This window comes from Oncorhynchus kisutch, linkage group LG17 (genome assembly GCF_002021735.2).
Source record: "Oncorhynchus kisutch isolate 150728-3 linkage group LG17, Okis_V2, whole genome shotgun sequence".
Lineage (NCBI taxonomy): Eukaryota > Metazoa > Chordata > Actinopteri > Salmoniformes > Salmonidae > Oncorhynchus > Oncorhynchus kisutch.
The window spans coordinates 39,965,665-40,036,040 of record NC_034190.2 but is presented as its reverse complement, the minus strand read 5'-3'; the positions used below and the strand labels follow the sequence as shown (position 1 = coordinate 40,036,040).

At 41.7% G+C, this 70,376-nt stretch overlaps 5 protein-coding genes and 3 non-coding genes across 10 annotated transcripts in view; 6 read left to right on the top strand and 2 right to left on the bottom strand.

Moving 5' to 3' along the window:
- LOC109907658 (lysosomal thioesterase PPT2-A) overlaps positions 1–924 on the top strand; it is a 9,648-nt gene extending 8,724 nt beyond the window's left edge. Inside the window, exon 8 of the mRNA XM_020505755.2 lies at positions 1–924. This exon is cut by the window's left edge and continues 286 nt beyond it. The gene's annotated coding sequence lies outside the window, so the exon portion shown is untranslated.
- Positions 925–16,735: 15,811 nt separating this feature from the next.
- LOC109907657 (40S ribosomal protein S5) lies at positions 16,736–20,029 on the top strand. The gene is made up of 6 exons (XM_020505754.2): positions 16,736–16,863; positions 17,624–17,733; positions 18,018–18,227; positions 19,157–19,285; positions 19,636–19,734; positions 19,908–20,029. Coding segments are annotated over exons 1-6 (618 nt in total). The 5' UTR covers positions 16,736–16,862; the 3' UTR covers positions 19,977–20,029.
- Positions 17,799–17,930, top strand: LOC116354544 (small nucleolar RNA SNORA3/SNORA45 family). Its single transcript, XR_004203880.1, has one exon. It is a non-coding gene; the product is annotated as a small nucleolar RNA SNORA3/SNORA45 family (small nucleolar RNA).
- LOC116354540 (small nucleolar RNA SNORA65) lies at positions 18,386–18,512 on the top strand. Its single transcript, XR_004203876.1, has one exon. It is a non-coding gene; the product is annotated as a small nucleolar RNA SNORA65 (small nucleolar RNA).
- On the top strand, positions 19,416–19,545 carry LOC116354545 (small nucleolar RNA SNORA3/SNORA45 family). Its single transcript, XR_004203881.1, has one exon. It is a non-coding gene; the product is annotated as a small nucleolar RNA SNORA3/SNORA45 family (small nucleolar RNA).
- A 15,605-nt stretch (positions 20,030–35,634) lies between the features above and the next one.
- Positions 35,635–42,026, bottom strand: LOC109907656 (N(G),N(G)-dimethylarginine dimethylaminohydrolase 2). Of its 2 annotated transcripts, none has more exons than XM_020505753.2 (6): positions 41,542–42,026; positions 39,582–40,265; positions 39,152–39,340; positions 38,192–38,311; positions 36,902–37,045; positions 35,635–36,565 (listed from the first exon to the last, which is right to left on the bottom strand). In XM_020505753.2, the coding sequence occupies exons 2-6, from the start codon at positions 39,888–39,890 to the stop codon at positions 36,449–36,451; spliced, it is 879 nt and encodes a 292-aa protein (XP_020361342.1). In that variant the 5' UTR covers positions 39,891–40,265; positions 41,542–42,026; the 3' UTR covers positions 35,635–36,448. The 2 variants fall into 2 exon arrangements, with proteins under 2 accessions (XP_020361342.1, XP_031649674.1); XM_031793814.1 differs by having other exon boundaries at positions 39,582–40,261; positions 41,542–41,808.
- Positions 42,027–43,569: 1,543 nt separating this feature from the next.
- Positions 43,570–45,829, top strand: LOC109907655 (prostate stem cell antigen). The gene is made up of 3 exons (XM_020505750.2): positions 43,570–43,974; positions 44,265–44,384; positions 45,239–45,829. Exons 1-3 carry the CDS (start codon positions 43,923–43,925, stop codon positions 45,448–45,450), a joined length of 384 nt encoding a protein of 127 aa, XP_020361339.1. The 5' UTR covers positions 43,570–43,922; the 3' UTR covers positions 45,451–45,829.
- Positions 45,830–62,027: 16,198 nt separating this feature from the next.
- LOC109907652 (chloride intracellular channel protein 1-like) overlaps positions 62,028–70,376 on the bottom strand; it is an 8,989-nt gene continuing 640 nt past the window's right edge. For both annotated transcript variants that reach the window (XM_020505746.2, XM_020505747.2), the window contains exons 2-7: positions 70,230–70,308; positions 69,174–69,283; positions 68,175–68,300; positions 67,749–67,855; positions 65,189–65,370; positions 62,028–64,555 (exon numbers count right to left, since the gene is read on the bottom strand). In XM_020505746.2, the coding sequence (XP_020361335.1) occupies positions 64,394–64,555; positions 65,189–65,370; positions 67,749–67,855; positions 68,175–68,300; positions 69,174–69,283; positions 70,230–70,271 (729 nt within the window). In that variant the 5' untranslated portion in view covers positions 70,272–70,308 and the 3' untranslated portion in view covers positions 62,028–64,393. The remainder of the gene's footprint in view (positions 64,556–65,188; positions 65,371–67,748; positions 67,856–68,174; positions 68,301–69,173; positions 69,284–70,229; positions 70,309–70,376) is intronic.

Sequence of the window (70,376 nt, the reverse complement as noted above, 5' to 3'; positions counted from 1 at the left end):
TGTGAACTACATCTTATGTTCTTACATTTCTGTGAGAATGAATCAAAACATTACCCTCGTGTGTCCGTGTGTGTTTTACCCACACATACTTTGAGGTATCACACAACAGTGCCTGACTGAGTGACATCCGGTACATTTGCAGACCCACTGCTCAGTTCATCTCATTGCTTAAGTGACTTTTACCATTGGTTTTTAGCTGGTAACAAATGTCTTTCTAACCTGTAAAGTAAACTGTTGGTCATTGCTAAGCCACCCGGCAGACCGCTGCAGTAGAAATCATGCCATTAGTTTTGTGTTACCCATGTGTCTGCGTTCCATTGTGTGTTTACAAACTGAAGTGCTATGGCACACTGCCTCTAGTGATTGTGCTAAAAGGGGGGAGAGGATAGAAAAAAGGGAAGAGCTACTGGAGACAAAAAAAATAAGAATATGAGAACGGAAGGAGGGTTTAGGGATGGATGGAAGGGGAGTAGAGTGCCAGTGCCCATGAGGTAATTTACCTGTCCACTTGAGCATAATGTACGTGACATACCTCTCGTTGCAATTAGGTATCTCAGGCTTTTGATCAAACCTATGTCTGTTTTTGTCAAAGGAATGATTTATTTTTAACTTGACTGTTTTGTTATAGGTGTTTTTATTGTATGACACAGGGGATTGCCTGTGAGACGATAGTGAAATTACTAAGTTACAATGTGAATTAAGATGGCAAAGCATTGCACAAAGATTTGAAAATGTTATCTGCTTAAATGTCATTTGATGTGAACTTAAAATGAGACTCAGATTGTTATATTTTTATCGTTGACATTGCAGTATTAAGTGTATGTATTTTAATATTGTCACACACTTCCTGGTTTATGTTCTGCTTCTAAAGGAAGTTTTAAAATTGACGTTGCATAAATCAATAGATTACTAAAAGGGATACTTTTCTGTGTTCTCTGAGTTCTTTACATTGCATTTATCTGTTAATGTTTAACACTTGTGGGAATTGGCCTATAGGGGTAAATTGAAATGTTTCTTACAGAATAAATGTTAAATGCATAACCATAGTAGCAAATTGAAAGGGAACAGTTTGAAGGTAATGGGGAAATGATTAGAACAAAGGTGAGGACACAACAGTTCACAAGACTGAATCCAAATGTTACGCTTGAATTTATGTGCATTTTACATTTACTGTACTTTCATCTGCATTTGTTGATAACAAAATCTGAAAATAATCGAAATACATTTAGTAACATAAGGCTATTCCTGGAAAATGTGGGGTAGGTGCAACATAAGACAAAATTACAAGGGTTTTAATGCTCCTTCGGCTGTAAATATGTCTACCGTGTCCACATTGTGTTCGGATTCCCTTTTCTCAAGCTATATTCAAATGCCACTATGTATTCTACAAATGGTATAATAGGTCAAATATAATGACTGATGGCAGTAGCTAGCTACCTACTGTAGCTAACTAGCCAGCTAACCACTGTAGCTAGCCAGCAAGCAACTCTAAAGGGATTGCAAACGGTTTAGCCAAACAAAAAAAGTTTTATCTAAATACACTTAAGGCTCCCCGAGTGCCGCAAGGCGCTGCATCGCAGTTGCTGGCTGTGTCACTAGAGATCCTGGTTCGAGTCCAGGCCTTCACAGCGTCGTCCGGGTTAGGGGAGGGTTTGGCTGGCAGGGATGTCCTTGTCCCTTTGCGCTCTAGCGACTCCTGTGGTGGCCCGCTGACACATGCGGCAGGTGTACGGTGTGTCCTCCAACACATTGGTGCGGCTGGCTTGGCATTGTGTCAAGAAGCAGTGCGGTTTGGTTGGGTCGTGTTTCGGAGGACGCATGTCTCTCGACCTTCACCTCTCCCAAGTCCGTACGGTAGTTGCAGCGATGAGACAAGACTTTAACTACCAATTGGATACCGGAGAAAAAGGGGTAAAAATATACAAATCCGCTGAAGGCCATGGAAGAACTAGGACATTTTCCACTTCCAGGAATTGTGTACAGATCCTTGCAACATGGGGCTGTGCTTTTTCATGATCAAACATGAGGTGATGGAAGAATGGCACGACAATGGGTCTCGGGATCTCTTCACATTATGACATTATGTCACATTATGTCTCTTCACATTATGTCATTATGTGTTCAAATTGCCATTGATAACATGCAATTGTGTTCGTTGTCCGTTGCTTATGCCTGCCCATATCATAACCCCACCATGGGGCACTCCGTTCACAACGTTGACAGCAGCAAACCGCTCACCCACACAACGCCATACACGCTGTCTGTCATCTGCCTGGTACAGTTCGACGTTGAACATTTGCCCACTGAAGTCGGTTATGTCGCTGAATTGCAGTCAGGTCAAGAACCTGGTGAGGACTACGAGCGCGCAGATGAGCTTCCCTGAGACGGTTTCTGACAGTTTGCAGAAATTCTTTGGTTGTGCAAACCCACAGATTCATCAGCTGTCCGGGTGGCTTGTCTCAGAGATCCTCGCTCTAGAAAGAGGCCCGGATTTCCAATTTCCAGTCGGAGCTCGTTCATTCCCGACTTCCCAGTTGTCTTGAACTCACTGAAGTCAAGTTTTCACAGTTCTGAGTTAACAGTTGCTTTGAGAGTGGCACAAATCATGCTTCATTGACAGCATGGCCAATGTTGAATGTTTATCATTTTAAACTTGGAAACGAGCCCCTTAATCACAGATTTGGGACCACACAGCCACTCCACTGAATAGCAGGCGAGTGATTGCTTTGCAAAGCTTGTAGAGTTAGCCACTGTCACTGATTCCTTCCAAACCACTCATTGTTGAATTTGCAATTTCCAACTTGTGTAATGTTTATGTCCAATGGCCGATGATCACCAATATGTTTTATCTATAATTTCTCTTCCTTATTTCTCATTTATTTTTATATAACCTTTATTTAACTAGGCAAGTCAGTGAAGAACAAATTCTTATTTACAATGACGGCAAAACCCAGACGACGCTGGGCCAATTGTGTGATACAGCCTGGAATCGAGCCAGGGTCTGTAGTGACACCTCTAGCATGTTTATAATCTACATAGTGGTTTCCAAAAAGTTATTACCCCCCCCTAAACCTGAATCTCAACGTAGCTTTATGATCTTTCTTACCACTATTATTTTAGGGTTCTAATCCCCCTCTTTGAAAAACTCCCCACTGTGAACAAATCTTTTACATTCCTGAACCTTCACCATCTTTATCCTTAAACTACCCACAATAGCTGTGATCTATTGTTATTCTCAACGACCTTCAAATCAAATCCAACTTTATTTCTCACATGAGCCAAATTCAACAAGTGTAGACTTTACCGTGAAATGCTTACTTATACAAGCCCTTAACCAACAGTGCAGTTCAAGTAGAGTTACCTTCCTGGCCATATTAAAGTGTTATATACCTAAATACAATTTTGGAGCCAGTTTTCATATCTTTGGTAATGCAAACATTTATTTATTATATTATATTTCTCATTAGACAGCAGTATACCATCCTGCATCCCACTGCTGTAGAAAATGGTACAAATAAAGAACAACCCTTGAATGAGTAGGTGTGTCCAAACTTTTGACTGGTACAAACATAACATTGAATATTCAACTCACCTTCAATGAGGAAGAAATTATTCACAGATTATCTTTGAGGTGTGCTCTCTTCAGGATGTTCTGGGCTGATGGCTGTGTGAGAACAGAGTGGCAGTTGAGTGAGCTGGGGCCTTTTATGGCCCTGCCTCTGGGAGCCTGTCAGCTTGAGACATGATGAGAAAGAGTGAGAGGGCCTACCTGTAAGATATTTTGTGAATATTGCTATAAAACATACTTCAATTTGAAGAGGTTTTTGACCACTCGGAGCTAATCGCAAACACTCATTAAAACAGGGACAAATTATTATCTACGCTAAAGAATGTGAATTTGGTCATCAAAATGCTTTTTGATATGTTTCAAAACGTGACCGTTTCGAGAGATTTCTGGACACTATAGGGGACGCCTTGGCCTTGTTATGGATGAACGTCTATAAAGATAGATTGGTATAAGATATCTGATCCATTTCTGGGGCACATGTTGACAAGATGTTGTGGAATCACAGAAGGGGAATATTGACCAACTGAGAATCTCAATGTACAGCTCAATAAACACAATAGGCGTTTTGTTCCATTTCAGTCTTCTCTGATGTGTATAAAGTGTCATATTGGGATGCAAACAAAAAATTGAATACATTTCAACTCTATATCTGACATGATACTGGAGTCTTTTTTTAAGCCCATAACCATGTGTGTGAGGTGTATACTTTTGTTTTGCAGTAGATTTGTTATAGATTACCAAGAAACACTATGTGTGACACTGATTTAGCCGACTGCAGTAAAATGTTATTAAGTCATTAGTAAAGGGCCACATTGTTAAAGAGTACAATTACATTTTTTAGGTGGTTTTTAGCCTGTCAATCTTTTATTGCTTCATAAGCAGAAAAATTGTGGGTTCCGAAGTCATTAAGCAGGTTGTGAACCTAGGGTCACCTTAAGTTCATAATATTTAACGCATTAGGGAGTTATCTGTTAGACACCTAGAGAGGAGGAGAGAGTGATTTAGTCCCAAGCTTGCAGACCCTGTAGCTGCTTGTAAATACCCCTGCACCCAAGCCCCCACACAAGTCAGTTAAGAACAAATTCTTACTTACAATAACGGCCTGCTTGACCGCTGCGCCACTCAGGAGGTCTCTCCCCCTCTCTCTCTCTCTCTCTCTCTCTCTCTCTCTCTCTCTCTCTCTCTCTCTCTCCCTCTCTCTCTCTCTCTCTCTCTCTGTCTCTCTCTCTCTCTCTCTCTCTCCCTCTCTCTCTCTCTCTCTCTGTCTCTCTCTCTCTCTCTCTCTCTCTGTCTCTCTCTCTCTCTCTCTGTCTCTCTCTCTCTCTCTCCCTCTCTCTCTCTCTCTCTCTCTCTCTCTCTCTCTCTCTCTCTCTCTCTCTCTCTCTCTCTCTCTCTCTCTCTCTCTCTCTGTCTCTCTCCCTCTCTCTCCCTCTCTCCCTCTGTCTCTCTCTCTCTCTCTCTCTCTCTCTCTCTCTCTCTCTCTCTCTCTCTCTCTCTCTCTCTGTCTCTCTCTCTCTCTCTCTCTCTCTCTCTCCCTCTCTCTCTCTCTCTCTCTCTCTCTGTCTCTCTCTCTCTCTCTCTCTCTCTCTCTCTCTCTCTCTCTCTCTCTCTCTGTCTCTCTCTCTCCCTCTCTCTCTCTCTCTCTCTCTCTCTCTCTCTCTCTCTCTCTCTCTCTCTCTCTCTCTCTCTCTCTCTCTGTCTCTCTCTCTCTCTCTCTCTCTCCCTCTCTCTCTCTCTCTCTCTCTCTCTCTCTCTCTGTCTCTCTCTCTCTCTCTCTCTCTCTCTCTCTCTCTCTCTCTCTCTCTCTCTCTCTCTCTCTCTCTGTCTCTCTCTCTCCCTCTCTCTCTCTCTCTCTCTCTCTCTCTCTCTCTCTCTCTCTCTGTCTCTCCGTCTCTCTCTCTCTCTCTCTCTCTCTCTCTCTCTCTCTCCCCATGACTAAACCTTCATATAAATCATATATATTATTGTTACACAATACTATGTATAAACCTTTATATAGCTCATCAATTACACAGGTATAAAAAGCTAGTATACATACACTAAAGACACAGCTTAAAGTGAATGGAAAAATGTTTTGCCTAACTGAAATTCCTCCTTACCGTCATCTCTGCTAAACAAGACCATGACGAAGACATGGAAAGTTTGAAACAGCATACCAAGCAGCTACGCAAAACGGTCTTGAGTGACAGCTAATCTGCCCAATTAGCTTATTCCCTTGAAATTCGACACTCCACATAAGGAGTTACCCATGACTCAGCCAGTGTGGCAAATGGCTTATTTGTACAGATGCCTACAGTAGCTCTGATTGGCTATGACGCACTGGTCCTGGACAAGACAGATGTTTTATTGGGTTTTATTAACTGCAGTGTCTATTAATTGTCCAAATGCACAGCCGTTTTCCCCCTCTATATTGCTGTAGAATTTTCACAAATGCCTTAGTACTGTATATGTTATTCCCAAACATTCTATGAATTTAATGAAAACATGCAAAAAACTTAAACAACAATGTATTTTATTCTTCCTGAGGGTGTATATGAACAGATTTGAATAAGATTTAATGTTGCTTAAACAGTGTCAGTTCCACTTTAACTTACAGCATTCTCCTTACTCAGACAAACAAAACATTTCCAAATGTTGCCCAATCCACAGGGATGGGGCAACTTCTTGTTGTGCAAGGCACTCAAGATCGGCTGTCAGTCAAAACCAATGACGTATACAAACCCTGGATTGCTAATGCTATGTATTGGCAATTGAGAGGCTTTAAAACTACCGGTTGGCAGTGGTGTAAAGTACTTAAGTAAAAATACTTTAAAGTACTACTTAAGTTGTTTTTTGTTGTCACGCCCTAATCTGTTTCACATGTCCTTGTTTTTATTTATTTTACTTTTATTTATTCAGGTTTTTTTCTCATTGAGATAATATCTCTTTTCCAAGAGAGGCCAGGTCCCAGCAGCAGGGTGAACAATGTTTCAGACAAAACAACATACATACACTAACACAACATTAAACAAAACTATAAACACACATACAGTACAACAATGACATATTACATTAAAAATACAAACATCTTGACTAAAAACAGCTGGCCTAAAAACAATTACACTCTTCTATGATGTATACATCGATCAAGTGTTTAAACTCCACCAACGAAACTAGATTCATCACATTTTAAAATGTTCAGGAGAGAATTCCAGGACCAGGGAGCTAAGTAACTTAAACTGTTTCTACCATGGCCTGTTCTAATTTTTGGTACTGTTAGAAGCAAATCAGAATGGGACCATAATTGATATTTATTTACCAACCTGACTAAAAAAGAACAGAGATAAAATTGCATTTTACCCAGTATGGCCTTATAAATCAGTGTATACCAGTGTTTAACTCTACGCAAGGTCAATGACGACCAGCCAACAGCGCTGTAGAGATCACAATGATGTGTTAGACGTTTCTGATTTGTAATGAATCTGAGGGCTGCATGATACACTGAATCAAGTGCTCTTAGGGTAGTGGTTGAGGCCTGCATATATATAACATCACTAAAATCTAAAACCGACAGTAATGTACATCGTACCAGCTCCTTCCTGGCCTCAAAAGAAAAACAAGCCTTATGCCGGTAATAAAATCCTATTTTCAGCTTGAGCTTCCTTATCAAGTTCTCTACGTGCACAGTGAAGCTCAGCTTATCATCAACCCACACACCCAAATATTGTGCCTGTCTCCACCCCCTCCAGGTGTTGCTCATCATCGCCAGTGTATTTATACCTGTGTTTTCTGTCTCTCTGTGCCAGTTTGTCTTGTTTTCCAAGTCAACCAGCAGTCATCGCCTAGCTCCTATTTTCCCAGTCTCTGTTTTCCAAGTCCCCATGTCCTGACTACGAACCCACCTGCCTGTCCACTCTAACTGCCTTGAACTCGAGCCTGCCTATCGCCTTGTACTGTTTGGACTCGGACCTGGTTACTGAACCCCTGCCTGTCCTGACCTCGAGACTGTCTAACGCCCTGTACTGTTTGGACTCTGACCTGGTTACTGAACCCCTGCCTGTCCTGACCTCGAGACTGTCTAACGCCCTGTACTGTTTGGACTCTGACCTGGTTACTGAACCCCTGCCTGTCCTGACCTCGAGACTGTCTAACGCCCTGTACTGTTTGGACTCGGACCTGGTTACTGAACCCCTGCCTGTCCTGACCTCGAGACTGTCTAACGCCCTGTACTGTTTGGACTCGGACCTGGTTACTGAACCCCTGCCTGTCCTGACCTCGAGACTGTCTAACGCCCTGTACTGTTTGGACTCTGACCTGGTTACTGAACTCTCGCCTGTACCCGACCTGCCTTTTGCCTACCCCTTGTGTTATAATACATATCGTAGCTCAACCATCTGCCTCCTGTGTCTGCATATGGGTCTCGCCTTGTGCCTTTATATGTGGTATCTGTACTTTACTATTTATATTGTTGACAACTTTTACTTTTACTCCACTACATTCCTAAAGAAAATAATGTACTTTTTACTCCATACAGTTTCCCAAACACCCAAAAGTACTCATTACATTTTGAATGCTTAACAGGACAGGAAAATGGTCCAATTCACACACTTATCAAGAGAACATCCCTGGTCATCCTTACTGCCTCTGATTTGGTGGACTCACTAAATGCTTCATTTGTAAATTATGACTGAGTGTTGGAGCGTGCCCCTGGCTATCCGTAAAATTTTAAAAGAAGAAAATTGTGCCATCTGGTTTGCCTAATATAAGGAAGTTCAAATTTATATTTTTACTTCTACTTATTAATATTTTAGTAATTCAATTCACTTTTGATACTTAAATATTTAAAATCAAATACTTTTAGACTTTTACTCAAGTAATATTTTACTGGGATAAAAGATACCTGTTACTTTTACTCAGGTATGACAATTGGGTTCTTTCCCCACCATTGCTGGTCGGCCATAATGGAATTCTACAGTATTTCAATTAAATGTTTAAAGGCCAAAATAACATGCATTTAAGTATTGTTTTTAATGGGGACAGTAACAGTAGTATCAACAACAAAAATATGCTAAGGAGAAGAAAACAAATCATGAATTTATCTTCTATTTTTATTAGCACAGATAATATAATTGAAAATAATGCATGCAGGTGTCTAACATAATAAACGTATCAAAAACGAAAGTAAGACATTTATAAAAACATTTATATATCTTTAAAAATATTTTTTACAGTGGAGGAGTACCAAGATTGATGCCCGATTGCTTCAATGCCTGTCAGTCATCCAGGTTTTATACACATCACTGCCTGATCAAAACCCAGACAGGGCTGTGAAGCGCAGAGCGGAGCTCTGATATTATGTATAGCGTGTTAAAGGCGGTCCGGTACAGTTCCTGCATATATTATGACAATATTTTGTGACGTTATGGCTTTTGACAGCACAGGCACAATGGAACGAGATAGCTGCCAAAAGGTTGAATGTTAGGATCGTAAGAAAAGCTCTGCATTAAACGTTAACATTAAATTAGATCTGTAAACGTACAAACCCTATGTTACAACTATGAATGGACATTTACACGATCAATTCTCCCTTTATTCTGTTACATATTTTTTTTATGTGTACAAACTTTTGTCAGTAATGTGGCATCTGCAAAGGACATGAACAGAACGTAGCTAGTTGAAGTTAGTTAGTCAATCAACCAACTCCAGCCCAGACGTTAGAGTTCCTTTGCAGCTTCCGGTTTAATTTCCAAAATAAAAGTGCATTCAATACCGACATTATACCGGTAGATGGCGTAGTATAGGCTTGGGCCTTCAGCAAATTACTTTTGTGAGAATGATAAAGACACAGAAGAGCCTTGTCTAGAATTACCTCCTGAGCTGCAAAATAGAAAGTAAACATGATTTAGGCCTATTCAGCTACCTAAATATGCCATGTTGTTGTGTGTTATTTACTGGCCATATAATTGCATAATTTATAAGTATTGCCGCGTGGGGCTACTGTGGTGATCATGTAACCTAATGAATCACACTTTTTACAGTATTTGGGACCACGGACTGTAGGCCTTATGTTGGGAATTTTGACTGTTGTATTAGTGAATTCCACTCTACTGTATATGTAGGCTTGTTATAGCTATTTGTGTTGCACAACCCCGTCACGCAGAGGATATATCCATATCAATAAATGAGACAAAAGTGTTGGCTATAACCTGTCCTGAGGGAAATAGCAAAGGGGTCCCAAATGGTCAAGACTATCTATAACCTATTATTATTGCCAGATCTGTTTTTACTAACAGCCACTGTACATCCTTCAACTATTTAGTGAAAACATTATTTAGAGGGTATATTTAGAGGCCTGTGAGCTAGGGTCTCTTTTTAAGGCGAGCCCTATAATTTAAAAAAACATTATTTTCTAAAATTATTCCATAAGACACCAGTACCCAGCACCGAGCCACCAGCTTGTCCCAGAGGTAAATAAATCAAAAATAATTTCAGACTTTACTCTGATCCCCATTCCCCTCTTCTGTTGTCCTTTTTCTTCCTCTCCTCATCATGCACACTGCTCCCCAGACACTCCTAATTTCCCCCTCTTATCATCCTCTCCACAGGGTCCTGGCACCTATAGCTGGTTTCATGGATGAACTCTCACCAAAACTTGTAAATAAGAATTAGTTCTTAACTGACTTGCCTAGTTAAATAAAGTTTCAATAAAAATAAAATACAAAAATGAGAGGTAATGAGAATGTCATATTTGGTCGACAAAAACGCCATACCATTTTTGGGAATCATATTCCAAAAGTCAGCCAAGTCTGAAGTTTTATTGGCGAATAACAACCAACTGAAATGTGTCTTCCGCATTTAACCCGACCCCTCTCAATCAGAGAGGTGCGGGGGGCTGCCTTAATTAACATCCCGGGGAACAGTGGGTAAACTTTTTTTTAACCCTTTTGTCCCCAATTGGTAGTTACAGTCTTGTCCCATCGTTGCAACTCCTGTACGAACTTGGGAGAGGCAAAGGTCAAGAGCCATGAATCCTCTGAAACACGACCCAGTCAAGCCGCGCAATTGTGTGCCGCCTCATGGGTCTCCCGGTCGCGTCCGGCTGCGACACAGCTCGTGATCGAACCCGGATCTGTAGTGACGCCTCTAGCACTGCGATGCAGTGCCTTAGACTTCTGTGCCACTCGTGAGGCCCCCTAACCCTGAATTTCTAATAAAATAATTCCCTACAAACCTCACTACTCCCCCCCCCCACCCCCCCCCCCCCCCCCCCCCCCCCACCCAAAAGACAACCCACTCCCCATTCCCGTCCAACCTCGCTGACCCTATCAAACTACCTCTCCCTTTATACATCATCGAGTTCACAAAATAATATGTTGAACCGTTTCCTCTACCATACATCCATTACACATTCCAGTACCATGTTTCCCTATCAATCTTAAGGATGGATTCAATCCCGTATGCCCTAATCTCATCCTACACAACATAACCTCCCTTCTGTTCCCATTACATGAAACCATCTCCTGTACACATTTCCTTGTATTATAAAAATGTCTACCCTTACTACTTTCATCCCATTGTCTAACCCATTTTCCCGGAATCTGTACCTGTATATCCACAATATTTATTCCACTGCTCTTTTTGCTATTATATCTACTATATCATTTACATAAACACCTTTATGAGCCGGAATCCAACAGAACTGAATTTCAATACCATTTCTTTGTAACCCCATTATTTCCAGCCGAACATATTACTACATATTACTGGTTGCTCCTCCTCTATCCATTGCAATCCAACAATTAATCGAACCATTTCTGTTGAATATACAGATAAATCACTAGTTAGTCTTTTGCATAGATCCACATCCAACTCAGGAATAAATACACCTGCTCCTGTCTTCCCATTCATGGAATCCTTTGAACCATCTGTATACACTGCAAGACAAGAATAAAATGTTTGAACATATTGATCCACTACATTATCTTCACACCACTGTTTCTTTTTCGTCTATCAGGCTAAGATCAACATGTGGTGTTGTATAGAACCACAGTGGCACATTTCCTATTGCCACAGATGGCCCTATAACAACATCTCTGAGTCCATATTCATCAACCCTTTTTCCAATCTCTGGGCCAAAACCCTTCTTTTGATATCGTTCATAATCCCAACAGTCTTCCAATACTGTCCGTGTAGGATGATCTACCGTACTAGCCTTCAGTCTTGCCCAGTATGCCAGGACTAGCTTAACTCCAAGGGAAAGTCTCCCCAGTATCTCCTTGTAAAGCCTCAACCAGTGTAGTTTTAAAATGCACCATCGCACATCCTGAGTGCCCTCACTTGCATCATATCAAGGTGCAACAGCGATGTAAAAGCTGCAGAACCACATACAAAGCACCTGTAATCTACGGACGATCTCATCAAAGTACAATAAATATTCAGTAAAGATTGCCTATCTGCCCCCCAATCATGACCAACTATTGTCCTCATAAGTTTTAATACTTTCTTACATTTAATACATGTCTCAATACATGTAATATGATGTCTCACGTAAGCTTCATCAAACCATAGCCCCAAATACGTAAGTTCTGTTACTCTTTCCATTCGTTCTCCATATAATTGAACACTGACATCTTCCTTAATCTTTTTGTTAGCGAACAACATACATGTATGGCAAGATTTAGATAAAGATAACTTGAAACCCCATGAAAAGGACCATTCCTCCACTGCTACAACAGCACCTTGCATTTTCTCTATTGCATAAGAAATATTCCTTCCCCTTTTCCAAATGGCACCATCATCTGCATATAAGGCCGCCCCTATATCCTGTCCAATATCCCCAAAGATATCATCACTCATCATCGTGAATAAGATGGGACTAATATCAGTACCCTGTGGAGTTCCATTTTCCACATTCTCTTGATAACTCCAATCCCACCCTTACCTGGAAGCTTCAGTCAAGCAAGAAATCCATAATCCAGTTGTACATTCTCCCACTAATACCCATTCCATTCCATTTAATCTGTAGACATTCCCTCCACATTGTATCATTTACTTTTCAATGTCAAAATATACTATTGACATCAATTCCTTCATTGCCAAATCTTTGGTCACCTCAGTACTAACTGTAACTAATTCATCAAGGGTAGTCCTTCCTTTTCTGAATCCACTCTGGTATGGACTTAATAGACTCCTATGTTCCAGATAATAAATCCATCTTCCTACAATCAACTTTTCCATTGATGTACAGAGATTTGATGTAAGTGCAAAAATTTCTTCCAATGTAATTGTCAACCAGTTTCTCTATATCACTGACATCTGATCAATCTTTCCTTTTGTCTACCAAGGTTAGCTCAACAACCGGATCTGGGAGTAACCATGGAGGAACATCCCCTATCACCACAGAAGGGCCAACCTCCAACTCCTTAAAACCATTCTCATCAGCAAGCTTCCCAACTGTCCAACCAAAACCACTGCCTTGTCTACTAGTATATTCCCAATAGTAATCTAGAACAGTAGCAGTGGGATGCTCAACCTCACAGCCTTTCAACTAGAGGTCGACCGATTATGATTTTTCAACGCCGATACCGATACCGATTATTGGAGGACCAAAAAGGCTGATACCGATTAATCAGCCGATTTAAAAAGAAACATCTATGCTTAATAGTTCCACCCATCTGCCTAATAGTTCCACCCATCTGCTTAATAGTTCCACCCATCTGCTTAATAGTTCCACCCATCTGCTTAATAGTTCCACCCATCTGCCTAATAGTTCCACCCATCTGCCTAATAGTTCCACCCATCTGCCTAGTAGTCCCATCCATCTGCTTAATAGTTCCACCCATCTGCCTCATAGTTCCACCCATCTGCCTAATAGTTCCACCCATCTGCTTAATAGTTCCACCCATCTGCTTAATAGTTCCACCCATCTGCCTAATAGTTCCACCCATCTGCCTAATAGTTCCACCCATCTGCCTAATAGTTTCACTCATCTGCCTAATAGTTTCACTCATCTGCTTAACAGTTCCACCCATCTGCTTAATAGTTCCACCCATCTGCCTAATAGTTCCACCCATCTGCTTAATAGTTCCACCCATCTGCCTAATAGTTCCACCCATCTGCCTAATAGTTCCACCCATCTGCTTAATAGTTCCACCCATCTGCCTAATAGTTCCACCCATCTGCTTAATAGTTCCACCCATCTGCTTAATAGTTCCACCCATCTGCTTAATAGTTCCACCCATCTGCCTAATAGTTCCACCCATCTGCCTAATAGTTCCACCCATCTGCCTAATAGTTCCACCCATCTGCTAATAGTTCCACCCATCTGCTTAATAGTTCCACCCATCTGCCTAATAGTTCCACCCATCTGCCTAATAGTTCCACCCATCTGCCTAATAGTTCCACCCATCTGCCTAATAGTTCCACCCATCTGCTTAATAGTTCCACCCATCTGCTTAATAGTTCCACCCATCTGCCTAATAGTTCCACCCATCTGCCTAATAGTTCCACCCATCTGCCTAGTAGTCCCATCCATCTGCTTAATAGTACCACCCATCTGCCTCATAGTTCCACCCATCTGCCTAATAGATCCACCCATCTGCTTAATAGTTCCACCCATCTGCTTAATAGTTCCACCCATCTGCCTAATAGTTCCACCCATCTGCCTAGTAGTCCCATCCATCTGCTTAATAGTTCCACCCATCTGCTTAATAGTTCCACCCATCTGCCTAATAGTTCCACCCATCTGCCTAATAGTTTCACTCATCTGCCTAATAGTTTCACTCATCTGCTTAACAGTTCCACCCATCTGCTTAATAGTTCCACCCATCTGCCTAATAGTTCCACCCATCTGCTTAATAGTTCCACCCATCTGCCTAATAGTTCCACCCATCTGCCTAATAGTTCCACCCATATGCCTCATAGTTCCACCCATCTGCCTAATAGTTCCACCCATCTGCTTAATAGTTCCACCCATCTGCTTAATAGTTCCACCCATCTGCCTAATAGTTCCACCCATCTGCCTAATAGTTCCACCCATCTGCCTAATAGTTCCACCCATCTGCTTAATAGTTCCACCCATCTGCTTAATAGTTCCACCCATCTGCCTAATAGTTCCACCCATCTGCCTAATAGTTCCACCCATCTGCCTAATAGTTCCACCCATCTGCTTAATAGTTCCACCCTTCTGCTTAATAGTTACACCCTTCTGCCTTGCAGCCTCTGCATAAGAGACACTATGAGTGATTTTTGTATATTTGGGCCTCTCTAAGCCTCTTTCTGAACCTGGCATCCACCAAATGCTGCACTGTGTTCCCCCCCATAATTACAACATTTAACCTTGACATTGTTCCCACATTGCCCATAATCATGTTCCCCTCCACACTTGGCACATCTTTCTTTCCTTTGTACACAACCACATGTCCCATTCTTTGGTATTTAAAACACCTTAATGGAGGTGGAACAAACTCTAACAGTGAATGCCAGGAAGCCCATTTGTACTTTCTTAAGTAAAACCTCCTCAAACATTAATTGTGACAGGCTTTCACTTCTCTGTCCCTCTTTCTTACTGAACAGCATTTTGGCTTCAACCAATATGCCCCCTCTACATTTTATTTTATATCATCTATGGACATACAGTGCATTTAGAAAGTTGTCAGACCCCTTGACCTTTTCCACATTTTGTTACATGACAGCCTTATTCCAAAATAGATTCAATTGTAGACATAATACCCCATAATGACCTAGCAAAAACAGGTTTAAGTAAATTTTTGCAAATGTATAAAACATAAAAACTGAAATATGACATTTACATAAGTATTCAGACCCTTTACTTAGTAATTTGTTGAAGCACCTTTAGCAGCAATTATAGCCTCGAGTCTAATTGGTTTTGACACTACAAGCTTGGCACACCAGTATTTGGGGAGTTTCTCCCATTCTTATCTTCAGATCCTTTCAAGCTCTGTCAGGTTGGATGGTGACCGTTGCTGCACAGCTATTTTCAGGTCCGGGCTCTGGCTGGGCCACTCAAGAACATTCAGACTTGTCCCGAAGCCACCCCTGCATTGTCTTGGCTGTGTGCTTACGGTTGTTGTTCTGCTGGAAGGTGAACCTTCTGGAGCAGGTTTTCACCAAGGATCTCTCTGTACTTTGCTCCATTCAGCTTTCCCTCGATCCTGACTAGTCTCCCAGTCCCTGCCGCTGAAAAACATCCCCACACCATGACGCTTCCCTGTAGGGATGATGCCAGGTTTTCTGCAGACGTGACGCTTGGTATTCAGGCCAAAGGGTACAATATTGGTTTCATCAGACCAGAGGATCTTGTTTCTCATGGTCTGAAGGACCTTTAGGTGCCTTTTGTAAAACTCCAAGCGGGCTGTCATGTGCCTTTTACTGAGGAGGAGCTTCCGTCTGGCCACTCTACCATAAAGGCCTGATTGGTGGAGTGCTGCAGAGATGGTTGTCCTTCTGGAAGGTTCTCCCATCTCCACAGAGGAACTCTGGAGTTCTTTCAGAGTGACCATCTGGTTCTTGGTCACCTCCCTGATCAAGGTCCTTCTGCCCCGATTGCTCAGTTTTGCCAGGTGGCCAGCTCAAGGAAGAGTCTTGGTTGTTCCAAACTTCTTCTATTTAAGAATTATGGAGACCACTGTGTTCTTGGGGACCTTCAATGCTGCAGACATTTTTTGATACCCTTCCCCAGATCTGTGTCTCGACACAATCCTGTCGCTGAGCTCTACGGACAATTCCTTCAACTTCATGGCTTGGTTTTTGCTTTGACATACACTATCAACTGTGGGACCTTATACAGACAGGTGTGTGCCTTTCCAAATCATGTCCAATCAATTGAATTTACCACAGGTGGACTCCAATCAAGTTGAAGAAACATTTCAAGGATGATCAATGGAAACAGGATGCACCTGAGCTCCATTTCGAGTCTCATAACAAAGGGTCTGAATACTTATGCAAATAAGCTATTTCGGTTTCTTTATTTTTAATAAATTAGCAGAAATGTATTAAAACCTGTTTTCGATTAGTCATTATGTGGTATTGTGTGTAGATTGATGAGGGAAAAAAGGTAATATAATAAAAATTTTAATATGGTGTAACGTAACAAAATATGGAAAAAGTAAATGGGTCAGAATGCTTTCCGAATGCACTGTACATATCGGAGATGGGATTTCTGCCATTGAACTACAACTCCATAAAAGCAGTGCAATCCAGTTACCTCATTTCCGCCTCCCGGTATATCTGTTTGATGCGCCCTGAACAGGCCCTTTTCCGGCTTTGAGAAGTGTGGTGCAGAACGGCAGACACAAGTGAGTGGAAAATTTGTACAATTTTCAAGGCCAAAATTGCATGAAAACGCACAATGTCCAACTATCGTACGTGTAACATTGCTTGTTTGACTTTGAGTCGGAAGTAAATCCGTTTATAGTCCGAAGTCGTTTTTAAATCACCCGAGTGTTTTTACCGGCCTTCAGCCGGGGCAGATTAACTTCATGCTTACACGTGCGACACTGCTAGTTAGCTTCATATTTAGCGTCGTCCCGGGACCGTTGGCTAGCAGGTTAGCTAGCTCTTCGTGTGTTACTAACAGTGGCAGCCATCCCTTCCTGATGTTGATGGCTTTATCATGAATCATTTTCTCATGTCACCTAGCATTATGCTAACTAGTTGAGCCGTAATGTGGTTGTATCAATATCGTGATGTGGCAATTTTTACTGTTTTTGATTTCACCTTTATTTAACCAGGTAGACTAGTTGAGAACAAGTTCTCATTTACAACTGCGACCTGGTCAAGATAAAGCAAAGCAGTTCGACACAAACAACAGAGTTACACATGGAATAAACAAACACAGTGAATAATAGTCTATATACAGTGTGTACAAATAAGGGAGGGAGGCAATAAATGGGGCATAGTGTTGCAGTAATTACACTTTTGTAATATCATTGATTAGTGTGGGATACCATTATTACAAGGCCTTTGCCATGGAACTGGGGTAAGACATTGTGGTACCTTGACTCTCGTAATTAAATCCATCAATGTTACCTGACTAAATCTTCTGTTTTTCATCAGTGACTTCAGAGTCGTGGGAGACTGCCCCTGCAGTGGCTGAAACGCCAGAAATCAAGCTTTTCGGGAAATGGAGCACAGACGATGTTCAGATCAATGACATCTCCCTGCAGGTAGGGCATTTCAATGTTTGATTTGTGACTAGGCACTATAAAACATAATTGTTTTTTTGTGTGTAAGCGAGGCTAGAGTCACGCCTTTACAACCCTCATTGTCTTGGTGTGCTAGAGTGCTCGCAGAGTAAACTACTTTGCATATTCATTGGCTGTAGTCTCATGTGGCCCAGTCAATCACCAGCTCAGAAACATGAACATCGATGTATTCCCTGTTAACCTGGACATTGAAATGTAAGTTAATGTGAAGGGAATTAGTATTGATGCTTTTTCCTTCAACTCAGGATTACATTGCTGTGAAGGAGAAGTACGCTAAGTACCTACCACACTCTGGAGGCCGTTATGCTGCCAAGCGTTTCCGCAAGGCCCAGTGCCCCATTGTGGAACGTCTCACCAACTCTATGATGATGCATGGCCGCAACAACGGCAAGAAGCTGATGACCTGTCGCATTGTGAAGCACGCCTTCGAGATCATCCACTTGCTGACCGGGGAGGTACGTACCTTATTCAACTTTTTTTTTTGTCCCAAATGTCACCCCATCCCCCTTCATAGTGCACTGCTATGGTCCTTGGTCAAAAGTAGTGCGCTACATGGGGAATAGGGTCCCATTTGAAATGCGGACTTAGCCTTGAACTCCATGCCTGTCAGCCTCCCGCCACTATGCTGGTCTGTTTCAGTGACTGAGTATAATCCAGTGGAGGCTCAGATAGACCCAGCTCTAGGAAGCAGGGCTGCCTAAACAAATGGGCAACTCTGTGCCGAAAGGCCTGGAACAAACGCCACGTGGAAATTGTTCTGCTTTCTTACGTCCATGCCTACGTTACTGTTATCACTCTAATTTACTGGTCACCTCTATGTCCCATATGTCCTGTTAGGTTCTTATTTTTCAGAGTAAATAACCCACGGACTCTGAAGCTTTAACCAGTTTAATTCTGCCCAAAGGTCCTGTACAGCTGTAATCAGACAACCCAACATTTGTCCCATCCAGATATTTATATCTCACTTTAGACTCCCCTTCTCTCCAGTCCTTACATATTCCAGGCTCTACAGCAAGATAATAGAGGGTAACTGGATACCAAATGTTTATTACTCAAGAGAATCTGTCCTTACCACCTGACCTCAACCCCTCCATCTAATCCAGATGTCCATCTGTCTCCCCTCTATCAATATGTTGCTCTCCTCTTGTCACCAACACATTCCACAGCTTTGTCTTTCTACAGAGACCCAGTCTCTTTCACTCCTTAATATACTATGTGCCTGATCTATCATGTCTTTAATATCTCAATGTTCAAAATGTTGAATCCAACAGTACGCTCGGAGTGGAGTGTCTTTGCCTGTGAGATTTGTACCCCTGGATTCCAATATGGATTCCAGTACGGGTGTGGTGGTTGACTTTGTCTCTCCTCTGCCTTGTCCTCTCAGAACCCCCTGCAGGTGCTGGTCAATGCCATCATAAACAGCGGACCTCGTGAGGACTCCACCCGTATTGGTCGTGCTGGTACCGTTAGGAGGCAAGCTGTGGACGTGTCCCCTCTGCGTAGAGTCAACCAGGTAAAAGAGACTGCTGCCACATTCCTCTCCAACTCTGCCTGTTGCCACTTGGTTCACTGCCAAATCTAGGCTACATCACAAGTGAAGTTACAGGAATATAAAACTTTTTTGTACATTTCTCTTTTGTGCACACGAGGCTAGAGTCACGCCATTACAAACTCATTGTCCTGGTGTGCTAGAGTGCTCGTAGAGTAAAATCTTTGCCTATTCATTGGCTGTAGTCTCTTGTGACCCAGTCAATCACCAGCTCAGATACAGAACCTCCATTTTGACTTGTTTTGTTGTAAAGATTCACAACATAGTTTATTTATTCTGTTTATGGCTGCTCACTGTCTTGTCTCCTGTCTCAGGCGATCTGGCTACTTTGCACTGGAGCAAGAGAAGCTGCTTTCAGGAACATCAAGACTATCGCAGAGTGCCTTGCCGATGAGCTGATCAATGCAGCTAAGGTGAGACTTTTTGTTGAAGGTGTGGTTTCAATTGTGTTTCAGTACCATACAGATTTGGTTTTGAACAAGTTAATCAGATTTTTCACGTCTGCTGTTATGTTGGGAGGGTTTGTTCACCAGTGTTCATGTAAATTTCTTCGGGGTTGACCAGTGTGTTGATTGTGTTTTGTCAGGGTTCTTCTAACTCCTACGCCATCAAGAAGAAGGACGAGTTGGAGAGGGTCGCCAAGTCCAACCGTTAAAATTGTTCCTTTCTATAAAAAATAAATTGAGGATGAGGAATTGAGGAAATACATTTGAGGACTTCCATTGTTTTTTAAAAGTTGAATGTGGTATGTTTAACACTTATAAAGGCCTGAATACAGGACAGTTGAGGAATGAGTCAAAGGTTTTAAATTCATTTATTTGATAATCTACTAAATTACTTGAATATAAATTAAGGCAGCATCTTAGGTGCATACTATTGATTGGACTACTGAAGTAAAAGGTAAATGTCAGTGCTTTATCGCTAATGAGGACTTCGCAACACCACCTAAGTACTGTGACAAACAATGCCAGTTTATTTGAGTTATTGCCCTAAATATACAGTGGGGCAAAAAAGTATTTAGTCAGCCACCAATTGTGCAAGTTCTCCCACTTAAAAAGATGAGAGGCCTGTAATTTTTATCATAGGTACACTTGGACTATGACAGACAAAATGAGGAAAAACCCAGAAAATCATGTAGGATTTTTACTGATTTTATTTGCTAATTATGGTGGAAAATAAGTATGGTCAATAACAAAAGTTTATCTCAATAGTTTGTCATTGCCAACAAAGGGTATACATGAGGTCAAACGTTTTCTGTAAGTCTTCACAAGGTTTTCACACACTTGCTGGTGTTTTGGCCCATTCCTCCATGCAGATCTCCTTTAGAGCAGTGATGTTTTGGGGCTACTGCTGGGCAACAGACTTTGTACTCCCTCCAAAGATTTTCTATGGGGTTGATCTGGAGACTGGCTAGGCCACTCCAGGACCTTGAATTGCTTCTTACGAAGCCACTCCTTCGTTGCATGGGCGGTGTGTTTGGAATCATTGTCGTTCTGAAAGACCCAGCCATGTTTCATCTTCAATGCCCTTGCTGATGGAAGGAGGTTTTCACTCAAAATCTCACGATACATTGCCCCATTCTTTCCTTTACACGGATCAGTCGTCCTGGTCCCTTTGCAGAAAAACAGCCCCAAAGCATGATGTTTCCATCCCCATGCTTCACAGTAGGTATGGTGTTCTTTGGATGCAACTCAGCATTCTTTGTCCTCCCAACACGAGTTGAGTTTTTTTTAACCAAAAGTTATATTTTGGTGTCTCATGGTCAGATGACATTCTCCCAATCTTCTGGATCATCCAAATGCTCTCGAGCAAACTTTAGACGGGCCTGGACATGTACTGGCTTAAGCAGGGGGTCACGTTTGGCACTGCAGGATTTGAGTCCCTGGCGGCGTAGTTTGTTACTGATGGTAGGCTTTGTTACTTTGGTCCCAGCTCTCTGCAGGTCATTCACTAGGTCCCCCCGTGTGGTTCTGGGATTTTTGCACACCGTTCTTGTGATCATTTTGACCCCACAGGGTGAGATCTTGCGTGGAGCCCCAGATCGAGGGTGATTATCAGTGGTCTTGTATGACTTCCATTTCCTAATAATTGCTCCCACAGTTGATTTCTTCAAACCAAGCTGCTTACCTATTGCAGATTCAGTCTTCCTAGCCTGGTGCAGAACTACAATTTTGTTTCTGGTGTCCTTTGACAGCTCTTTGGTCTTGGCCATAGTGGAGTTGAGTGTGACAGGTTGTGGACAGGTGTCTTTAATACTGATAACAAGTTCAAACAGGTGCCATTAATACAGGTAATGAGTGGAGGACAGAGGAGCCTCCGGATTACAAAAAGAAAACCAGCCCCATCACGGACCAGGATGTCTTGCTCCCAGGCAGATTAAATAACTTTCTTGCCCGCTTTGAGGACAATACAGTGCCACTGACACGGCCCGCAACTAAAACATGCGGACTCTCCTTCACTGCAGCCGACGTGAGGAAAACATTTAAATGTGTCAACCCTCGCAAGGCTGCAGGCCCAGACGGCATCCCCAGTCGCGCCCTCAGAGCATGCGCAGACCAGCTGGCTGGTGTTTACGGACATATTCAATCAATCCCTATCCCAGTCTGTTGTTCCCACATGCTTCAAGAGGGCCACCATTGTTCCTGTTCCCAAGAAAGCTAAGGTAACTGAGCTAAATGACTAGCACTCACTTCCGTCATCATGAAGTGCTTTGAGAGAGTAGTCAAGGACCATATCACCTCCACCCTACCTGACACCCTAGACCCACTCCAATTTGCTTTCCCGCCCAAATGGGTCCACAGACGATGCAATCTCAACCACACTGCACACTGCCCTAACCTATCTGGACAAGAGGAATACCTATGTGAGAATGCTGTTCATCGACTACAGCTCGGCATTTAACACCATAGTGCCCTCCAAGCTCGTCATCAAGCTCGAGACCCTGGGTCTCGACCCCGCCCTGTGCAACTGGGTACTGGACTTCCTGACGGGCCGCCCCCAGGTGGTGAGGGTAGGCACCAACATTTCCACCCCGCTGATCCTCAACACTGGGGCCCCACAAGGGTGCGTTCTGAGCCCGCTCCTTTACTCCCTGTTCACCCACGACTGCGTGGCCACGCACGCCTCCAACTCAATCATCAAGTTTGCAGACGACACAACAGTGGTAGGCTTGATTACCAACAATGACGAGACGGCCTACAGGGAGGAGGTGAGGGCCCTCGGAGTGTGGTGTCAGGAAAATAACCTCACACTCAACGTTGACAAAACTAAGGAGATTGTGGACTTCAGGAAACAGCAGAGGGAACACACCCCTATCCACATCGATGGAACAGTAGTGGAGAAAGTAGTAAGTTTTAAGTTCCTCGGCGTACACATCACAGACAAACTGAATAGGTCCATCCGCACAGACAGCATCGTGAAGAAGGCGCAGCAGCGCCTCTTCAACCTCAGGAGGCTGAAGAAATTCGGCTTGTCACCAAAAGCACTCACAAACTTCCACAGATGCACAATCGAGAGCATCCTGTCGGGCTGTATCACCGCCTGGTACGGCAACTGCTCCGCCCACAACCGTAAGGCTCTCCAGAGGGTAGTGAGGTCTGCACAACGCATCACCGGGGGCAAACTACCTGCCGTCCAGGACACCTACACCACCCGATGTCACAGGAAGGCCATAAAGATCATCAAGGACAACAACCACCCGAGCCACTGCCTGTTCACCCCGCTATCATCCAGAAGGCGAGGTCAGTACAGGTGCATCAAAGCTGGGACCGAGAGACTGAAAAACAGCTTCTATCTCAAGGACATCGGACTGTTAAACAGCCACCACTAACATTGAGTGGCTGCTGCCAACACACTGACTCAACTCCAGCCACTTTAATAATGGGAATTGATGGGAGTTGATGTAAAATATATCACTAGCCACTTTAAACAATGCTACTTAATATAATGTTTACATACCCTACATTATTCATCTCATATGTATATACTGTACTCTATATCATCTACTGCATCTTTATGTAATACATGTATCACTAGCCACTTTAACTATGCCACTTTGTTTACATACTCATCTCATATGTATATACTGCACTCAATACCATCTACTGCATCTTGCCTATGCCGCTCTGTACCATCACTCATTCATATATCTTTATGTACATATTCTTTATCCCCTTACACTTGTGTCTATAAGGTAGTAGTTTTTGAATTGTTAGCTAGATTACTTGTTGGTTATTACTGCATTGTCGGAACTAGAAACACTCGCATTAACATCTGCTAACCATGTGTATGTGACAAATAAAATTTGATTTGAAGAAGTTACAGGTCTGTGAGAGCCAGAAATCTTGTTTGTAGGTGACCCAATACTTATCACCATAATTTGCAAATAAATTCATTAAAAATCTTACATTGTGATTTTCTGGATAATTTTTCTCATTTTGTCTGTCATAGTTGAAGTGTACCTATGATGCATTACAGGCATATTTTTAAGTGGGAGAACTTGCATAATTGGTGGCTGACTAAATGCTTTTTTGCCCCACAGTACAAAAGTATGTGGACACCCCTTCAAATTAGTGGATTCAGCTAGTTCAGCCATACCGGTAGCTGGCAGTGTATAAACTCTCGCACACGGCCACACAATCTTCATAGACAAACATTGGCAGTAGAATGGCCTTACTGAAGCGCTCAGTGGCTTATGTGGCGCTGTCATGGGATGCCACCTTTCCAACAAGTCAGTTCATGTTTCTGCCTTGCTAGAGCTTCCCTGGTCAACTGGTGTGGTTACTGTGAAGTAGAAATGTCTGGGAGCAACAATGGCTCAGCTGTGAAGTGATAGGCCACACAAGCTCATAGAACAGGACTGCAGAGTGTTAAAAAAAAATCTGTCCTCTGTTGCAACACTCGAGAGCCTTCGATCTGCCCATTTGTCAGGAAACAGCAGAGGGAACTCGCAAATCTGTCGATATTATGGAGCTAATTTGGAAAAAAGTTTGGAGTTGTAGTGACCGCATTTTCCGGTCGATTTCTCAGCCAAAAGTGAAGAACCAAAGGTGAAGAACAAACGGGAGCTATTTCGCCAAAAATAATATTTTTTGCTATCTAACTGGGAGTCTCCTGAGTGAAAACATCCGAAGTTCTTCAAAGGTAAATGATTTAATTTAATTGCTTTTCTTATTTTCGTGACAATGTTGCCTGCTGCTAGCAGAGCCTAGCATAGCATTATGCCATGTTAAACTTACACAAATGCTTGTCTAGTGTTGGTTGTAAAGCATATTTTGAAAATCTGAGATGACAGTGTGATTAACAAAAGGCTAAGCTGTGTCTCAATATATTTCATTGGTGATTTTCATGAATAGGAAGATTTATGTCTGCTGCATTATGCTAATTCGTTTGAGGCGATGATTACGCTCCCGGATCCGGGTTTGAGAGTCGCAAGATGATAACAAGGCTGCTTCAGATTGTTCTACACTGGAGCACGAGAACAGGACAAAACAAGGCTGCTTCTGACTGTTATACTACAGGAGCACGAGAACAGGACAAAACAAGGCTGCTTCTGACTGTTCTACACAGGAGCACGAGTACAGGACATAACAAGGCTGATTCCGACTGTTATACCACAGGAGCACGAGTACAGGACATAACAAGGCTGCTTCTGACTGTTCTACACAGGAGCACGAGTACAGGACATAACAAGGCTGATTCCGACTGTTATACCACAGGAGCACGAGTACAGGGCATAACAAGGCTGCTTCAGACTGTTCTACCCAGGAACACGAGTACAGGACATAACAAGGCTGCTTCAGACTGTTCTACCCAGGAGCACGAGAACAGGACATAACAAGGCTGCTTCAGACTGTTCTACCCAGGAGCACGAGTACAGGACATAACAAGGCTGCTTCTGACTGTTCTACCACAGGAACACGAGAACAGGACTTAAGACTGCTTCTGACTGTTCTACGACACGCTGGTAGCTGACGCTGTCATAGTCCATGTGGGGTCAAATGACAGAAGGGCTAGCTCTGAACTTATTAAAATAGATTTAAAGAACTAATTCTAGCACTGAAAGATTTTAAAACATTTGCCAATTTCAGGTCCGGTACCATCTTTGGGCTGCGGGTGTGAAAGATTCAGCAGGCTACTGGCATTACACGCGCGGCAAAAATACTTTTATAGATAACTTTGACACCTTCTGGAAACAGACGATACTCTATAGGAATGACGGAATCCATCCAAATCATCTTGGCTCCTAGACTGTCCATGAATTTCAAGGCTCAGTTAATCCCTACCGTTGTGCCGCAGTTGTCATAATGCTGCATCAAATGTACATTATCCCAGGGGTGTTGGCAGACACAATGTAAGTAACTTCATTTATGTCCCCCTAGCTGCCCTGAATACCTCTGATCCTACAGCTATTGTATGCAGTAATCATGTGCCTATGAACCAGAGTCACGGCTAGCACTGAGGCGGTGCCCGATTTCTTTTCCCTAGTAGGAAGTCCACTGTGAGCAGCACACCGTGCACTCTCAGCTCAAATATAAATAACATGAACAAGTCTACTTCTGATAAGCTTCCCAGTAAAGCATAAAAAAACAATCAACCAACCCATAAAATTGTTTAAAAAATAGCCCAGAGTAACATACTATGAAACAAGGTTCATAAAGTTATTAACTTGTAACAGATGACACTCATTCTGACGATCTCTTTAAATAACTCACTTAGATAATACCTTTGAAAGTGGCAGCAATACATGGTTATAACATCTACCGAAAAGACATGCCAATGGGGGCAGTGTTGCGGCCTAATATTCAGAACCACATTCCTGTAAAGCTTAGAGAGGATCTCATATTAAATACTGTTGAAATAATATGGCATCTGCCTCATCTCAAGCCTATTCTTATGGGAAGCTGCTATAGACCAAGTGCTAACAGTCAGTATCTGGATAATATGTGTGAAATGCTTGATAATGTATGTGATATCAACAGAGGTAAAGTGGCAAGAAAAAGTATGTGAACCCTTTGGAAATACCTGGATTTCTGCATATATTGGTCATAAAACTTGATCTGATCATCTAGGTCACAACAGTAGACAAACGCAGTCTGCTTAAACTAATAACACACAAACAATTATACGCTTTCATGTCTTTATTGAACACACTGTGTAAACATTCACAGTGCAGGGTGGAAAAGTATGTGAACCCTTGGATTTAATAACTGGTTGACCCTCCTTTGGCAGCAATAACCTCAACCAAACTTTTTCTGTAGTTGCGGATCAGACCTGCACAACTGTCAGGAGGATTTTCTTTTACCATTCCTCTTTACAAAACTGTTTCAGTTCAGCAATATTCTTGGGATGTCTGGTGCAAACTGCTGTCTTGGGGTCATACCACAGCATCTCAATTGGGTTGAGGTCAGGACTCCCTGTCTTAGGTCAGTTAGGATCACCATTTTTAAGAATGTGAAATGACTGGGCCACTCCAGAAGGCTTATTTTCTTCTGTTGAAGCTATTCTATTGTTGATTTACTTCTGTGTTTTGGGTCGTTGTCCTGTTGCATCACCCAACTTCTGTTGAGCTTCAATTGGCGGACAGAGAGACTAACATTCTCCTGCAAAATATCTTGATAAACTTGGGAAATCAAGGCCTGGGCCCTGAGGCAGCAAAGCAGCCCCAAACCATGATGCTCCCTCCACCATACTTTATAGTTGGGATGAGGTTTTGAAGTTGGTGTGCTGTGCCTTTTTTTCTCCACACATAGTGTTGTGTTCCTTCCAAACAACTAAACTGTAGTTTCATCTGTCCACAGAATATTTTGCCAGTAGAGCTGTGGAACATCCAGGTGCATTTTTGCAAACTTCAGACGTGCAGCAATGTTTTTTTTTGGACAGCAGTGGCTTCTTCCGTGGTGTCCTCCCATGAACACCATTCTTGTTTAGTGTTATACGTATTGTAGACTCGTCAACAGATATATTAGCATGTTCAAGAGATTTCTGTAAGTCTTTAGCTGACACTAGGATTCGTCTTAACCGCATTCAGCATTCTGCCCTGTGCTCTTGCAGTCATCTTTGCAGGACGGCCACTCCTAGGGAGTGTAGCAACAGTGCTGAACCTTCTCCATTTATAGACAATCTGTCTTACCGTGGACTGATGAATATCAAGGCTTTTAGAGATACTTTTGTAATCCTTTCCAGCTTTATGCAAGTCTACAATTCTTAATCTTAGGTCTTCTGAGATCTCTTGTTTGAGGCATGGTTCACATCAGGCAATGCTTCATGTGAATAGCAATCTCAGATTTTGTGAGTGTTTTTTATAGGGCAAGGCAGCTCTAACCAACATCTCTAATCTCATCTCATTGATATGAATCCAGGTTAGCTGACTCCAATTAGCCTTTGGAGAAGTCATTAGCCTAGGGGTTCGCATACTTTTTCAAACCTACAATGTGAATGTTTAAAGGATGTATTCAATATAGACAACACAAATACAATAATTTGTGTTATTAGTTTAAGCACACTATGTTTGTCTATTGTTGTGAAATCCAGGTAATCCGAAGGGTTCACATACTTTTTCTTGCAACAGAGAGGTATAATTTCTGGGTGATTTAAATATTGACTGGCTTTCATCAAGCTGCCCACTCAAGAAAAAACATCAAACTGTAACCAGTGCCTGCAACCTGGTTCAGGTTATCTGTCAACCTAAGAGGGTACTTACAAACAGCGCAGGAATTAAATCATCAACATCTATTGATCAGATCTTTACTAATGCTGCAGAAATGTGCTTTAAAGCAGTAGCCAAATCCATAGGATGTAGTGATCACAATATAGTAGCCATATCTAAGGAAACCTAAGTTCCAAAGGCTGAGCCTAATATAGTGTATAAGAGGTCATACAATAAGTTTTGTAGTGATTCTTCTGTTGATGTAAAGAATATTTGCTGGTCTGTGGTGTGTAACGAGGAGCAACCAAACGCTGCACTTGACACATGAAATTGCTTATTCCAGTTACTAATAAGCATGCACCCATGTAAAAACTGTTAAATACCCTTGGATTGATGAGGAATTGAAAAATTGTATGTTTCAGAGGGATGCTGCAAAAGGTATGGCAAAGAACTCTGGTAGTACAACCGATTGGCAAACGTACCGCAAATTGAGAAATCATGTTACTAGACTAAATAAAAATGTACTATGAAACAAAAATAAATGAGAAAAGGCTAACTCTGCTCCATCATTCATTAAATCAGATGGCCCATTCATCACAAAACCCACTGATATTGCCAACCACTTTAATGATTTTTCATTGGCAAGATTAGCAAACTTAGGCATGACATGCCAGCAACAAACACTGACACTGCACATCCAAGTATATCTGACCAAATTATGAAAGACAAGCACGGTATTTTTGAATTCCATAAAGTGAGTGTGGAAGAGGTGAAAAGATTATTGTTGTCTATCAACAATGACAATTCACTGGGGTTTGACAACCTGGATGGAACATTACTGAGGATAATAGCGGACGATATTGCCACTCCTATTTGCCATATCTTCAATTTAAAAAATACTAGAAGGTGTGTGCCTTCAGGCCTGGAGGGAAGCAAAATTCATTCCGCTATCCAAGCCCCCATTACTGGCTCAAATAACTGACCAATCAGCCTGTTACCAACCCTTAGTAAACTTTTGGGAAAAAATGTTTGACCAGATACAATGCTATTTTACAGGAAACCAATGGACTTTCAGCATGCTTATAGGGAAGGACATTCAACAAGCACAGCACTTAACCAATCATCAGTCATTTGTGTAAGAGAAATTGATGGTAAAAATATTTTTTGTTAGACTTCGGTTTGGCTTTTGATATCATCAATCATAGTCTGCTGCTGGAAAAAACGTATGTGTTATGACTTTTACACCCCTGCTATATTGTGGATAAAGAGTTACCTGTCTAACAGAGGGTGTTCTTTAATGGAAGCCTCTCCAACATAATCCAGGTAGAATCAGGAATTCCCCAGGGCAGCTGTTTAGGCCCCTTACGTTTTTCAATCTTTACTAACGGCATGCCACTGGCTTTGAGTAAGTGTGTCTATGTATGCGGAGGACTCAACACTACACACACCAGCTACTACAGTGACTGAAATGACTGCAGCACTTAACAAAGAGCTGCAGTTAGTTTCAGAATGGGTGGCACGGAATAAGTTAATCGTAAATATTTAAAAAATAAATAAAAGCATTGTATTTGGGACAAATCATTCACTAAACCCTAAACCTCAACTAAATCTTGCAATCAATAATGTGGAAATTAAGCAAGTTGAGATGACTAAACTACTTGGAGTAACCATGTATTGTAAACTGTCACGGTCAACACATATTGATACAACAGTAGCTAAGACTGGGAGAAGTCATGTCCATATTAAAGCGCTGCTCTGCCTTAGCAACACTATCAACCAGACAGGTCCTACAGGCCATAGTTTTGTCGCACCTGTTCAGTAATGTGGTCAGGTGCTACAAAGAGTGATGTGGGATAATTACAACTTGCCCAGAACAGGGCAGCACGACTGGCCCTTTAATGTACACGTAGAGCTAATATTAATAATATGCATGTCAATCTCTCATAGCTCACAGTAGAGGAGAGATGGACTTCAACAATATTTGTTTTTGTAAGAAGTGTTGACAAGCTTAATGTACAGAGCTGTCTGTTTAAACTACTAGCACACACCAGAGGTCTCTTCATAGTCCCCAAGTCCAGAACAGACTATGGGAGGCGCACAGTACTACATTGAGCCATGACTACATGGAACTCTATTCCACATCAGGTAACTGATACAAGCAGTAGAATCAGATAAAATAATTAGGCAAAAGTACACCTTATGGAACATCAGGGACTGTGAAGAGACACACACAAAGGTACAGACACAAACATACACAGAAGCACTAGCACACGCACTCTACACACACATACATTGTAAATTTTGTTGTATGGTGGTATTATACATTTTGTATTGTAGATATGTAGTGGTGTAATGTTATATGATGTACTGTTTTATACACTGCTCAAAAAAATAAAGGGAACACTTAAACAAGACAATGTAACTCCAAGTCAATCACACTTCTGTGAAATCAAACTGTCCACTTAGGAAGCAACACTGATTGACAATAAATTTCACATGCTGTTGTGCAAATGGAATAGACAACAGGTGGAAATTATAGGCAATTAGCAAGACACCCCCAATAAAGGAGTGGTTCTGCAGGTGGTGACCACAGACCACAGAATTCTCAGTTCCTATGCTTCCTGGCTGATGTTTTGGTCACTTTTGAATGCTGGAGGTGCTTTCACTCTAGTGGTAGCATGAGATGGAGTCTACAACCCACACAAGTGGCTCAGGTAGTGCAGCTCATCCAGGATGCCACATCAATGCGAGCTGTGGCAAGAAGGTTTGCTGTGTCTGTCAGCGTAGTGTCCAGAGCATGGAGGCGCTACCAGGAGACAGGCCAGTACATCAGGAGATGTGGAGGAGGCCGTAGGAGGGCAACAACCCAGCAGCAGGACCGCTACCTCCGCCTTTGTGCAAGAAGGAGCAGGAGGAGCACTGCCAGAGCCCTGCAAAATGACCTCGAGCAGTCCATAAATGTGCATGTGTCTGCTCAAATGGTTAGAAACAGACTCCATGAGGGTGGTATGAGGGCCTGACGTCCACAGGTGGGTGTTGTTCTTACAGCCCAACACCGTGCAGGACGTTTGGCATTTGCCAGAGAACACCAAGATTGGCAAATTCGCCACTGGCGCCCTGTGCTCTTCACAGATGAAAGCAGGTTCACACTGAGCACATGTGACAGACGTGACAAAGTCTGGAGATGCCGTGGAGAACGTTCTGCTGCCTGCAACATCCTCCAGCATGACTGGTTTGGCGGTGAGTCAGTCATGGTGTGGGGTGACATTACTTTGGGGGGCTGCACAGCCCTCCATGTGTTCGCCAGAGGTAGCCTGACTGCCATTAGGTACCGAGATGAGATCCTCAGACCCCTTGTGAGACCATATGCTTGTGCGGTTGGCTCTGGGTTCCTCCTAATGCAAGACAATGCTAGACCTCATTGATGCTATGGACTGGCCCTCCCGTTCCCCAGACCTCAATTGAGCACATCTGGGACATCATGTCTCGCTCCATCCACCAACACCACGTTGCACCACAGACTGTCTAGGAGTTGGCGGATGCTTTAGTCCAGGTCTGGGAGGAGATCCCTCAGGAGACCATCCGCCACCTCATCAGGAGCATGCCCAGATGTTGTAGGGAGGTCATACAGGCACGTGGAGGCCACACACACTACTGAGCCTCATTTTGACTTGTTTTAAGGACATTACATTAAGTTGGATCCGCCTGTAGTGTGGTTTTCCACTTTTCCACTCCAAATCCAGACCTACATGGGTTGATAAATGTGATTTCCATTGATCATTTTTGTGTGATTTTGTTGTCAGCACATTCAACTGTGTAAAGAAAAAAGTATTTAATAAGAATATTTCATTCATTTAGATCTAGGATGTGTTATTTTAGTGTTCCCTTTATTTTTTTGAGCAGTGTATTTGGTTTTATATGTAATGTACGTGCCTTGACGTGTTTGCACCCCAGGAAGAGTAGCTGCTGCCTTGGCCTTGGGATCCCTAATAAATACAAATAGTAATGAGTTCCAAACTGCCTCTGGAAGCAAGGTCAGCACACTAACTGTTCGTCAGGACCTTCATGAAATGGGTTTCCATGGCAGAGCAGCCACACACAAGCCTAAGATCACCATGCACAATATCAAGCATATGCTGGAGTGGTGTAAAGCTCGCCGCCATTGGACTCTGGAGCAGTGGAAACGCGTTCTCTGGAGTGATGAATCAGGCAGTCTGACAGACGAATCTGTGTTTGGCGGATGCCAGGAGAACTGTACCTGCTCCAATGCATAGTGCCAACTGTAAAGTTTGGTGGAGGAGGAATAATGGCCTGGGGCTGTTTATATGGTTCGGGATAGACCCCTAGTTTCAGTGCAGGGAAATCATAACGCTACAACATACAATGACATCCTAGACGATTCTGTGCTTCTATCTTTGTGGCAACAGTTTGGGGAATCCTCTTTCCTGTTTCAGCATGACAATGCCCCTGTGAACAAAGCAAGGTCTATACAGAAATGGTTTGATGAGATCGGTGTGGAAAAACTTGACTGGCCTGCAGAGCCCTGACCTCGACCCCATCGAACACCTTTGGGATGAATTGGAACGCCGACTGCGAGCCAGGCCTAATAGCCCAACATTAGTGCCTGACATCACTGATGCTCTTGTTGATGAATGGAAGCAAGTCCCCAAAAGCAATGTTCCACCATCTAGTGGAAAGACTTCCCAGAAGAGTGGAGGCTGTTATAGCAGCAAAGGGGGACCAACTCCATATTAATAATGCCCCTTATTTTGGAATGAGATGTTCGACGAGCTGCTGTCCACATTCTTTTGGTCATGTCGTGTATATCATGGTCGGGCAGTGTTCCGCAATAGTCTACAACTCTGAATTATGGACAACTGTCAGTGTTTCAGCCCATAGGATTTTCCAATTTGGGCCTTGGTTAATCCACAGGAATTACAAACAATGCAAGCATAACGATGGAAATAGTTGAAAGAGAATTTTGAACTCGTACTCTCCCTGGCTGATTAATTTGGCCATCAGATCTCAACCAGCACATTGGTAAATGTATACAATTTAGTCTTCAGATCGGTGATTTATGTCCTGGAGAGTATGACAAAGAATATAAAATGACAAGTGGGGGGCATTTTAAGTCGGCGAGGGGGCAATTTGTTAATGATATACAGGGGTCACGTTAGCTTTCAAGTCTGCTTTCCAAAACGCAGACCCACTAAATCTCAATTTTAACAGATTTCACATGTGTTCTAATCAAACAAACATGCATTTAAAATCCCCTTCGTGATAAAGCATTGCATGTATCAGGTCATTTGCATAATAGCAGAGGCATTTACAGGATTTGCACACAGGATCCCCCCCAAAATTGTGCCTTTCATTAATTCATTTGATGCAATTCTGTCAATTTGCCTACATGACTGGAGACATTAGTAGAATCCTTTTTTGATACCACAGAATTTCCTGAGTCGAGTGGCTACTCTGACAATGACAAACTGAGATCAACATGGCCTCGTGGTGAACGCAACCAAAAGCCCAGGCCAATGAAAAGACAGTAAAACACTGATTCTACAATATTAGGAGGAAATATACAGTTGAAGTCGGAAGTTTACATACACTAAGGTTGGAGTCATTAAAACTAGTTTTTCAACCACTCCACAAATGTCTTGTTAACAAACTATAGTTTTGGCAAGTCGGTTAGAACATCTACTTTGTGCATGACACAAGTCATTTTTCCAACAAATGTTTGGTCTGTTTTAATATGTAATAATTTCTGCCCCCCCGAATTCATATTCATTATATAAATAGGCCCTTTTAATTTTGTCTGGCTTGCCTTCCCACATTTTTTGCACATATAATAAAAAAAACAGGTCACTAAGGTGTAGGCAAGACCATAAGCAAATCGGTAAACTGGGATTTGACTAAAGAGTTAATCATGGTGATTTATCCACAAATTGACAGGTGTTTTCCTTTCCATGGTAGTAAGATCTTATCTATTTTTGCTAACTTTCTATTCAAATGTATTGGACTGAGATCATTTATTTCGTAATATGTATACTGAGTATTTCCACATCACCGTCAGACCATGTTATTGGTAAACTACGCGGCAATGTAAAAGTCTGTCTGTTTAAGGTCAGAGAGAACTTCCATTTGTTTCTGTAAAATAGAACATGACTGTCCTCCATTAATTGTAAGTCAACTGTAACTTGTTTGATTTTTTTTGTGACCAATATTACGTAATGGAGGACAGTCATGTTCTATTTTACAGAAACAAATGGAAGTTCTCTCTGACCTTAAACACAATCACCATACTTAGATCTAACTAATCACTATTATTAATATATTACTTTGATATATATACACATATAAATATAATATATATTATAAATATAAAAACGCAACTAGTAAAGTGTTGGTCCCATGTTTCGTGAACTGAAATAAAATATCCCAGAAATGTTCCATAGGCACAAAACACTTATTTAGCTCAAAATCTTACACACATTTATCATAATTTGGTTAGAAAAAGTATCTAGATTCTCTTTGAGGCTGTGGAGGGATCCAAATTGTAGAATTAATTACTTTCTTATCTCCCTGGCATATTACATAATTTATGCAGCAGCATACAAGACATTCTTGGACTCACCGTTGTGCTGTGCACACTTGAACAGAAAGGTGGCACAGCAGTCCCTCAGGGCAAATTTTGTCTTAACTTTTTCATTAAACTCTGATATTCTCTGGATTCATGGCGCTTTCAAGACAACTGGGAACTCCCCCGAGCGCCATTAAGGGGGGGGGGGCAAGCTTCCAAGTCAGGAACTCGGGCCTCTTTATAGAGCTCTGACCTGAAGATCACTGGTGTCATGATTAGACCTTGTATTATTTCACAGTTATCTTGAACTCACCAAAGTCTTAAGATTTCCCAGTTTCCTTGAACGCAGCAGAAGTCATGCTGGATTGACAGCATAGCCAATGTATTCTACCTTTTCTGGCCAATGGTGTTGCGTGTGAATGTCTCCTTAAGCTTGGTAAGGAGACCCTTAAACCCAGACCACACACACCCTCTCAACCGAATAGCAGGCAGGGGAAGCAAAATAGTGATTGCTTTGCAACGCTTTGCGTTTAGCTACGGATTCTTTCCAAACCACTCAATGTTGAATTTTTGATTTCCAACTTGTGTAATGTTTATGTCCAATGGCCGATGAGCACCGATACGTTTTATCTATAATTTCTCTTCATCCTTTTCAAGGATTAAAAAGGATTTGCCAGTAGATTGTCGACATGTTTCATGATGATGACTGCTTGTCTAACTTGCTAGCCAAGATTTTGAAAGTATGATGTTGACATGATCAGTCCAATCAAAGCTATGGTAGATATAACGTGATTTGACATAATTTTATCTGTGGCCAATGACCTTGAGCCTACTAATGGGCACTTCTAATGTAAATCTATGGCAGCACCCAAGAGGGCTTGAACTTTCTAGCTCTCCCTGTAGATTTTGTGGTGCCATACTGTCCCCATGAGTGACAGAACACTGAACCAATCACAGCGCAACTAGAAGATTACCAACCCCTACACTCTGTATTTTCCACAGGCTGTCCCTACACCACAGAAAGTACTTAGATAGGTCCAAAATGCAGGTGTTTCAGCCTGCCTTACTCAAGAAAGCAAAAAAAAGAGACCATGTTTGTATGCAGCTTTATTAACTCAATACATTTTGATAACTGATAACATGCAAAACAGGCAAAAATTTTCGAAAAAAAGTGCTCTGCCCCACCTGCCCTGAAATTTGCAAAAGGCCTATACAACCATAGACAGAATCCATAGAATCTATACAACAGATGTGCCTATTTAAGTCAGGACTGGCAGCCACTGTGAGTGTACCCATGTGTTTACCAGTCAAATTGACATGGTTAGCGGTGGCAAGTCCCTTCTATGGATTATATTTCTATGGCCGCAACGTAACAGCCTACTTACTCTGAGCGCAGAGAGTGTGGTTCGGAGGATGGATCAGACATTTTGGATAATGGCAGCAAGTCTTGTTATATAATATAGGGACATAAAACTGATTTGGCTATGCTTTTGTCTCCAGAGAGCATCTCTGTAGAGCCGGGCCAGTATATAGTACACCTACATTTCAAATCTAGAGCCTATTAAAAGATCCTCAAGCCACACTGCACTCTTTCCACAGAAGGGGAACCCTCTTTAGCCCCAGTTAGTGCTATCCTGGATGCTTGAGACATCCCTACCTACCCTAAACTTAACCCTAAACCATACAACTTACCTAACCTTAACCATACCTCTAACCGTAACAGTTTTAAAATGTCAACTTCAATGGGGTGACGTCAGAGTTGCGATGTCCCAAGGATACAGTTTAGACTTTTCCCTTTAGCCCCTGGCCCAACAGCTGGTCATTTTCTTTATGTTCACATTTGTATTTTCCTATAGACAATGAAGGTCTATGTGTTTACTATGGGAGAAGGGCAGGGTACTCAGAAGTATGGCTTCCTATTGATAAGTAGGCAGAATGAAGACAGATGGCCTCCGAGCTTGGAGGCCTCGCTACACGCTGTAGGGAGGAGGGTGTAGTCTGTCAGCTTCTGGAAGGCCTGTGGGGTGGGGGTGGAGAGAATACAGTTTTATTACAGCCACGTTTATGGGGAGAAGCTTCAGCCGATGTCCTTGACAGCTGGCTGACAAGCTTTTGTGTTTAGCCTACTGTTCATCTTGCGTTCCTTGATCTAACGTGCACTTCATGAGATTATTTCATGGTGTATTGCAGCAGGGTGGAAAATTAATGCCTATATCATGGCACATTTGGGATTGAGTCGAGAGGGATTTTGCATTGAAAATAAAATTGTCTCTCTCATATGCCAAAGACCCAATACGGTGGATATAAAAAAGTATAGCTTAGTAAAGTAGCCTAAAGACAGCTGTTCACTCACAGGGACACTGTCAAGACACTCCTCAGTGGGCGGGTGAAGCAGGTAGTCCACTTTGGAGGGGCCCCTGACATAGACACAGTTAGCTGCTGCGCCCTCCGGGACCGTGAGCACTTCGTAGTGGTGATCAGTCAGCTGTTCCATCATCTACACAAACACAGAGGCAGTGCTAACAAAATTAGCATGACAGCAGCGGCCAGGGTCTGTTCACATTTGAGTAGCCCACACAGGGAGAAGCTGAACTGGGCAAGATCCAATCATCTCTGGATGGGGACCAAATGGATCACATACACTTGGGTAATGTGAGCAAATAGGGCTCTAAATAACACAATGACATTTTAAAAACAGTCCAACAAAGCTTGCTTTATCATTTACATTTTCATCTGAGCAGAGACATAAATACTGGGCTGGAGAATTTTCAGTCGATCACTTTGCATGTCTGAATGGCAGTTTGTTGTGGCAAGCAGAATGTACAGTTGAAGTTAGAAGTTTACATACACCTTAGCCAACTACATTTATAATCCGTTTTTCACAATTCCTGACATTTAATCCTAGTAAACATTCCCTGTCTCAGGTCAGTTAGGATCACCACTTTATTTTAAGAATTTTAAATGTCAGAATAATAGTAGAGGATGATTTATTTCAGCTTTTATTTATTTCATCACATTCCCAGTAGGTCAGAGGTTTACATACACTCAATTAGTATTTAGTAGCATTGCCTTTAAAATTGTTTAACTTGGGTCAAACATTTTGGGTAGCCTTCCACAAGCTTCCCACAATAAGTTGGGTGAATTTTGGCCCATTAATCCTGACAGAGCTGGTGTAACTGAGTCAGGTTTGTAGGCCTCCTTGCTCACACACGCTTTTTCAACTCTGCCCACAACTTTTCTATAGGATTGAGGTCAGGGCTTTGTGATGGCCACTCCAATACCTTGACTTTGTTGTCCTTAAGCCATTTTGCCACAACTTTGCAAGTACAGTGCCTTGCGAAAGTATTCGGCCCCCTTGAACTTTGCGACCTTCTGCCACATTTCAGGCTTCAAACATAAAGATATAAAACTGTATTTTTTTTGTGAAGAATCAACAACAAGTGGGACACAATCACGACATTTTTTGGATATTTCAAACTTTTTTAACAAATCAAAAACTGAAAAATTGGGCGTGCAAAATTATTTGAAAAACGAGTTTTAATGACTTCAACCTAAGTGTATGTAAACTTCCCGACTTCAACAGTACATGGATAGAGAGCTACTGTATATTAGTTCACCATCTTTCTCTCGGACACACACTCACCCGGAGGGTCTTCTTGGCCCCATCACTGTTGCTGATGATGATAGTATCAGGACCTCCCATAGAGCAGATGTTCTTTAGACGAGTTCCCTCACACACTGGCACCGTGGACACAGTGAAGTCCTACAACGAGGACAGAGATGGTAAGAACATTAAGTGGCCTATAAAATGTTGTAGATTCTAAAATATTATTCTTATTGTGCACACAGGGACCCAAAGACAAAGATTTATCTTTGAATTACTTTTTTATTTTTAACATGATCATGTACTTGGACATCAAATCAAGTAATTCATCAGATAGATTAGATAATACTCTAAATATTGCATGCAAAAGCAACACCAGGAAAGCAGACAGACAATGGTGTAGTTTGCATGCCCCACCCGGAGTGATATTGAATATTGAAATCCAACAGGTTATGGTATTGACTACTGTTATAAGTCCATTAAAATAAACAGACCTGACTGTGAAAATCTAATTTTGTCTAGTTTATGGGAACATGGTAGAGAATTAAGTAGTATGCATTTTCTTTGTACATTCATACTTTCCCATCCATCTCTTTCTACCCTCACACAAGTTAACTCACACGTGGACAGATATACACACACAACTGCCATAAATGCACTTAGCAAGTGGAAGCCATCAATACTAATGGCGCTACTGTGGACCATGTCAAATCACAAGGGGCTTCCTGGTATGATCACCACCATCCCTGACCAATGGGACATAGCTTGCTCTTCCATCATTTGTCTTTGAGCCATGAATCTCATAATACAATAGAACAATGGCCACCTGCTCATCTCTGCTGCAACATATGGGCTCTGTCCCAATTAGTCTTTCCTAGATTCTTTATGTCTTCTTTGCTTGCCTCCTCAGAACACATTGGAGGAGAAGGTTGGAGGGTCTTTGGATCTTGTCCTCGCATGTGGTTTGAGAAAGGAATCGAGGAATCAAGCTATACTCACTCTGAAAGTGTCAGCCAGAACCTCAGCTCCTCTGTGGTTGGTGTGGGAGGAGATGCCCACAAAGAACTCCCTGCCAGTGAAGAGCACGTCGCTGCCCTCCAGCGTGGCCCCTACGGAGCCTCCCTCCTCTGCCCCCAACTCCACCACTGTCAGGTTCAGCTCCGACATCACCCTCCTCACCGCTTCAGCCTGAGGAAGAGAGGAGAAAGGGACAGGGAGGGAGAGAAAGAGAGGAGAGGTCAAACTGACTACTGCAACATTAATCTATCATTAAAACATAAATAACAACAATATAAATCAATAGTTGAGACAGAACTACAACACGTTTAATGGAATGATTCACAACACACACAAATCTCATTCATTTAGGTTAAAAAAAAGTCAGCGATACAGAGAAATATTTTTCTCAGTTGTTGTGGTCAGTGTTTACCTCTCTGCGTCTCTGCTGTTTGAATGGCCTGGTGATGAGTGCCGTGTCTCCCTGTATCACAGCTACATCCTCTATCCTCCAACTCTCTGGTAGCTCCGGGTCTGCAGGGATCTCTATGAGCTGCAGCCCCACCTTCTGTCTCAGCGCCCCCGTCAGAACCCCAAACTGACGCTGTGCCTTGGCCAAGTCCGTCGTGGTTTCCCCATTTTCGACCTTGTCGTTTTCCCCATTATCAACCTTCCCAAAGGTCTCTGGGATGCCCCGCACCACTGCGTGGGTGAAGCAGCCGTACGGCAACACGCTCGCCATGATGTGTGTGTGAGAAAGAGAGGGTGTGTGTGTGTGTGTGTGAAGGCGTGGGAGTACCCTGGCTTTGGGCTAGTATTGGTGTTCTGCCACTACAAGGCAGAACAGAAGTGTTTGCCACTAGATGAGTGGGTGACAATTGTTGTCAGAGTGTGTTTCCAACGGTTTGAGAAGCTGTGAGGTGTGATGGCAAGACCAGCTGGACACTAAAGGGATGTGATAGAGTGAATCAGCAGCTCTATGGGGAGTCTGTCATCCAGGCAGGAAAACACACAGGAGAAAGTCTTCATCCCTGTTCTTCCACTTCAGTGATTAGCCACTCCAATACCAACTGCAGAGTTCCAGGGAGGTAAATATGAGTTTCAGTCTGATTGCTGTCTGAAAGAAAGGAGGGAGACATTATTTAGGGCTTTTGATGAGAAGGATAAAGCACGTTAGTACATGCTCAGTGACTCATTAGATGAAAGTTCCTGTGATCACTTGTGTCTGCTCTACTGCACGCATTTCACTCTCTTCAACTGTAGGACATATAGTAGGCTACCCATTCTGTCTGGAATGTAAGATATTTTTCTCAGAAAGACAATGGTCTGTTTTGTGGTGCTGCTGGCATTGGACAGTTGGCATGGAAAAAAAACTGCATAATCTCAAGTGTTCAGTGTCCACCATTTGCCATTGAATACTTGATTTAGTCCAACTAAATAATAATTATTCAATCATTTGTAATGTTACTTCTCTAACTTATTATTTCATAGAGACTCAATTCTTATGTCAAGTTGAACCAGAATTAATACAGATAACAGAGTGGGCTGGAGAATGCTGACAAGAGCTGCATTGTTCAAGGGCAGATTATTTGAGCAATGGCAAATCAATCAGCTCGTTGGCTACAGTTTAGAGACACTCACTGCATTATTTTCATCCTGTTGTGAATCCCAACGTCAATATTATATTTGCTTAAAACGACTGCTCTCTCTCCCTGCTAGGTACACGAGTTTACTAAACCAGAATGTTGAGCAATTTCAGGTTGACCCCTCTTAACATTTTGACGCAACAAGTGTTGCAGGATTGCGCCTATATGTTCAGATGCTCCCTACATTTATGGTATTCTGGATAATTAATAGAAAATAGCCATTCACGGCAGAATTTGAGAAATTATCAGACAATAACAAAACAAAGTGATGTCTCTCGATATTGATTTTTAGGAATGTAACCTACCTAAACCTCAAATCAAATGAATACAACTAGATTTAGGACTATTTCTCAAATGTATTTAATTTTGTTTTGCCTTTTTATCATCCCGTGCCAGCCATCTGCAGAGTAGCCAAACAAGTTCTTCGAAAAGCATCTAACATGTTTGGCTGCAAGAGCTCATCACGCCCAGTGCAATGTTACGATGTCTACTTTATTATTACTTTTACAGAGGTTAATCAAATTCAGTTATTTCGCCATGTCTTTAATCGTATGCCTATTTTCTCTGTTTTTTCTTTCAATTTCCAAACCTATCCCGTTATTATATTCTCTTCTATATTTCCCTTTACCCGTTTTACCCGGCGCCCTGTTCACCTCTTCATCCCCCACTTCCCCTCCCCCATCCGTCCTAATTCCCTCCGCTCAAGGAGAAAAGTAGGATATTAATCACGATAGATTTGCTTCTTACCTTGTATGAAAGTGCAGATCGAATACAATTCAGCAACCTGAGTGCAACTCGCAACTGATTCTGTCACTTTAAGAAAGTAAGTTTGACAGCTAATCTTTTCGTAAAATGTTGCTCAAACCAGTTGAAATGTTGCTGTAACGTAAACTCGTTCAATGCAGAACACAGATTGATTTCAAGTGGTTTTCGGAGAGATTATTGCACCGGATTCATATTTTCTCCCTGATTCATTGTTTCCAAGTGTGCCACACCCCCGCTCCCTCGCCAATTTTGTAGCCGCCCATTCTACAGATTAACGTCAACAGTTCTATCAATTCGCAATGTTAAATTGTATATAGTCACATTATTACTTCGCACGCTTTCGGAGCTTTTTTATAGACGCAATACGATTGACTATTCAACTTTGTGTCTTTGTGTCTGTGTCTTGTTGGAGTCTAGTCTTTGTCTGCGAAAAATAATCCTGTTTTTTTCTGCAATATTGGTCATATACTTAACCGCGCAGTGGGTCCAAGAGAAAGATATGATGGAGTTACACAACATAGTCTGTCAACATGTATATTTGTCTTGGAGAATTAAGGACAGGTTTCTAATTTATTATCAATGCTAGTGGTTTATCACACTTCCCGAGGTTCGGCCTCAGATTGATAAACATGACTGTCTCAAATTTGAGATAATCATCTCTGGTTAAATGGTAAATACTCAAACAGACCCGCTAGTGACAGATGGACTGTGACCTGCAGACAGGACAGTGCAATGTTCGTTTAGCGACTGGCATATGTTACTGAAATCAAAACGGTCAAAACAGTCAACTGCAGACTTGATTGGGAGTCAGAAGAAAATTATAATTTGATGACAAGAGAGAGAGAGACACACACAAAGACAGAGAGCAATAGAGACACACAGAGACACACACCCAAAGACCGAGAGCAATAGAGACATACACACACACACAGAGGACATAGACAGGATTAAGGAAGAACACCATCTGTCAGTCCATCTCCAGGCCTCACAAAACATCCTGTTGAAATACAGTGGAGGAGGATCAGTATTCTACGCATCAGCACTAGGATGAGCCAACTAGTTCAACCCTGTAACCTCCCTTCCGATAGCAAAGCATTTTCCAAAGGAAAACTAAAAAACCAGCAGTTCTTATTGGACAAGTTCATGTAGTGCCTCCCTGTTTCACACTGTTTTCTCACATTTTGTGCTTAATGAACATGACCCTAGCCTATCTAATATTTATCCACAGTGGAGTGGGTTTCAGGAAGGCTGGCTGTACATGGTGTGTTTAATTACTGGTAAACAATTTATCCGGCCTTAGCCCACCCCTATCACAAGACTCCTGTCACTTGACTATCCTCCCTGCTCACCTCACGGCACTCATTAGGGAGTTATGGATAACGCAGTTACTTCTCTCTCAGTCTGTCTCTTAGTTACTCTTTTACTTTCTTAGTCATTCCCTGTCTGTCTGTCTGTCTGTCTGTCTGTCTGTCTGTCTGTCTGTCTGTCTGTCTGTCTGTCTGTCTGTCTGTCTGTCTGTCTGTCTGTCTGTCTGTCTGTCTGTCTGTCTGTCTGTCTGTCTGTCTGTCTGTCTGTCTGTCTGTCTGTCTGTCTGTCTGTCTGTCTGTCTGTCTGTCTGTCTGTCTGTCTGTCTGTCTGTCTGTCTGTCTGTCTGTCCTCTTTATTATCTCATGCATAAATTGAATGCAAAAGCTTCTCAGCAAGAAATACTCTTGTGTAAAATGCATAATGTTATATTGTAGGTTTCACATACAGTGCATCCCCTCCACTCTTTTTACTGTGCCTTCGGTATCCACATCTGTGGGTGTAGACTTCATTATGGACATGATGTATAACTTCCCTTGCTAGTTTTGATTCAGTACAATATAAATCACCACCACATTTAGTTGTTTTCTTAAAGGAAGGACCTCTGTAAATCCCCCTTTTAGACAGATTTGGACAAATTATACTGGGAGCGTGTGTTAGCACACCACACGGTTACCATCCAAATTCAATTAGGAGAGTTTTGGGTGGAGACCTTGACTCCCAATGTGTCTGGTTGGTCAGAAATAAAGAGGACCAGACATGGGGAGGTAGATTGAGGGAATTTACAACTGACCATTTGAGGACAATACAACTGACATCTGGTCACTTATTGCGTTATCAGAGAGGGAAGTATCACAGTAGGAAAATACATGTAGTTGACTGGGAGAGAAAGACTGAGAGTTGGATGGATTTGATACAGACTTGGAAGGAAGGAAAGGAAAATTCAATTTGGGAGTAGAGCGAGGCTGAAGATATTAGGCAGGGGCGTTGACCAAAACAACAGAAGAGTTTGTAATATCTTCCAAAGTGCCAAAGGATCAACTTCTAGGACTTCTGCGATGTCTCATCCACAACTGTTTCTTCTTTTCCTGTGCTGTCTTCCTCTGGCAGGTATGTAAGAAAAGGAGGATCATGCCTAGGAATACTCAATTCAATATGACAAAGTATTTTTGTTTAACAAGGACAATTGTCTTTTTAGATTTGACCCATATCACGATAGCAGGAGATAATAATGATACATTAGCCAGTCAGCCAAAAAGTTCAGGAGAAAAGCAATACCTCTAGTGCTGAGTTGTCTTTTTTCCCTCCACCTTAAGTACAATGTTATACCCCCATTAGTATGATGTATATCTTATAATTGATACATAATCTTAATGTATGTTGGTCCCCTTCCTTCTTAGCACCTCTGTGTTGTTACACATGTGTGTTTCCTGCCATCTCTCCCATGGACTGCCTCAAGTTCCCCCAGGAGTGTCCTGCTGGACAGCGCTGCCTAGCTAGCACTGCAGTGGGGACGCGAGGTGAGTGCAGACTGTGGGTGTTTGTGTGTGTATATACATTCTTGCATGCGTGTGCGTGCGTGTGTGGGCATTGGGGACAGTATTGGGTTTCTGGTGGAGGTGGCATGACATATTGTGTTAATGACAAATACAATGAAGCCTATGTTCCGTGATTGTGCGTTGGATTGAATAACAAACTTGAGTGGCACTGCAATTGTGTTGTGTCAACTGAAGTTGAAGAGTTAAGTGTGGGAGATATTTTATGGTCCACTATGCCTGCCTAGACTTGCCTTTCTACTAGGTATTCAAAAGACTAGCTAAAAATGTCAACTGTCACCACTATCTCTCGTTAGCTCCCTAATTCCTGTGATGCCAGGAAATTATCTAAAAAGAAATAGCCTGTGCTCTCAGTGGGTGGGATACAGGATTCTGTGTGCCTCTGAGGATATGAGGAGGATAAGAGGAAAGGGAATGCTCTGAAAACACAGACAATGTCTTTCTTGTTAAAGAGTTTTTGTAACATAACTCAATGGAGGTCAGTAATTTGCAGTGGTTGAATGTATTGTGTTTAACACCTTTCTAAATGCAGAGCTGGTGTGGCCTATCCGCTGACTCCTGGTGGGCCAATTGTTTTAGCCTCTTAGGACGACAGTAATACGTCACAATGCCTGTCAGTCTAGCATTTACACTGTCATCTCCTCTTGCCTCTATTTCAGTCAGTGCACTGACAAATAGGCCTACACGTACTGAAGTGAAATAAAGTATACTGTACTGTATGGATCCAACTCCAAGTCTGGGTTAACTGACTATTAGTAGTGCTAAACTCATTCTGTGTTTTGAGTACTATTGGTATTACCCTTCTCTCCCATCTGTAGGCTCCCTGCGTCTGGTCCTGTATGAGAAGAGCTGTGCCATTCCCTCCCAATGTGGTCTGTCTGGGGAGAAACATACTGCAGGCCTGAACTTCACCTACCACAACAACTGCTGTGACACTGACCTGTGCAACGGGGCTATGGCCCATGCTGCCCCCATCTGGAGGGGAGGTGCACTGTGCATCCTGCCTATTCTCTCTCTCATACAGGGCTGATATACTGATTTATTGCATGTTATATGAAAATGCACAATCGTACAATAACATGCACAACCTATATATGTCATGGCGTGAATCCCACTAACCAAAACAATCTTAGTATAGACATACACAGTGTGACAAACAGACAGTGCCTCGTTTACATGAGCTGCTTACAGACAATAGACACACACACACACACACATCACACTATTTTAATGACAACGTAACTAGAGACAAAACATAATGTTGATGAAAATGGTACTTTGTTAAGAACCTTTGTTTAAATAAGGTTTAGCTTTCTAATGTTTAGACTTTTCAACTGTGCTATATTTAACATTACCTTGTTGGAAAATGACTGGCAGCAATTAATAAACAGACAAACAAAACAAAACAATTGTGTTTTTAATGTCGATCTCTTTATGTGAATTTGGTGATTGAAACATACAAAAGAAGTTCAAAAGAAATGTCAGTCTCATACTAAGTTGATTGACATCCTCTGTAGAGATCTAATGAAATGTCATTGATTCAATGTCCACAACGTGATCTAGGTTAAATGCAACTGCCTTTGATTGAAATGGAAGGTGAAGATAAGGGAGGAAATATGTCGAAGAAAGAATACATTAAAAGTAGGAAGAACATTTAAAAAAACATTTAAAATATGTTTTCAAATGACGATGCGTTTGAGTAGGAAGAAAGACAACATTAAAGAAGAATAGGACTGCGTTCCTGCACACGGTTCCAACACCATCCTCAAGACACCATGGTGGTAGGCCTGATCAGTGACAATGACGAGTCAGCCTACAGGAAGGTCAAGCACCTGGCTGCATGGTACGCTGACAACAACCTGGCCCTCAATGCAAAGAAAACCAAGGAGCTCATTGTGGATTACAGGAAGTCTAAAAGCTGCAGCCACGCCCCAGTTCTCATTGATGGCACTGAGGTGGAGCGTGTGCCCAGCTTCAAATTCCTGGGTGTCTACATCTCCGAGGACCTCTCCTGGACCCTCAACACCTCAACCCTGGTCAAAAAGGCGCAGCAGCGCCTGTACTTTTTGAGGAGGCTGAAGAAGTCCCACCTGTCTCCCAAGATCCTGGTGAACTTTTACCGCTGCACGGTCGAGAGCATTCTGACTAACTGCGCCACAGTGTGGTTTGGCCGATGCTCCGTGGCTGACCGGAAGTCCCTGTAACGGGTGGTGAAAACTGCCCAGCACATCACTGGTGCCCAGCTCCCTGCCGTCGTAGACCTCCAGCGCAAGTGGTGTCTGTGTAGGGCGCGCGACATCATCAGGTCCCTTCACATCCATGCCTCAAACTGTTTGCCCTCCTACCATCAGGCAGGCGGTGCAGGTCTCTACGCTGCCGCACTAGCAGGCTCAAGAACAGTTTCTTTCCAGCTACTGTACGGCACTAGCCATATCCACCCGTCCACATCTTAGTACTGCCTCTCAGGGACCTTGTTGCACTACTCTCTTTGCACTCTTCACTACTGGACTCTGACATTGCTGACATCTGATTAAGGACATATTTCAGTTGTACATGAACATGTCTACCTCGGTAACCTCATTGCTGCTCTCACTACATTTCAGTTGCATGGCTCCTTGCACTTTCAATTTGCCTTCATTGCACATTTATACATCCCACTTAATGACATACGTTGTACTTAAATGTTTCACTTGTACATTTTTTGCACTCCTTTATTTGCACTTCTGGTCAGATGCCAACTGCAATTCATTGTAGTGTACTTGTACTTGTTCAATGACAATAAAGTTGAAACTAATCTAATCTAAATCTAATCTAATCTTACAATAAAAGGTAATAGTTGTTACAAGCTTCAGTAAAGGAAAATACTAGAATCCAACAAGCTGCATTGAAATGAAGACTTGGTCCCTTTTGAAAAATAGTCATGAGCAATGTTCCCTCAAATATTTTCCGGCACTGAGCAAACTTGAACATGGTGAAAATTCTTTGCAACTTCCAGTGCGTGTTTACTGTGAACACCGAGTCTGTACCAGCTTTAAGTTACAGTTTTAACATTGGTCATGTGGGCTACTGTGGCTATTCAATCCAAATGTAGGCCTACCAGAGTGGCCTACCACCAAAAACAATGCATCCCATAACAGTTTAACACGAAAATAGCTGTTATATCATTAATCCTACAGTAGCAACAAATGTATACATTCCATGAGACTTTTGAAAAAACAAAACATGCAACCTGTTCATCCACTTGTGCTTCTGAAAATGCTGTTGTGTTGTTTGATGCAAGAAACCACTTTACAGAATAAAATGCATTATTATTCTCATACCATTATTACAGAGAATCAGACACATTATGCTACCATCTGCCTATTTGCTACGTAGTTTATTCAAGCCTGTCTCAAAATACAACACTGCCCCTTTAAGACAAAAAAAGCTCTAAATGACTCGCTTTTCAAAGACTTCTAGAAATGTACACGTTTTGCGCTCTTGCAGGAAGTAATCAATCTCCTATTGCTGACTACAGATGATCTATAACTGGGCAAATACTGTCTCACTAACTAGCAAAGGATATGAACAAAATGTGTACACGTTGCTACATGCAGCTCTCGCTTTGATCTCAAAACAAGCAAATCTCACGACCGCTCATTCTTTAAACACATTCCAGTTCAAAATGAATGGCAATGGTCTATTTGCATATAGATCTACACCAGCTCTGATTGTTTATGCCGCGCTGGTCTGTGTAGACTAGGGGCTGAGAAGTTCGTGTCAATGCCATATACTCCTATTTCGATGCATTCTGCCTACAAAAAAATCTCTTGGATACTGTAGTTCGTTTTGTTTGAGTATGTTGCATTGAAAGTGGCTAATATTGTATTTATTCGATCATAATTGTCACAGTAAAGGGAAACGTTGATAGTGTTAACAGGAATAGCTCTCGAACAGTGGTCACCAACCTTTTCTGAGTCAAGATCACTTTGAGTCAAAATGCAAGCCGAGATCTACCACTCTGATTTGTTTTTTGTATGACTTAAAAAACGTAAGCCTATGTAACATTAACCAATTAAAAACAGTACCGTAGCAATGAGGTGTGTGCAGTAAGCTATAGGATCAATACATCATCACTGCATATTGGCTTTGCCCATTGCTGTTCGGGCCATTTTTAAAAATTATATTTAAAAAATCGAGGTAGGCTATTTGATTACTCGAGTAATAGATCCGTTGTTGTATTGCTTGTGAGGAATAACTGAGTGAGCATACTTTTAAATAATTGGCTTTTTATCTTTATTTTACTGGGCTGACGGTGCCTGCAACTGATGGTCAGTCTCAACGCAGGGAGAGAGCAGCAGACAGGGTCCGCCTCTCAATATCACTCCGCTCACCCTTTCTTCAACTGACACTGACCAAAAACTGACAGTCTCCCTCCACTTGATGGCGAAACTCGAGTCGTAACGCATTCTTTCTGCCTCATGCACAAATTAATGTTGTTACTCCTATAAACAGAGAACGTGAAATATTAATTGATATTCAATACCCCAAAAGACAGTCTGTCTCTCTCTAGTCATGGTTTTAAATGGTTTGAAATCTCACAGTATCAAATTTGCTATAGCTTTATTGTATGCCTGCTACGTTAACTGCTGACACTGTAATCTGAGCCATCCGATTGGCGAGCGGTAAACAGTGTGCACTTGATTTGCTCTCTGGGGCCGCCGGGAAAGCAGAGTTTGTAGCTTCAAACACACGAAACGCTTAAAAATGGCAACAGTTCGCAAACCGGCGCGCAGAGCAGCTGAATCGGGTGCACCTACAATCAACAGCCCGAGACGAATACAATAAAATAGGAACACAAGGCTTTATCGTTAATTTTTTTACAGAAATGTTTGGCGATCGACTAGAAATGCCAGTGAGATCGACCAATCGATTGCGATCGACCGGTTGGTGACCAATGCTTTAGAAAGTTGAGTGAAGTTCAATCTCATGCTTCTCTCTGTGGGCTGATATTTAAATGCGGCAGTCCCTGGGGAGCTGCTGCGTAGCGGTCTCAGGGCTACAGGGAACATTGGCCATGACAGCAGGACTATAGACAATTGTCTGGTACAAGTTGGTCCATGGACACCAAATAACACCAATAACATAAAGGATTCAGTCATGTAAAAATAATAATGGATTTTATTAATGATTTTAAACTACAGACTCCCCATTGGGCACACACTGGTTGAATCAACGTTGTTTCAATGTAATTTGTCAGTGTATTGTGACTTGGAATCTGATATTTGTCACTGACTACTACCAATGTGCTATTTAAGAGAGATTATTGAGAGATCTCATAACTAAATAGATTCACTGCAAGACCGTTAACCAATTTTTCCTAGGCCGTCATTGAAAATAAGAATTTGATCTTAACTGACTTGCCTAGTTAAATAAAGGTCAAATAAATAAATAAATAAATAAATACAATTTAAGTCATTCCAAAGGGTAGTTTATCAGAGCAAATTAAATATAACTAACTTTTCTAAGTCAAAAATCATCAATGATACTAGGCCTATATAGTATTTGTGAAGTCATTAACAGCTATTCTTTCAATTCAACCCAGCGTTCAACTAAAAATAGACAATATAGGCTAGGGTTGAATAGAGGGAACCGGGTTACCAAGATTTACCAATATTTCCTGCCCAAACCCAATCCCTTTTCCAGGAATAAATAACTAAGAGAAACTGGTAAATTATTTCAATGAACAGCATGACCTTAAATGTAACTGTTAAACTGTAATCTGGTTTCTAGGAGTGCAGTTCACAATACATGTATCATCTCATCGTGTAGGCCTAATCCTATTCAAGAATGATGTACAGTGCATTCGGAAAGTATTCAGACCCTTTCACTTTTTCCACATTTTGTTACGTTACAGCCTTATTCTAAAATGGATTACATATTTTTTCAATCTACACAATACCCCATAATGAGAAAGCGAAAACAGGTTTTTAAAAATGTTTGCAAATATATAAAAAAACAAAACAGAAATTCCTTATTTACATAAGTATCCAGACCCTTTGCTTATTAGACGCGAAATTGAGCTAAGGTGCATCCTGTTTCCAATGATCATCCTTGAGATATTTCTATAACTTGATTGGAGTCCACCTGTGGTAAATTCAATTGATAGGACATTATTTGTAAAGGCACACACCTGTCTATAAGGTCCCACATTTGACAGTGCATGTCAGAGCAAAAACAAAGCTATAAGGTCGAAGGAATTGTCCGTAAAGCTCTGAGACATGATTGTGTCGAGGCACAGATCTGGGGAAGGGTACCAAAACATTTCTGCAGTTTTTTATTTATTTATTTTACCAGGCAAGTCAGTTAAGAACAAATTCTTATTTTCAATGACGGCCTAGGAACAGTGGGTTAACTGCCTGTTCATGGGCGGAACGACAGATTTGTACCTTGTCAGCTCGGGTGTTTGAACTTGCAACCTTCCGGTTACTAGTCCAACGCTCGAACCACTAGGCTACCCTGCCGCCCCAGATCCCTCAATACTAGTCAGGATTGAAGGATCCCAAAGAACAGTGGCCTCCATCATTCTTAAATGGAAGAAGTTTGGAACCACCAAGACTTTTCCTAGAGCTGGCCACTCGGCCAAACTGAGCAATCGGGGGAGAAGGTCTTGGTCAGGGAGGTGATCAACAATCCGATGGTCACTCTGACAGAGCTTTAGAGTTCCTCTGTGGAGTTGGGAGAACCTTCCAGAAGGACAACCATCTCTGCAGCACTCCACAAATCAGGCCTTTATGGTAGAGTGGCCAGACGGAAGCCACTCCTCAGTAAAAGGTACGACAGCACACTTGGAGTTTGCCAAAAGGCCCATAAAGGACTCTCAGACCATGAGAAACAAGATTCTCTGGTCTGACAAAACCAAGACGGAACTCTTGGTTTAATGCCAAGCGTCACGTCTGGAGGAAACCCTGCACCATTCATCACTTAGCCAATACCATCCCTACGGTGAAGCATAGTGGTGAAAGGACCATACTGTCGGGATGTTTTTCAGTGACAGGGACTGGGAGACTAGTCAGGATCGAGGGAAAGATGAACAGAGCAAAGTACAGATAGATCTTTGATGAAAACCTGCTCCAGACCTCTCATACCTCAGACTGGGGCGAAGGTTCACCTTACAACAAGACAACAACCATTGCGACACAGCCAAGACAACGCAGGAGTGGCTTCGCGACAAGTCTCTGAATGTCCTTGAGTGGCCCAATCAGAGCTCGGACTTAGACACGATCAAACATCTCTGGAGATATCTGAAAATAGCTGAGCAGCGATGCACCCCATCCAACATGACAGAGCTTGAGAAGATCTGAAGAGAAGAATGGGAGAAACTCCCCAAATACTGGTGTGCCAAGCCTGTAGCGTCATACCCAAGAAGACTCCAGGCTGTAATCATTGCCAAAGGTACTTCAACAAAGTACTGAGTGAAGGGTCTGAAAACGTATGTAAATACGATATTTCAGTTTTGTATCTTTAGTACATTTGCAAAAATGTCTATAAACCTGTTTTGAATTTGTCATTATGGGTTATTGTGTGTAGATTGATGAGGAGGGAAAAACGAGTTAATCCATTTTAGAATAAGGATGTAACGTAACAAAATGTGGAAAAAGTCAAGGGGTCTGAATACTTTTGGAATGCACTGTATATGCCTGATATGCTTTAGAATAACATGGTTTTGGAGGGAAATACCGGGTTACCCTGGAGAAAAGTAATTTATTCTAGGGATGGAACATTTGTAAAATACAGGGAAAATATTCACAAGATAAGCCTAGGGTTTTCAAATCAAATCAAATCAAATGTATTTATATAGCCCTTCGTACATCAGCTGATATCTCAAAGTGCTGTACAGAAACCCAGCCTAAAACCCCAAACAGCAAGCAATGCAGGTGTAGAAGCACGGTGGCTAGGAAAAACTCCCTAGAAAGGCCAAAACCTAGGAAGAAACCTAGAGAGGAACCAGGCTATGTGGGGTGGCCAGTCCTCTTCTGGCTGTGCCGGGTGGAGATTATAACAGAACATGGCCAAGATGTTCAAATGTTCATAAATGACCAGCATGGTCGTATAATAATAAGGCAGAACAGTTGAAACTGGAGCAGCAGCACAGTCAGATGGACTGGGGACAGCAAGGAGTCATCATGTCAGGTAGTCCTGGGGCATGGTCCTAGGGCTCAGGTCCTCCGAGAGAGAGAGAAAAAAAGAGAGAATTAGAGAGCATATGTGGGGTGGCCAGTCCTCTTCTGGCTGTGCCGGGTAGAGATTAAAACAGAACATGGCCAAGATGTTCAAATGTTCATAAATGATCAGCATGTTCGAATAATAAGAAGGCAGAACAGTTGAAACTGGAGCAGCAGCACGGCAAGGTGGACTGGGGACAGCAAGGAGTCATCATGTCAGGTAATCCTGGGGCATGGTCCTAGGGCTCAGGTCCTCCGAGAGAGAGAAGGAGAGAATTAGAGAACGCACACTTAGATTCACATAGGACACCGAATAGGACAGGAGAAGTACTCCAGATATAACAAACTGACCCTAGCCCCCTGACACATAAACTACTGCAGCATAAATACTGGAGGCTGAGACAGGAGGGGTCAGGAGACACTGTGGACCCATCCGAGGACACCCCCGGACAGGGCCAAACAGGAAGGATATAACCCCACCCACTTTGCCAAAGCACAGCCCCCACACCACTAAGTTTAAGTTTGGTTGATTTCAAATGTACTTTTTAAGTTAATAATTAGTATTTTGGATTCATTGCAACATTTACCTGGAGCTAACTCTGAAAATAGCACTGCTGGGTGATTTGAAAAGTCATCGTCAATTGATCAATAATATAACGATATTTTTAGCAAATAATGTATCTTTCATTTACAATCTGTAGAAACTATGAGAATAGAAAGGTTCAGAACTTTTGTAAAACATCACAGCACAGTTGAAAAGGATATGGCACATAGAAATAGAAAATGGACGGTGTTCGGAGATAGATAGGAGGGGTTGATTGGAGATGAAGTGTTGGGACTAAAAACAACAAGATAACTAATGTCAAATATACTGTGTCCGTAAAATGTTTATAGATTCAGAACTTTTGTGAAACAGCACAGTTAAAATTATATGGCAATCAGAAATCAGACTGGATGTTCTTCAGAGATAGATTCGAGGGTGTCTTGTTTTGCACACTTTGTACAAAATAATAAAATGCAGTACCACAGGATATTTCTTAACTTAGCTCTTTATTAGCTAGCTATAACTGGCATGTTCACATATCGCCAACCAGGATCAAACTGCCTGTGACCTAACCGTTTGGGTGGTCTTAACCAATCATAGCACAGTATGACATGGCGGTAAAATGCATCCAATTACAATTCAGTATGTTTACACATATGAATATTTACATCCCCCTTCTTTTAAAACAAAAGAAACATGTTTACATATTCTAAGGGTTTCTTTTGAAAACATGCTCTGTAGTTTGAACTCACGGTAAGTAACCATTTATATTGCATACTACACCAACTGAATCAACAGACTCTAAAACAATAATCCAACATACTGTTACTTTTCAAACAAGGGATTCTCAGCAACTCAGCTTTCACTGTAGAAATAACATCTTAACAATTCAAACAAATACAATACCAAAGCATTTCAAGTGAACTTTCAATAACAAGTTTACAGTCTGGAACTCTTTTAGGGCAGCGATCCGCCTACACGCTTTGACATTTCACAGGTCTAGGACAGCTCTTGGCTTGACCTCTCTTCCTGACCTTGTGCGATATGATGCTGAGCATGCTTCTGTGTCAGTCAACAGTTCTTGTGGTGTTGCAGGTAAGTAAGGCCATTTTCAGCAAGGCCATTACTTTGAGGGTAATTTTCTCCTCTCCTCAGGCCATCCATCCTGTATGACTTTCCTCAGCTGTGTGAGTTGTGAGTCCTTTTCTGTTTCTGCTTGGATCTCCTTCAGTTTTGTGTCACTAACTGGTAAGTTGCTGTACAAAGTGTGCACTTGCATGTCCATGCCTTCACTGAGGCTGCTGTCCTTATAGTTAAGAAACTTCCTGGAGAGTGTGTCTGCGACAGAGATGTCTTTTGCCTGGACGGTGAGTGATTGTGAAGTCGTATTTTTGTAGTTGAAGGATCATTCTCTGTAGCTTTGGCGGGGCAGCGGCTAGTGGTTTCCTCACGATTGACTCAAGGGGCTTGTGGTCGGATTCCACAATGACTTGTCATCCATATATGTACTGATGGAAACGTTTACATCCGAACAGAATGGCGTAGAGCTCCTTTTCGATTTGAACGTAGTTGATTTCACAGTCTAGCCGCTGCCCCATTTGGGATACTAGGTTTAAGGTAAATTAATTATAATGGAGTTTATAGCTCTTGGACATAATTATAGTTTGAACCACAGAGGAGAAAGTGGAATTGAGGCAGGACAAATTATGGGGAGCGGGGGAATAAACTCTAGTGAGGAAGAGGTTCAGGATTCTGTTTGAAATATTGGCTGTGAAGGTTTCGAATTGGCTACTATTGATTTAGTATTACAACAGGAACAGAAATCATATTTATCATCAATAATAAATGGGGGAGGATATGGTCCTTTGAGGTTTGGACAGGACATAGTTTAAGCCAATAGGACAGGAAAATACATGATAGAACAAGTTGCAGTTTAGGGATGGTAAATTACTGTAGATAAGGTATCCCACACTATACAACATATATAAAATTATTGATGTGACTGATTTTAAGGTTAACCCATGTTATTGCTAGATAAAACACAGTGGACTCCCGAAGGAGAGATTTCATTAGCACAGAAAAGAGATATGATATGGTTAGCATTCTTTTTGGCTTTATTTGACCATTAGAAGATTTGATTTCAATAGTATTAAAGTTGACAGTGATATATGACATCTGTGGTGATTCAGGATTATTGATAGGATTGAGAACCTTAATTATCCTATATAACGACTTTAGAAATTGCCACCATAGACATGTTTTTCTAAAAATCCATGAGTTTAGATAAAGCCAAACAATGAGACATTTAGTTAAAATTTGGAAACAACACATAGTTGTTACAGACAGATAGGGGGAAAGGCAGACAGAAGAGCCCTCCCCGCACTGCTGAGACCTTGAAGGCTTGAGAGCAGAGAGAAGAAGGGGGGTCACGAAATGAGCACCGATACCTCTTAAAGCAGATAAGACACTTGACAGAGAATTGGTACAGGATAGATATGAATGGACGCCCAAGGGAGAATTGGACATGTGGAGAATGAAAGGGGCGCTCCTACATGATAATGTCAGAACATAAGGATAATTTACTAATCTTACCGAAGTCATTGTTTAGAGTAGGCAAGGTTGTTACTTGGGCAGAGCCAGGTATCAAAAGGGGGATGGGTAAGTTGTGGTCTAGGATAGGACACTTTGTGGCCTATTGGATAATAAACTTTAAAAAATATATTCTAGCTAACAAATAGGCATAGAAGTTAAATATATAATCAGATAGAACAAATGAGAAACTGTTTGTTAACCAAACCTGTATGTCCAAGATGTTATGCATTACAGGTGAATTACAGAAGGTGATTCACTCAATCCAGTCCCTGAGGAGAATAGACGGGAAGTTGGGAGGGGCCATACCAAGTACTCCTGGTGACAGCATTTGCTGTGAGAATAGCTGAAAGAGCTACCTGCATTCATATCGCACTGCAAAGGGGTAGGACACACAAACACTGTCGAACAATCACAGTGTTAGAGAGGAGAACTGGAATCAATAGGATCCGGGGGTCATCTCTCTAACAAACTCCTTAACCCCGTCATTTTATCCCTGTGTTTGTTCGTAGAAGTGGAAGTTCGTCTGGCCTCTGGCTGCTGATATGTTTTCCGGGAAAGGGCGGGGCTTTACAGGTGTGCTGGCCGTCCTGAGCTGTCTGATCGTGGGAGCCATATTCCTGATACACCATGAACCCCGAGAAGGCCAAAGAGGGTAACTTGACTCATGTGCTAGATGAGGGGAATTTGATATTACCATTGCATCTTAACAGGTCACTGGAACTGAATAGTAAGGAAGGGAAAGTGAGATTGGGAAGGATGTCTCAGTGGAGTTCTATGTAGACCAAATGGGGTCTCTGACTCCTTGGCAGTCTAGGACTATGAGCCATTATGGAAGATATCTGTGCAAGTCCCTGTGTAGTTTGTAGACACAGGTCATATCTCACACCGAGAGAGAGGGCAACATAAATTCACATACCCAGTATGGAAGAAGATGGAGTGTAGTGAAATTAAGGGTTTAACCTAGTGCCATTCCGGGTAGAAGTGCAGACGAAAGATCTTAAGGAAGTAATTGAGGTGGAAACTGGTTATGGGGATTCTAACCTATGGTTATAATGGATTCAGTATAAAGCCAGATCAGCAGCGAAAGAACAATGTTAGGCCTGTGTCTCAGCAAAACCTCAGTTCATAACCATTCCCTTTCCATTTGATGGAATTGATACACCCAGGGGAATGGCCTGTATGGTAAAACTGTTCAAGAGGGCAGGGAGCTGAACAATGACAGTTGCATTGATCTGTGATATGTGTCCCGAGGTGCCGATTACATCCAGACTTTCCCCTTTTCACAGTTACAGGAGGATATTATTATTGTATGGCTCGCTACATAATACACAGATGGGACGTAGGGGAAGTAAGAACATGCAATAGGACAGAGAATGTTACAACTGACAAGACAATGAGGGACCTGACTGGCAGATGAGAATACTTAGAGTGTGGAGGTATGAAGCTGTGACCTAACCTGCCTACCAATTGGACCGATAGTTGTGCAGTTAGGCATGCTCTTTACCCTTACCTGGAGCCAGGTAGAAGAGAGAGGAGTGCTTTTTGACAATAGAGTTTTGACAATAGAGTTTAGATTGATAGCATTGGAGTTCAAAGGGTTTTTCATCTGTATTCTTTGTAGCTGTTTACATACCACCACAGTCAGAGGCTGGCACTAAGACAGCATTGAATGAGCTGTATTCCACAATAAACAAAAAAGAAAACGCTCACCCAGAGGTGGCGCTCATAGTATCCTGGGACTTTAATGCAGGGAAACTCTGTTTGACCAAATCTCTATCAGCGTGTTAAAGAAGATACCTTTAGGGTGTTGGCCAGTTCTCTGTTTGCCCTGCGAGGTGTGACAGAGAGCCCGCATATACGAAATCTGCATTTACCATTTATTGCTCGAGTTAAATAAATACTTGTAAGAAAATTGATTACTCTGAATTACACTTTATCCCGATACCAGATTAGATTGACGCAACCCTTAACACCATCTCATCCTTGTTTGCATAATCACAGTCTTTCACAAGCAGATGCAGCTCTGTCACAAACTGTTCAAATGACTCGCTATCTCCCTGTACTTTCTCATGGAATTTGTACCTAGCGAAAATCGTATTGGTCTTGGGCGCAACATATGCTTCAAAACGATCGAAGTATATTTTCAGTACTTTGATTCAGCCTCGGTAAGTGTCCATGTGTTGTAAATATCTCTCCCTGTTTCACCGATCCAGAGGAGCAGGTAGCTGCATTTTTCCTCTTCTCCTCTGTCCTTCAGAGGACCCGTGAACATTAGCTCCACATGCTGTTTGTACTTACGCCATGCATCGGATAAGTTTGTAGACTCCCAGTCCATTCGAGGTGAAGGAACTCCAGAAAAATCCATCTTGTAAGACCTTTTACTCTGACAACATGTCTTGTTTTGCACACTTTGTACAAAATAATAAAATGCAGTACTACAGGATATTTCTTAACGTAGCTCTTTATTAGCTAGCTATAACTGGCATGTTCACGTATTGCCAACCAGGATCAAACTGACCATGACCTAACCGTTTGGGTGGTCTTAACCAATCATAGCACAGTATGATATGGCGGTAAAATGCATCCAATTACAATTCAGTATTTTTACACATATGAATATTACAGAGAGGTTGATTGTAGTTGAAGGATGGGATTAAAAACAAATGCCAAGAGTGTGCAAAGCTGTCATCAAGGCATAGGGTGGCTACTTTGAAGAATCCGAAATATAAAATATATATTTCGATTTTGTTTAACACTTTGGTTACTACATGATTCCTTGTGTTATTTGATAGTTTTGATGTCTTCATTATTATTATACAATGTAGAAAATAGTAAAAATAAAGAACCCCTGGAATGAGTAGGTGTGTCCAAACTTTTGACTGGTACTGTATGTTTTTGATTTTTTTTAAACAAATGTAATAATGTGTAATGTAAATGTAAAAAAAATGAAAAGCTGAAATGTCTTGACTCAATGAATTAAGCATTCAACCCCTTTGTTATTGGCATGCCTAAATACATTCAGGATTAAAAATGAGCTTAATAAGTGGCACGTTGCATGAACTCACTCTGTGTGCAATAATAGTGTTTAAAATTATTTTTGAATGGCTACCTCATCTCTGTACCCCACACATAAAATTATCTATAAAGACCCTCAGTCAAGGAGTGATTTTCAAACACAGATTCAACCACAAAGACCAGGAAGTTTTCCAACGCCTCGCAAAGGGCAACTATTGGTAGATGGGTAAAAAAAAAAATTGACATTGAATATCCCTTTGAGAATGGTGAAGTTATTAATTACACTTTAGATGGTGTATCAATACACTCAATGGTTGTCTATCTATGATCAACCATCAATTTGACAGAGCTTGAAGAATTTTGAAAAGAATAATGGGTAAATGTTGCACAACCCAGGTATGGAAAGCTCTTAGAGACTTACCCAGAAAGAGCCACAGTTGTAATCGCTGCCAAAGGTGATTCTAACATGTATTGACTCAGTAGGTTGAATCTAATCAAGATACATTTGATACAAATGTTAGAATTTTCTTCCACTTTTACAACAGAGTTTTTGTGAAGTTTGTTGACAAAAAAAATACAATTAAATCCATTTTAATCCCACTTTGTAACATAAATACTTGTGAATACTTTCTGAAGGCACTATCAATTATTAATTTGTAGACAAACTGGATATTGAATTGTTTTTGGTTGTCAACCAAATATCATCATTTGAAGGAGATGTATCTTCTGCTTGGATAGTACCATCACTGCCACTGACCTAGTCTGGCTTTAATTCCAGTTTAACTACAAATTAATCATTGATATGTTAGATTCACGTCTCCATCTCAACCAAAAACCAAAGAAAAGAATAGGACTAAATCAAATCAAACTTTAAATGCACTTCAAATAATGTTTGATTCAGTCCTATTTTTTAAAATGTGATATTTGGTTGTGTTGTCAAGCAAGCACAATTCTTTATTACTTTTGTAATACAGTAAATTGCCTACATTTAAGGCCATATTGCAAACTGCAACAGTATTTCTTCAACCTCAAAATGAGTAACAAATCCATGAAGTTACTGTAACTATAAATGTCTTCTTATGTAATCAGGAATATATGCAAAGGTCACAGGTTTGTGGAGATCTTCACAATTGCTATAATATTCAGTGCAGAATCTCGAACAGCATTGATCACTTGCACTATGTGCTTATACTGTAATCTCAACTGCAATCCAGGTAATTTGGTTGTGCTATTAGATGAAGCACAGTGATAACACATTAAGTTGTTGTATACACACCAAATATCTGACATTGTATTCCCATTTTCATTTTGTTGTGCTTTTAAATGGTTACAAGTACAGTGATAGATTCAGATGACAACTAAACCAAAAATCAGACATAGTCTTTCTGTTGGAATTTGGTTGTTTTTAGATGGTTGAAAGCATAGTGATAACACACTGGGAATTCAACAAACTTATTTTTAAGTGCGTAAATAAAGGTTGAAACGAATTGATCATTGTCTTAACCAAATATTACCCAAATGTTCCCAGTGGGTCATCCCACATGTTGAGGAAACGAAAGTATAAAATAGCTGACATAACAACGCCACTTCCGATGCTAAATATGTTGCAAATGACATCCTCATGGCTGTACTATTCAATAACGTGAATGGCACTTAGGTGAGAGTCTTATAAAACCTTACCCTGGAAGACATACAAAATACACGGAATGTACAAAACATTAGGAACACCTTAATATTGAGTTGCACCCCCTTTTGCCCTCAGAATAGCCTCAATTTGTCGGCGCATGGACTCTACAAGGTGTCGAAAGCGTTCCACAGGGATGCTGGCCCATGTTGACTAATGCTTCTCACAATTGTTTCAAGATGGCTGGTTGTCCTTTGGATGGTGGACCATTCTTGATACACATGGGAAAGTGGTGAGCATGAAAAACCCAGCAGCTTTGCAGTTCTTACATGAACCATTTTTGTTGTTGTCATTTAGCAGACTCCAGAGCGACTTACAGTTAGTGCATTCATCTTAATAAGATAGCTAGGTGGGACAACCACATATCTCAGTCATAGTAAGTACTGTACATTTTCCCTCTAAAGTACACTGTAAAACTTGATTGTTGTTTTGACAGTATTATACAATAAAGCTAACAGTAAAATACAGTTATTTACAGTAAATTGCTGCAAATGGCAATGCACTCTAGGTGATTTTACGCGTAAACAGTAAATTACACCATAAATTCCAAAGAAACTTTGGCTTAAAGGTCTGAGCAGCCATTCTGATTCCCATGTAAAATAAGCCTTTTGAATGACTAAAACATCACCAAAAATATTTTTTTCCAGATAAAAATGCTCAAAATCGGACAAAATTGACTTTTTCTCTCATGTCAAACTACCAGTAAGTCTGAAAAGATACACTGAGTGGACGGGGAGCTAGTAGGCTGAGTGGGTGGGGAACTAGTAGGCTGAGTGGGCGGGGAACTAGTAGGCTGAGTGGGCGGGGAACTAGTAGGTTGAGTGGGCGGGGAACTAGTAGGCTGAGTGGGCGGGGAACTAGTAGGCTGAGTGGGCGGGGAGCTAGTAGACTGAGTGGACGGGGAACTAGTAGGCTGAGTGGGCGGGGAGCTAGTAGGCTGAGTGGACAGGGAACTAGTAGTCTGAGTGGGCGGGGAACTAGTAGACTGAGTGGGCGGGGAACTAGTAGGCTGAGTGGACGGGGAACTAGTAGGCTGAGTGGGCGGGGAGCTAGTAGGCTGAGTGGACGGGGAACTAGTAGGCTGAGTGGGCGGGGAACTAGTAGGCTGAGTGGGCAGGGAGCTAGTAGGCTGAGTGGATGGGGAACTTACCGTGACACACTTCAAACAGGTCCGCCAGGCACCTACTACCATACCCGTTCAAAGGCACTTACATCTTTTGTCTTGCCCATTCACCCTCTAACCATTCGATATTAAACTGATTATGGCAGAAGGCCACGTATGGCATTAGTCATGTAAACCCCTTACTCTGGTTATCCTAATCGGTGTAAGGTCAAAATCAAAGTAAGCATACGGCGATTAAAACAACTGGTTTTCTGAGCAATCTTTCAAATTATTAGCGGTGTATTTGATCTGAGCATGTGCCAGCACCGGTAGTGCAAGCCTCCATCTTAAACGCGAGTGAAGTGAGTTGTTAAAAACGGAAAGTATGCATCTTATAAATAGCTTTCACATACAAACTTTATGTGTCTGAACTCAGAATATAATAGTCTTCTCAAAAATAACATGGTTACTGTGGTAGAACGTTTATTTTGATTGGCTATTTTCTGCATTCATCAAAAGTCCAATCAGGTAGCCTGACTTCAGATGTGTCCATGTAAACAGGATCATTAGGGAAATTGGTATTCTTGCAAAGCATGTAAACGTTTTAAGCAAACTACTATATTAACCTGACTATCCACAATAATCATATTATTTTGTGCATGTCACCGCACTTCATGTCTCAATTGTCTCCAATCCTTCTTTAACCCATCTCCTCCCCTTCATCTACACTGATCTGAAGTGGATTTAACAGGTGACATCAATAAGGGATCATGGCTTTCACCTGGATTCACCTGGTCAGTCTATGTCATGGAAAGAGCATGTGTTCTGAATGTTTTGTACACAAAGGTTTTGTACACTCAAATTGGATCAGCTTAAAACAAGGCTGTTTTAAGCTGATCCACTTAAGTCAGTACCATGAGACTGCACCATCTATGAGTCAGTCTGAGCGCTCTATTCAATCTGTATCGCTGAAGATTGCACTATAGAAAGCTAATTTCCGATTGAGCGGCATAGCGTGAATACAATCTCCTTTAAAGCCGGAACATTGCCTTTAAATGTCAATCACGCTGTAATGCTGAACTTGATACGCTGATATGGATTGTATAGAACCCAAACAAATATTTCCAGTTCTTTCCCAGGGGACTGAATTTCAAGTCACTGCAAAATGGAAGACTTCAAAGTGTGCACTACAAAGCACAGGACGGTAGTAGGATCTAAGGTGTTGTCGATTTAAACAACCTAAACAACACCCACCTCAATAGGCCTCAAGTAAAACCCTTCCTTTGGCTCACTAAAGGTTGAAACTCTGTTATTTTTTCAAGTTTAATTGAGTCTTCCATTGTCATTAACCATATCAAAGAGTACAAACTCACAATCCCGTAGCATTGGAGATTTCAGTTTCAGTTATCTATGCAAAGAACATCTCAAATTTGTATGAATGAGATGTTTATGGTTTAGTCATGCGAGGAGGTGTGTGCACGTCTGCATTACATCCTGTAGTTTTCCCTCAGATTTACAGTGAAACATGACTGAACTGGCTTGGTGCCTCAAGGCCATACAGAGTCAAGTACTTCTTCATTAACCTAAAGTTCACATAAAGCAGCGACAATAGCCATATTACTTTGTCTGGAGTAACTCAACTGCTCTGCAATATGAGCCTCTCACAGTTTTTTTTTTATTGTATCAAAAATATCCTTCACTTTGAATTACCCCCTGTATATAGCCTCGCAATTGTTGTTTTACTGCCACTCTTTAATTATTTGTTACTTTATTCTCTTGACTTTTTTTAAAAAGGTATTTTCTTAAAACTGCATTGTTGGTGAAGGGCGTGTAAGTAAGCATTTCACTGTAAGGTCTACAGACCTGTTGTTTTCAGCCCATGTGACAAATACAATTTGATTTGATTCACTAGCAAAATAGCCTTACAATGGGGACATAAGCTTGATAAACCCTTCACAGCGCTACAAGCCGGAGAAAGGAGAAGCCGAAATCTGTTGAAATAATTTTCTGTGTGGATAAATGTGTGCTGAGAAACACCTCTGTATCGTGTGCCCCAATGTACTGCAATTGGACCAAGACCTGCTTTCCCGTTCCCTGAGCCTAACTTCTGACCATTTAGCATGTATAAAATGACTGGTTCAAACTGACCATGTCATCCACCCTGTTAACGGCTGTTTGCCCTGAACAATATATCAACACTGTAATAATATGTCAGTAATAATGTATAATTGTAGACACGCCTATAACTAACCTCTCTCTTTCAGCTGCAGGTAGCAGTTAAACTGGTCTAGGTATGCGTGTCTGTGTGTAATCACAACAGGAACCGTTTTTTTTATGGCTTGGCCGAGAGATGGAAACTAATAGGGGGTAATGTGGCAATGTATGCAGTGCAGAATTAATCATAGAGACTGAACAGACCACTATACCTTCAGTTGGATGCAACCATATGTAACCTACTGCTCGTGTATACAACTTTAACTGTGTGTAACTGCCCCTGAATACACAGTATTAAGAGTGGATGTGCCACGTGACAAAAAGGGAACCATAAACTATACGCCTCAGAGAGTTTCACAAACTCTTAAGTGGCCAATGAAAAATGTTCAACTTGATCTTACAGTGATATTGATTTCCTGTTCTCAAGAAAGACTGTTGGAATGGTGTGCGTGTGTCTGAGGGAGTGCCTGTATGTGTGAGTGCATTGGTGTGTGTGTATGCTACCACATGTACAGTGCCACACGTAGGTAGGTAAGTGTGTCTAGGATATCTGATCAGGTGTGTGTGTGTATGTGTGTATTTGCTGGTGTGTGTGACTGATGGGATCCCCTTGTCCTCCTACTTAAGTGCTTTAGCCACGGCTGAGTAGGCGATGTGTATCTCTGTGTCGTTGGGGCAGGTAGAGGAGAACTCCTCGTGGGCGTACGCAGCATCCAGGTACCGCCACAGGTTGGAGAGAGACTTGGGGATGGAGAAAGTGCGATACTTCAGACACACCACCTTCGGGTTGGACAGAGAGACAGGGAAAAAGAGAAGAAGAAAGGGAGAGTTATTTCCCCCATTGCACATCATCCTGTAAAAAGAGTTTTTATTCATACATCTCTACATGCATAGTTCTAATGGTGCTTATAGTGTTCATAGTGTAATCTGTACTTTCTGGCTTTTAGCTTCAGTGTGTAAATTCTGCGTCAATATATTTAGTCTGTATATTCTGCTTATTGTCCGTCTGTATATTCTGTTTATTGTGGCAGCACCATTTCACTGAGTCAATTCTTGTACATGCAAATGTATTTGGTGAATAAAAGTGATTCTGAATACACGTGGCCACTGAATAACCAAACAAAAAGTAACATACAAAAAAGCTAAGACAAGAAAGGTAACCGTTATAGCCAATAAATATAATTGTGCGTTTGTAGTCCAAACAATAATGATCAAAAGAGCCCATTGGATCTGCCTGAACACTAATGATAATATGTGAATATGTCCTTGTGATCTTACTTTGCAGTTTTCACTGAAGTTATTACTGTACATGTGGGAACATTTAGCAAACAAGTGGTCCACCAACCTCAATTAATACTGATTTGATTATAGACCTCACGCTAGGCCACAAGCAGGGCTTAAACAAAGGATTACCTTGACAATGTTCAGCTTGGGAAGCAAGTTGCAGTCGGCCAGAGTGAGGACCTGCCCATCCAGGAAGGGACGAGAGGAGGAAGTGACATCATCAGCGCTATTCTCGTCAATCTCGTCAGGAAGTGGGGAGCCAAGGTATTCGTCTAGCTTATTCAGGGCCTTGAGCAAGCCTTTCTCTAGGTCTGACCATGCAGAGAACACACAAAGTACAACACATGGATTAAGACTGAAACGCGTACATAAACTGTAGTACGAGCAAAGGTAAAGCTCCTCAGTAGTATCAAGCAAGCAAAGCCTTCATTGAGCTCCCTGTGATTAGACTGAAACAAACCTCTGAAAGAAGGAATTGAATGTGCTGCACATATAATATAATTACTATTCTATATATATGGTGCATCCGGAAAGTATTCAGACATACCCGTGGTATACGGCCTGATATACCACGGCTGTCAGCCAATCAGCATTCATGGGTGAACAACCCAGTTTATAAATAAAAGATATTCCTCATCAATCTAAAAACAATACCCCATAAAGACCAAGCAAAAACAGGTTTATATAAATATTTGCAAATGTATTAAAAATAAAAAACAGAAATACCTTATTTACGTAAGTATTCAGACCCTTTTCTATGAGACTCAAAATTGAGCTCAGGTGCATCCTGTTTCCAATGATCATCCTTGAGATGGTTCTACAACTTGATTGGCGTCCACCTGTGGAAAATTCAATTTTTTGGACATGATTTGGAAAGACACACACCTGTCTTTATGAGGTCCCACAGTTGACTGTGCATGTCAGAACAAAAACCAAGTCATGAAGTCGAAGGAATTGTCCATAGAGCTCCGAGACAAGATTATGTTGAGGCACAGATCTGGGGAAGGGTACCAAATAATTTCTGCAGCATTGAAAGTCCCCAAGAACCAGTGGCCTCCATCATTCTTAAATGTGGGACGTTTTGAACCACCAAGACTCTTTCTAGAGCTGGCTGCCCAGCCAAACTGAACAATCGGGGGAGAAAGGCTTTGGTCAGGGAGGTCACCAAGAACCCGATGGTCACTCTGACAGAGATCCAGAGTTCCTCTGTGGAGATGGGAGAACCTTCCAGAAGGACAACCATCCCTGCAGCACTTCACCAATCAGAACTTTATGGTAGAGTGGTCAGACGGATGCCACTCCTGAGTAAAAGACACATTACAGTCCACTTGGAGATTCTCTGGTCTGATGAAACCAAGATTGAACTCTTTGGCCTGAATGCCAAGCATCACATCTGGAGGAAACCTGGCACCATACCTGCGGTGAAGCATGCTGTGGGATGTTTACCAGCGGCAGGGACTGGGAGACTAGTCAGGATTGAATTAAAGATGAACGAGCAAAGTACAGGGAGAACATTGATGAAAACCTGCTCCAGAGCGCTCAGGACCTCAGACTGGGGCGAAGGTTCACCTTACAACAGGACAATGACCCTAAGCATACAGCCAAGACAATCGAGGAGTGGCTTCGGGACAAGTCTCTGCATGTCCTTGAGTGACCCAGCCAGAGCCCGGACTTGAACCCAATCGAACATGTCTGGAGAGACCTGAAAATAGCTGTGCAGCAACGCTTACCATTCAACCTCACAGTTTTGAGAGGATATGCAGAGAAGAATGGGAGAAACTCCCCAAATACAGGTGTGCCAAGCTTGTAGCGTCATACCCAAGAAGACTTGAGGCTGATATCGCTGCCAAAGGTGCTTCAACAAAGTCCTGAGTAAAGAGTCTGAATACTTATGTGAATGGAATACTTACATTTTTCACATTTCTAAAAACCTGTTTTTGCTTTGTCATTATGGGGTATTGTGCGTAGATTGATGAGGGGGAAAAAACAATTGAATACCTTTTAGAATAAGGCAGTAACGTAACAAAATGTGGAAAAAGTCAAGGGGTCTGAATACTTTCCAAATGCCCTGTATGCTAATATCATTACAACATTATTTGAATCAAAACAAAATACATAGTTTAAAGGATTTGAGGCACAGTTGTAAATTGTTGAACTAGAGTCATTTAAAATGTCCTTTTGAATCTTTGCACATGACAATTGCTTATCTGAGTAGAGCGTGAAAGAGCTGCTAAAAATACAAGACAACATGCGACCGCTTTGTGAAGAGACGCCAAGCTCAGAGCATAATGCCATTACCACAGACATTCCCTGCTGTTTTGGAAAACAGAGACAGATTGTGGGAGCTTCTTGCAGGTGCTTGTGACGATACCAGTATTGCAATATTTTTTCCATGGAAAAAATGAAAACACGAAGCAGGCCAAACTCTTTGGTCATTTAAAAACCTGATGTACAGTATATAAAATATTGTATGCTATAGCTTGGAAAACAAATCAATGTGACTCTCGATGACAACATAATGATGTTTGTTTACAATATTAAGGTTCCTAAAGAAGTTACATCTGTTTTGTTTCCTTGCCACAATCGTGGTACTGGTATCGTCCCAGCCCTAGTGCTTGCTAGCATGCAACAATGTTGTTGTACATGAAGGGTCGGGCTCAGTTCATCCTGATTTGTCATTGTCACTCACTGTCATTGAGCTGGGGGTTTGAATTCTTGATGTAGGCTGAGAACTTGGAGAACACATCTAGGCCGGCTGTGTTAGACTCAGGGTTCCTGGAAGCCAGGCGGGGGTATCTGTGGGAGGGGGTTGGGGAGGCATAAAACATGTCAGTCAGTGAGGTATCATGAGGAAAACATATTGTCTTCCGAGAGGAACATAAATACGAATGTTAAAATTTGAAAGTATCAAAAGCCTTCATGCATGTACATAAACGATCAACATACTCTACAGAGGCAAACAACAGATACAAATGATTCTTCAACACAACAATGGCAGATGTAACATAGACCTGGAAGGGTATGAAACTTTGCTTGATACAAAGTAGCAACATAACTGTCTGATGGTATGATCAGAGGATGGATAGAAGGATAAAATGATGGAAGGAGTGATTACTTTGGAGGGGACAGGTTCTCCTCCAGGAACTCTTCTATCTTGTTGGTGTCGGTTTTCACCTCCGTTCCGTAGAGCAGGAAGGGGGGCTGAGCACCAGGGGCCAGGTCCTTAAGGATCTCTGGTTTCCTATCAAGAGACAGAAAATGACAGAGGGACAAACAGGAATGCTCTTTAATTATTTGTTACTTTTGTTTCTTATTTTCTTGTATTTTTCTTAAAACTGCATTTCACTGTAAGGTCTACTACACCTGCTGTATTCGGCGTTTGTGACAAATCAAATTTGATTTGCAACACTGACAGAATTACAGGGAGTGAGAAAGAGGTAGAAGGTAGAGACATATGAGCGTATGTGAATGTGAAAAATGTATACGTTTGTGACAAAAAAAAACGAGTTAAGTCTTACTATGCTGAACAAAAATATAAAACACAACATGCAACAATGGACAAAGATTTTACTGAGTTACAGTTCATATAAGGAAATCAGTCAAATGAAATAAATTCATTAGGCCCTAATCTATGGATTTCACATGACTGGGCAGCGGTGCAGCCACCCCCTGGGGAGCCAGGCCCATCCAATCAGAATGAGTTTTTCCCCACAAAAGGGTTTTTATTGCAGTCAGAAATACTCCTCAGCCCCCCATCACAAGGTGCACCTGTGTAATGATCATGTTCTTCAATCAGCTTCTTGATATACCACACCAGTCAGGTGGATGGATTATATCGGCAAAGGAGAAATGCTCATTAATAGGGATTTAAACAAATTTGTGAATAAAATTTTAAAGAAAATGAGCTTTTTGTGTGTATGGAACATTCCCCGATTTTTTATTTCAGCTCATGAAACATGGGACCAACATGTTACATGTTGCGTTTATACTTCTGTTCAGTGTACAATGGGTACAAGGGTACAAGACGGTGTATAAAGACAGATAGTAGCTTAGACATGTGCAAATGTAATATAAATGTATATGTAATATAAATACAGATTGATAGGTATTAGACCTCTTCATGTCCACGGTGGTGACGTTGAAAGTGACTCCTTTGAGCCACAGCACCATGAAGAGGCGCTGGGAGAATGGACAGTTGCCAATGCTCTGGCCATCACTGCCTGCCTAGAATGGGGTAGAAGTCCTTATATTATGGTCATTCTTCCAAACAAGAAGATCATATAATACAGAAGATCGATAGAGGAAGTCAAACAGGGAACACATGGTTTTAGATGAATTCTAAACATAAATATTGCCCACATAAGCAAAATAATTTTGAAATGTACTTGGCTTAGATGTAACATGTAAGGTGAGTGAGAATGGAATTGACAATAATGTGTGTAGTTCAAATGTTTTCATAGAAGGAATTAAACGGTTTTACTCAAATATACAATGCAATGTGTGAAAGATTTAGGGACTGTGGGTCTCTTGAAATTAGAATGGTGGGGAAATGGAACAAGTCAGCATTTTAAGCTGCTACCACAATAACATATTTTATACATGAACAACAACAAAAAGTTACACATCTACATATTCACACAGAGAAATCATTATAGGCCATGAAGGACTATGAGAGCAGGAAAAAAAGACTCCCTATTTTTATATTGGATCATTTCCTCTGAATGACCACACCCCTGGGCTGCTCTGGCCAGTTGACTAAATATAGATTAAGGAGCCTATATGGCATATGTATTATCTTAATGTACATTTAATAAGATGAGTACATTTTCTGGCCATTCAACTGAAGTGCCAAATGGAGTGCAGCAATAGGCATTAACAGAAGCTATGCCTATAGTCTACTATGAAAGCCATTAGGCCTTCTCTAGGCATTCAGTCTTTGAACAAATTCCTTGAAGGACCAGTGACAACAGTTAACTTTACTCACCGATAGGTAATCTTGTTTTAGAAACGCTTGGGCCATTATGATGTTTCAGTAAAATAGATGACACTGTAGGCTACCACATAGTGACATGTTGATAGCGTAATGTAATGGCGCATTGTTTACAAAGTAACTTGTCCAAGATATGATTATGCATGTCAGAGCAGAATGGATTTGGATGATGTCGCTTACCTTCACAAAAAGTTCAACTTGAAGTCTATTTTCGTCACTCATCTTTTTGTTTCAAGTGTTGCCGCTGGAACTGGAAGACCTAAAGGTGACACAGAGCAGTTTAGTTTTGGGAGGGGAAACAACTGTCAATGTGCAGTATTACACACA

Coding starts and splice junctions, on each gene's coding strand:
- LOC109907655 (XM_020505750.2), top strand. CDS start 43,923: ATGTCTCATCCACAACTGTTTCTTCTTTTCCTGTGCTGTCTTCCTCTG. Junction 43,975..44,264: donor GTGCTGTCTTCCTCTGGCAG/GTATGTAAGAAA, acceptor CTTCCTTCTTAG/CACCTCTGTGTTGTTACACA. Junction 44,385..45,238: donor CACTGCAGTGGGGACGCGAG/GTGAGTGCAGAC, acceptor TCCCATCTGTAG/GCTCCCTGCGTCTGGTCCTG.
- LOC109907657 (XM_020505754.2), top strand. Junction 18,228..19,156: donor TCCACTTGCTGACCGGGGAG/GTACGTACCTTA, acceptor TTGTCCTCTCAG/AACCCCCTGCAGGTGCTGGT. Junction 19,735..19,907: donor AGCTGATCAATGCAGCTAAG/GTGAGACTTTTT, acceptor GTGTTTTGTCAG/GGTTCTTCTAACTCCTACGC.
- LOC109907656 (XM_020505753.2), bottom strand. CDS start 39,890: ATGGCGAGCGTGTTGCCGTACGGCTGCTTCACCCACGCAGTGGTGCGG. Junction 37,046..38,191: donor GGGCCAAGAAGACCCTCCGG/GTGAGTGTGTGT, acceptor GTGTTTGTGTAG/ATGATGGAACAGCTGACTGA. Junction 36,566..36,901: donor AGTGTCTTGACAGTGTCCCT/GTGAGTGAACAG, acceptor CCCACCCCACAG/GCCTTCCAGAAGCTGACAGA.